Genomic DNA, 72089 nt, shown 5'->3' with positions numbered 1-72089 from the left:
TATCTTGCTCCACGACACCTTTCTAAGGATGGGGTATAACGACTCCCAGTTGACACCAACCGACATGCCGATATATGGATTTGCTGGAGTAGAATGTCCTGTGCAAGGGATAATTAAATTACCAACCACCATAGGTACGGAGCCAAGGCAAGCAACGCAGATGCTGGATTTCGTGGTGGTAAAGGCTAGTTCAACTTATAATGCTCTCATGGGGAGAACAGGGATACATGCCTTCAAGGCAGTCCCCTCTTCCTACCATTCAGTCATGAAGTTTCCCACCCGAAACGGGATTGGAGAAGAGAGAGGAGATCAAAAAATGGCTAGAAGCTGTTATGTGGCCTCTTTGAGGGCAGATGGAGTCGGGGGGCAGGTTCTTCCTATTGAAGATATGGATGTTCGAGAAAATGATGAGAATAGAGGAAGGCCAGCAGAAGAATTGGTTTCGGTTCCTTTAGACCCCGAGAATCCTGAGAGGACGACTTTCATTGGAGCCACATTAGAGGAGCCCCTTAGAGGGAAGTTAGTGAAATTTTTGCAAGAAAATAGTGATGTGTTTGCATGGTCAGCAGCTGATATGCCAGGCATAGACCCGGAGTTAATTACTCACAAGCTAAACGTAGATCCAAGCCGGAAGACAGTGAAACAAAAGAAAAGAAATTTTGCCCCGGAAAGACAAGAGGCTATAAAGCAGGAAGTGGAAAAGCTCTTAGAGGCTGGTTTCATTGAGGAGATTCAATTTCCGGAGTGGTTAGCAAACCCTGTAATGGTGAAGAAGGCTAATGGAAAGTGGAGGATGTGTATAGACTTCACTGATCTGAATGATGCATGCCCCAAAGATTGTTTTCCGCTGCCTAGAATTGATACTTTGATTGATGCCACCGCTGGACATGAGATGCTGAGTTTCATGGATGGGTTTAGCGGATACAACCAGATCAAAATGCATAAGGATGACATTCCAAAGGTATCATTTATCACTGACTTTGGTGTTTATTGTTATCTTGTTATGGCGTTTGGTCTCAAGAATGCAGGAGCCACCTATCAAAGGTTGGTGAATAGAATTTTTAAGGATCTTATTGGTAAGACTATGGAAGTCTATGTTGATGACATGTTAGTCAAGAGTCTAGTGAAGACTGATCATATAGCCCATTTAAGGGAAGCTTTTGAGGTCCTGAGGTACCACAAGATGATGTTGAATCCGACGAAGTGTGCTTTCGGAGTAGGATCTGGAAAATTCTTGGGATTGATGGTCTCGAAGAGGGGAATTGAGGCAAACCCCGATAAAATAAAGGCAATCCTGGACATGGAACCCCCAAAAACTGTCAAAGATGTTCAGAAGCTCACAGGAAGGGTTGCTGCGTTAGGACGATTCATCTCCAAGTCAGGAGACAAGTGCTTGTCATTTTTCAAGTCACTAAAGAACATCAAAGACTTTGTATGGAGTGAGGAAAATCAGAAGGCATTTGATGAGTTAAAGAAGTATATGGGCCAGGCCCCGTTGTTGGCCAAGCCAGTTCTGAATGAAGTTTTATTCTTGTACTTGGCTGTTTTAGAGAGCGCCTTGAGCGCCGTGTTGGTTAAGGAGGAACTGAAAGTCCAGAAACCCGTATACTATGTCAGCAAAATTTTGCATGGTGCTGAGTTGAATTATTCAGCCATTGAGAAATTCGCTTTAGCCTTGGTAATGGCTTCAAGAAAGCTGCGTCCTTATTTTCAAGCTCACCAAATTGAAGTGCTAACAAATCAGCCACTGAGAAATATCATTCACAGTCCCAAGGCAAGTGGGAGACTGATTAAGTGGGCAATAGAGTTGGGAGAGTTCGATCTCAAGTATAAGCCACGTATGGCCATAAAAGCCCAGGCACTAGCTGACTTCGTGGTGGAATGTACCATACCCAACCAAGAAGTCGGGGGGCAGGAAGATACCATACCTCAAGACAAGGGAGTCGACAATGGGGACAGGGAGAAGAATGATAAGGAGAAAGAATATTGGGTTCTCTATTTTGATGGAGCATCAAAAACAAATTCCAGTGGAGCAGGGTTGGTTTTGCAAAGCCCTGATGGGTTCTTAATTGAGTATGCTATGAAGCTAGATTTTCCAACCACAAACAATGAGGCAGAGTATGAAGCCCTAATAGCTGGCCTTGGTCTAGCTGGGACACTTAGAGTCAAAAACTTAAAGGTCCGTGGAGACTCGAAGCTGATCATATCCCAGGTAAAGGGAGAATTCGAGGCAAGGGATGATACGATGGCTAAGTATGTCCGCCTAGTAAGGGCTGTGATGACCCAATTTAATGAGTGCCATGTTGAACACATTCCAAGGGAAGAAAATGTTAAGGCAGATGCGCTATCAAAGTTCGCTTCGTCTGAGATTAAAGAAAGTTCAGGAAGTGTGTACTTCCGTGTTTTGAAGACACGAAGCATAGATGTTAAGCTGGTGGCTCCCATAGGCTTGGGGACGTCATGGATTGATCCCATCAAGGCTCACATTCAGACCGGTTGGTTTCCAAGTGATGCAACTGAAGCACGGAAGTTAACTGTTCGGGCACTAAGGTACTCTTTGATAGATGGGATTCTTTATAAAAGATCTTTCGTGGTTCCCTACTTGAGGTGTCTCAGGCCCAATGAGGCACGCTTGGCTCTTGAAGAAGTGCATGAAGGTATTTGTGGACAACACTTGGGGGGCAGGGCCTTGGCTCATAAGATAACTCGTTTAGGCTTCTATTGGCCAGAAATGATGGCTGATGCCAAAGAATATGTGAAGAAGTGTGATCGCTGTCAGAAGCATGCACCAGTTGTTAGACAACCCCCCGAGATGCTGACCTCTATCAACTCGCCTATTCCCTTTGCCATGTGGGGGATGGATATTCTAGGGCCTTTTCCTATGGCCACGGCACAAAGGAAATTTCTGATTGTAGCCATTGATTATTTCACCAAGTGGATCGAAGCCAAACCCTTGGCCAAAATCACAACTAAGCAGGTTGCACAATTCCTGTGGGAAAACATTATGTGCCGATATGGAATTCCCCGTATCCTCGTCACTGACAATGGAACACAATTCAACAATGAGGAATTCAAGAAGTATTGTGAAGAAAATGAAATTGAGTTACGATTCACCTCTGTGGCTCACCCGCAAGCCAATGGGCAAGCAGAGGTAGCAAATCGGATAATCCTGGATGGACTAAAATAGAGGATCGAGAAGTCAAGAAATAATTGGGTGGATGAGATACTTCCAATATTATGGGCCTATAGGACTACCTGTAGAGTCACGACAGGAGAAACTCCTTTCATGTTGGCATATGGGGCAGAAGCAGTAGTTCCCGTGGAGATATCGCATTCCTCTCCAAGGATTCAGACTTTCAATGCTGTAGAAAATGAGGAAGGGCAGAGGTTAGCCCTGGATCTAATTGATGAAGTGCGAGATGAGGCACATGTAAAGATAGTAGAATATCAGAAAAAGGCTTCATTCTATTACAACCTAAGGGTTAAAGAGAGATTTTTTAAACAAGGAGATCTAGTCTTGAGAAAAATAGAGGCTTCTGGTGTTGGACAGAAAGGAAAGCTTGCCCCGAATTGGGAAGGGCCGTACAGAGTCAAGAGCGTTCAGGGTAGAGGAACCTACAAGCTGGAAACTATGGAAGGTTTTGAAGTCCCGAGGACCTGGCACGCACAAAACCTGAAGGTTTACTACGTGTAAGATAGGTGAAGTACGATTCTCACTTGTCATTAACAAGTAGGTTTAAAAGCACCTTGAAGCTTTGCTTGCATAGGATTTTATATTCCAGTAGAATTTACATTGTCTAGTTATTGTTGATTAGGGTCGAACCCATGCTATGTAAGGTTTTGGAAAACCAGACTTCATATTAAAGAGTTTGAAATTATTTCTATCTTAGGATGTTTAAGGTTCAAATGCATATTAAGATTGTAAAGTTAAAACAGAAAAAGGCAAGAAAAGCAACGTATAAAACATAACCCCGAAGGGTAACAAGTTCTGATATAAATAAAGTTCAAAAAGAAGATATACAAAAAGCTAGGCCTTGGAAGGCTGAGATTCCTCAGAACCACTATCCGAAGTCTCTTCGGAAGTTTCAGTCATTTCTTCGGACGTCTCGGTCGTCCCCTTCGAAGTCCCTGTAGAAGTTCCCTCGGCAGGAGATGATGGCTGTTGAGGCGCTGCTTTGGGAGATTCTTCCACCCTGGCCTTCTTAGCGACAGGCTCGAATTCCTCCTCGGGGGAATCTTCCTCCTCTCCATCCTTGATCATACCAGCAAGCTTTTCAGTAACACCTCCAAGCTCTGGAACCCGCACTGGGCAAGGAAAGGGCAACTGCTCAAGGACCTCGGGAAACTCATCCTGGATGGCCTCCACAGCAGCGTCCCAGCCTTCCTTATAGCTAACAGGATGAAGAAGGGCGTCATGCTCCACCATCAAGTCTTTGAATTCTTGAGTGTCCATCCAGCCATCAAAGGCTTTTTCCTTCTACGCCTTCAAGATGACATTTTCAGCCCGGGCCGTCTCCAGGTCAGAAGTGGAAGAGGCCAATTGAGCTTCAAGGGCCTCAATTTTTTGATTGGCCTCCTCCAACTTCTTGTTGGCATCTTCCAGGCCAACCTTCCAAGCCTTGGCTTGGTGAATTGCCCCTTGAAAATGGGCGTTAGCCTGCAAGAGAAAACAGCAAAGGTTTAGAAAAGAAAGAAAAGAGAATTGTAAAAGGCATAAGTAAAGTACGTACCGTCGCCAGAGCTTGGGCTCCAAACAGCTCATTCCCCTCCAAGTCCTGTTGAAGGACAAAATCTTGATAATCCACCGGGGAAATGGAATGCTTAGACCATTCCTTGGACAGCGCCGTGCTGCCCACAATTGAGTCCTTGCCCCGGATACCCCAAGCAGGTTGAAAATAGGCACCTGGCCTCTGCTTGGTACGCAGAACTTGGCTGGGGCCTTCCTCATCTGGCTCCGTTGCCTGAAGAAGGAACTCCGGGAAGCGGTCACCCAGTCGAGGGTCCTTAAAGATCTTCCCGGCCCTCTTCATCCTGGTTGTCTCCAGGTCCTTCGGCTTGGTAGCCTCCTCAATCTTCTCAGCCACTGCAACAAACAAAGTCAGTTGAAAATCAATGAAATAAAAGTGCAGGAAATAAAGGAGATAAGAAAGGGAACTTACTTTTCTTATTAACGGGCGAAAGGCCGCGTTCTACCAGGACGGTCTCCCGGATAAGGTCCCAACAATGGGAAGTGCCGTTGTCTTGCGTAAGGAGGTTGAAACCTCTAGCCTCCTCCTCAGACAAAGTTATGTCATTCGGGCTCCCGTCCACGGCCAGCCCAAAGGATGATCGAAACAGGGAGCCCCAATCTCCACCTTCCCAAATAACAAACAAAAAATCTTTCTTCCACCCCAAGTTGTTGTCAGGGATGGACTTCCCATTCATGATATGGGGGATAGTGGGGCACTGGTTATAGAAACCCAACCCGGACTTTTATCAGGGCTATTTTTGAACTGAAAAATCTTCCTGAAGACAGCAACAGATGTGGGGACATTGTGCTTGGCGCATTGCGACAGATAACACAGAATCAACCTCCAGGAATTAGGGGGAAGTTGGCAAGGGCTGATGCCCACATCAACCAGTAGCAAAGGAATGAATGGATGAAAAGGGAGTCTAATACCTGCCCTTAGAGTATCCCTATAGACGCATAGCGCGTCCTTCTTCCACTGACAGGCCCTGTCGGCCGGACCCGCAAGAACTAGCTTAAAAGGCTCCTTGATTTTGAAGCAGCTGCTCAACTTTTCCAGCTCCTTGGGATCCCGTAAAGCACTGATATGATCGTGTGCGTCCAGATGCGCATCAGACGGATACTCGTCCCCTCGAGTGTTGATCATGTCGATTAAGGAAGTATACCTCGATCGAATAGGAAAATCGTTGGACTTTCTAGCCACGTTCATCTTGGCCAAACGAGTCATTCTTTTGTCAGCCATCTGAAAAAAGTATGAGGCACGTAAATAGGCTATCTTAAAATGGCACACAATGGAAAAATAGACATGAAAAGCAAAGGGAGGAATCTTACCTGAAGAAGCACTCCTGAAAAAGGCTTTGAGCTCCGACTTGCTGTTATTGCTCTGAGAATCTTAGCAGGAGGATAAAGAAGAAAACAAAGAAATGAGAAAGTGAGGAGTAATAGCCTTTCCTCATTCCTTTATATAGGAGGAAAAAGAAGTTGAAGGGACGAAAAGCCCATTAAGAACAAAGGCCCATAGGAAGAGGCCCAGAAAAAAGAATATTCCAGAATATACCTAGGAATTCTAGGGCATTCTAAACAGGGTGTGTTAAGCCCAGCAATATTTGATAAAGCCCAATGAGAAGGCCCAGTAATATTTGACAAAGCCCAATAAAGAGACGCCCAACAATATTTGATAAAGCCCAATAAAAGAGGCCCAATGAGATTTGAAAAGCCCAATAATAGAAGCTCAGTAAAATTTAAAAGGCCCAACAAAAAGGCCAGGCCCAAATCCAATTAGGATTTGGAAAATACAATACCCTAAATTAAAGCTAAATAAAGAAGGCTAGTGAAAGACCAGGAACCAGGTCGAAATCCAGGTCGTGAATCCTGCCCGAAATCTTTCGAGCAGACACCCGAAAATAACGGGTAAAAAAGACCAGGAACCAGGTCGAAATCCAGGTCGTGAATCCTGCCCGAAATCTTTCGAGCCGACACCCGAAAATAACGGGTAAAAAAGACCAGAATCCAGGTCGAATTCCAGGTCGTGAATCCTGCCCGAAATCTTTCGAGCAGACACCCGAAAATAGCTGGAATAACGGGACTGAATTGAGGTCGAAGCTTCGACCAGGAATGAGGTCGAATAAACCAAGCATCTTTCAAAAAATGGGGATTAAAAACCCAGGTCGAAGTTCGACTAGGATCCTGGTCGAATTCCAGGTCGTGGATCCTAGTCGAAATCCTTCGACCAGGAAGCAAGAAAATCAAAGAATTTTCGAACAGGATTCAGGTCGAAATATCGACTAGAATCCTAGTCGAAATCCTAGTCGATAGGCTCATGACAAGAAGCTAAAAAAAAAAAGGGGTGGAATTTTCGACCTAGATCCAGGTCGAATTTTCGACTAGGATCCTGGTCGAATTCCAGGTCCTAGATCCAGGTCGAAATTTCGACTAGGATCCTGGTCGAATTCCAGGTCCTAGATCCAGGTCGAAATTTCGACTAGGATCCTGGTCGAATTCCAGGTCGTGGATCCTAGTCGAATTCCTTCGACTAGGATGACAAGGCTGGCCCCTATTTTCGACTAGGATCCAGGTCAAAATTTCGACTAGGATCCTGGTCGAAAAAAGGGCTGGAAATTTGAAGAATCCAGAAAAATTAGGGAAAATTCCAGAAAATAAGGAAAAATCCCAGAAAAATTAGGGAAAATTCCAGAAAATAAGGAAAAATCCCAGAAAATTCCAGAAAATTAGGGAAAAATCCAGAAATTAAGGATAAATCCCAGAAAATTAGGGAAAAATCCAGAAATAAAGGAAAAATCGTTGTAAATGTGTAGGTCGCTCCACACTTTACGGAAAAATGAAACCATGTAAGGGAACGAATAGACTTAACTTCTGCGAAACCTAATCAATGGTTCCCAAAAGTTGGGGGGCAAATGATAGGGATAAATAAATTATGCTTGTATAATTAAATACTGCATTAATTGTACAAGCTGTGGGCTGCTAGGCCCAATAAAAAGATATATGATACTCAGACCAGAAAGGTTAAGCCTGATGGACCAGATCAGGCCTGATGGAATAAAAAAGGCCCAAAAGCCCTGATTATTAATTAATTTCGTAATTAATTAATAAGGGACAAATCAGATGTTGAAAAGAGTCCCAATAAGGATATAAATCCTTGGAGATTAGCCTCAAGGGGACCTAAAAGGATAAGGAATCAGTTTCCTACTATCTAGGACTCCAAAGTCCATTCTAATTATGAGACTTGCCCACTAAGTCTCCTATACCAAGTCCAATTCAAGGACTCCCAACATCTATATAAGGGGTCTCACCTCCACCAATCAGAACTACGTTTTTTGGCTTGATTCTCTAATTCACAGAGATACGTAGGCATCTCGTAAAGGCAGAATTAAGCTACGATACACGAGAGCAGCCATTAAAGGCCTTGAGCTCCCGAATCTTAGTAATAAATACAGCAAATAATAACCTTGGTTTTTTATCCATAATACCTTTAATGGCTGCTCTCGTGTTTCGTGGCTCGATCTGCCTTTACGAGATGCCTACGTATCTCTGTGAATTAGAGAATCAAGCCAAAAAACGTAGTTCTGATCTTTGGGGTGAGGCCCCTTATATAGATGTTGGGAGTCCTTGAATTGGACTTGGTATAGGAGACTTGGTGGGCAAGTCTCATAATTAGAATGGACTTAGGAGTCCTAAACAGTAGGAAACTGATTCCTTATCCTTTTAGGTCCCCTTGAGGATAATCTATAAGGATTTATATCCTTATCGGGACTCTTCTCAATAGATGATTTTTGCCTTATTAATTAATTATGAATTTAATTAATAATCAGGGCTTTTGGGCCTTCTTTATTCCATCAGGCCTGATCTGGTCCATCAGGCTTAACCTTTCCGGTCTGAGTATCATATATCTTTTTATTGGGCCTATTAGCCCACACCTTGCAGTATTTAATCATAACTTATTTATTCCTATCATTTGCCCCCCAACTTTTGGGAAACATTGATTAGGTTTCGCAGAAGTTAAGTCTGTTTATTCCCTTACAGGGTTTCGTTTTCGCGTAAAGTGTGGAGCGACCTACACATTTACAATGAATTTTCCTTTTATTCAGGAATTATCTTAATTCCAAGAATTTTCCCCTTATTTTCGGGATTTTCCCTAATTTTCTGGGATTTTTCCTTTATTTTCTGGATTTTTCCCTAATTTTCTGGGATTTTTCCTTTAATTTCTGGATTTTTCCCTAATTTTCTGGGATTTTTTCTTTAATTTCTGGATTTTCCCTAATTTTCTGGGATTTTTCCTTTAATTTCTGGATTTTCCCTAATTTTCTGGGATTTTTCCTTTAATTTTTGGATTTTCCCTAATTTTCTGGGATTTTTCCTTTAATTTCTGGATTTTTCCCTAATTTTCTGGGATTTTTCCTTTAATTTCTGGATTTTCCCTAATTTTCTGGGATTTTTCCTTTAATTTCTGGATTTTCCCTAATTTTCTGGGATTTTTCCTTTAATTTCTGGATTTTCCCTAATTTTCTGATTAAATAATAGTACTTTTGCTGCTCAATACATCCTAGGCGTTGTTGATCCACGCCTAGGAGACAGTTTCCTAACAACGTCTAGGAAACTTGCGTCCTGGGCGTTGTTGGAGGCTGATGCTTCCTGGGCGTTGTTGATCCACGCCTAGGAGACAGTTTCCTAACAACGTCTAGGAAACTTGCGTCCTGGGCGTTGTTGGAGGCTGATGCATTCATAGATCCTAGACGTTGTGCACCCACGCCTAGGAGACGGGTTTAGTACCACGCCTAGGAGACATACATTCTGACAACGGCTAGGGATAATGCACCATGGGCGTTGTTGAAGACTGATGCTTCCTGGGCGTTGTTGGACCAAGCCTAGGAGCCATACTTCTAACAGCGGCTAGGGACAATGCACCCTGGGCGTTATTGAAGACTGATGCTTCCTGGGCGTTGTTGGACCACGCCTAGGAGCCACACTTTTAACAACGGCTAGGGACAATGCATCCTAGGCGTTGTTGAGGCTTTTCGAGCCTTGATTCATTCAATGAACTTTGATTTTTGATTGCAAATCTTTTCAAAATTCAAATTTTATGGGCTTCCGCCTTTTTTTTTTAGGCCCAGGCACGTTTGTGCATCCTTAAGTTCTTCTATATAAGAGGTGGAGTGTGAGTTCATTTCTCACACTTTACTTTCACAAAAATCTCTTAACTTCTATTCTGCAATTAATCTCTCAAGAATCGCCACCTCAAAGCGATTTTCGGCTTTCTACTCCGCAGCTTTCTGGGCTTATTTTGAAGATTCCGTTTGAATTTTCTTCTTCTTCACTTACCTTCAAGAGCTTCCTGGGTTTTTGTCTTCATCCATGGCGGATTCTGATTCATCTCACTCCCATGTCCCCCAAGCTGTTGCCCGTCCCTCTAGGGCCAGCCGAGGTAAAAAATCTCTTGTACATTCCTCAGTTATTTCTCTTAGGGATCTTTTAACCGAATTCGGGAAAGCCTTTCCTAACATGTTACACTTAGATGCATATAATTATCCTTCTAGATTTGGTCCAGATCAAGTAGGTACCATAGCCTGCCTTTTTGGCATTTCTCACCCTTATAGGGCCGAGGCTCCAGGCCCAAATGATAGGGCCTGCTACCCAAAGTCTGGGGCCATTCGGGTCTATAAGGAAACCTTCTATGCTGGTTTTCGCCTACCTCCTTATCCCTTTGTTTTTCGCCTTTTGGCTGAGGCCCGAGTCTGTCCGACCCAACTCACACCCAACTCTTGGCGTTTTATTCACTGTTATATGGCCCAATCTCGTAAACACGGTTTTGAGCCAAATGTTTGTGTCTTTCGTTATTTATTTAAATTTGTAAATGCTTCTGAGGACCAAGGATGGGTCAAAATAGTTCATAGATCCTTGGCCCGTTCCTGCTTTATTTCTGGCACCAACCCCGACTCGTATCAAACATGGAAGAGTGAGTGGTTTTATGTATTTCTGGATTCCGAGGAGGGTTGGGACCATTTTTTCAGGCCCGACTTCTCAAAAAGTATAGACGGGTCTTTAAGAGACCTAAAATTGGGGATAGATGAGGATGCGGCCATCAAGGCCATTACTGCTGATAACTTGCACCACTGCGCTCTCATCCTTTCAGAGGGTAATTTGCAAGGTTTAGGTCTAAGTGACCTTGGTCCCGAGGGTATTTCTTTCCCCTTTTTGTTCCATTTTCTCCATTCTCTATTTGTCCTTCTTCTTATGTGCCTGTATTTGCCTGCAGCTAGGGCAGCTTTGGACACGATCTTCAAGAAGCGGGAGGCCCGTGCTGCCAAGGGCTCTGCTGTTGAGACCCATCGCGACAAGCGGGTTAGGATTGGTGACGGCCCTTCAGTCACAGTTCAGGAGGCCGTCCCTACTTTTTTATCCCAGAGGCCTCTTAGCCTTGATGAAGATACCTCTCCTTTCACCGTCACTTGGGGCCTTAAGAGGAGGGACACGGTGGTAGGGAGTTCCGAGGCTGCCGCCGTTTGGTCTGAGAGTGTGATCACGCCTCGTGACAGGGCTGAGATTGTAGAGTCTTCTGATGACCTACAGATTGAGCGTCTGGGTGCTCAGGCCGTGGCTTCTGTAAGCCTCTTCCTTTTTTAACTGTTTTTTTTTTACTTTTTTAATTACTTACTGTACTTTGATATGTTTGTGTAGATAAACACCTATCTCCAGGCTGCCCTTCACAATTTGAAGGATGTGAGGACCAGCCTAACTATTGCTGAGAGAGACAGGGATAGGTACCTCAAGGCTTCCGAGGCCAACTTCACTCGTTTCCGTGAGGTAGAAAAGGAGCTGGCGGATGAAAAGGAGAAAGTTCGTAAGCTGGAGCTGGACGCTCAAAGGGCCCGAGCTGAGGTGATAGCAGAGTATAAGGCATCTCAGGACTTTCAGGATGTCCTAAATGCTGAGTACGATGCTAACTTCCCGGAGACCTTTTCTAGATGTTGGGAGCAGATAGTAGAGGAGATTGGGAAGAAGATTCCGGAGGTGACTCTCACTGCCTATCCAGTCCCTGATATTCCTGGGAAAGAGCCTCTTCTTGATGATATCCCTCTTTCTCCTACTCTTACTACTTCTGCTGAGGCCGCAGCTGTTTCTCCTCGAGGTGCTGATCCTGTGCCAGTTCCTTCTTCTGCTGCCGATGAAGGAAACATCGATGATGACTTCTTCAAGGATCTTTGAGTATTTTGTTTTTCTTATTTGGCCCATTGTGGCTTTCTATGTATTGACTTAATCGTATTCAGAACTTATTACCCTTCGGGGCTTATTATGCTATTTTAAGTTATTTGTTTGCTTTTCTACTATCCTTTTCAAGTACTTGTACTGTTAGCTTGCTAGCTTTAAAAACTATCTCCTATTTTACCCGTACTTGTACTAAAATAGATAAGTAAACTTGATCATATAATAATATGAATTAAATAGTTCTATAATAAGATGAACTAAACAATTGTAAAACAGGTTTACGGCAACTCTTGAGGTTCATCCCTTACACCACTCCTAAAAATAAAGCTAAAACATGTAAATCCTAAGCAATCAAAGCTTCAAGGTGCTTTTCAACCTACTTGTCAAGTGAGAATCATGTTTAATGGCTTTACACATAGTAAACCTTCAGGTTTTGCGCATGCCAAGTTCTCGGGACTTCAAAGTCATCCATAGTCTCCAGCTTGTAGGTTCCTCTACCCTGAACGCTCTTGACTTTGTACGGCCCTTCCCAATTTGGGGCAAGTTTCCCTTTCTGCCCTACACCAGAAGCTTCCACCTTCCTCAAGACTAGGTCACCCTGTTTGAAGAACCTTTCTTTAACCCTTAGGTTGTAGTAGAACGAAGCCTTTTTCTGATACTCTACTATCTTTGCATGTGCCTTATCTCACACTTCATCAATTAAGTCCAGCGCCAACGTTTGCCCTTCCTCATTTTCCCCAGCATTGAAAGCTTGAATTCTTGGAGAAGAATGTGATATCTCCACGGGAACAACTGCTTCTGCCCCATATGCCAATATGAAGGGAGTTGCTCCAGTCGTGACTCTACAGGTAGTCCTATAGGCCCATAGTATTGGAAGTATCTCATCCACCCAATTATTTCTTGACTTCTCGATCCTCTTCCGTAGTCCATCCAGGATTATCCGATTTGCTACCTCCGCTTGCCCATTGGCTTGCGGGTGAGCCACAGAGGTGAACCGTAACTCAATTTCATTTTCTTCACAATACTTCTTGAATTCCTCATTGTTGAATTGTGTTCCATTGTCAGTGACGAGGATACGGGGAATTCCATATCGGCACATAATGTTTTCCCACAGAAATTGTGCAACCTGCTTAGTTGTGATTTTGGCCAAGGGCTTGGCTTCAATCCACTTAGTGAAATAATCAATGGCTACAATCAGAAACTTCCTTTGTGCCGTGGCCATAGGGAAAGGCCCTAGAATATCCATCCCCCACATAGCAAAGGGAATTGGGGAGTTGATAGAGGTCAACATCTCGGGGGTTGTCTAACAACTGGTGCATGCTTCTGACAGCGATCACACTTCTTCACATATTCTTTGGCATCAGCCATCATTTTTGGCCAATAGAAGCCTAAACGGGTTATCTTATGAGCCAAGGCCCTGCCCCCCAGGTGTTGCCCACAAATACCTTCATGCACTTCCTCAAGAGCCAAGCGTGCCTCATCGGGCCTGATACACCTTAAGTAAGGAACCACGAAAGATCTTTTATACAGAATCCCATCTATCAAAGAGTACCTTAGTGCTCGAATAGTTAACTTCCGTGTTTCAGTTGCATCACTTGGCAACCAACCGGTCTGAATGTGAGCCTTGATGGGATCAATCCATGACGTCCCCAGGCCTATGGGAGCCACAAGCTTAACATCTATACTTCGTGTCTTCAATACACGGAAGTATACACTTCCTAAACTTTCTTCTATCTCAGATGAAGCAAACTTTGATAGCGCATCTGCCTTAGCATTTTCTTCCCTTGGAATGTGTTCAACATGGCATTCATTAAATTGGGTCATCACAGCCTTACTAGGCGTACATACTTAGCCATCGTATCATCCCTTGCCTCAAATTCTCCCTTTACCTGGGATATGATCAGCTTTGAGTCTCCGCGAACCTTTAAGTTTTTGACCCTAAGTGTCCCAGCTAGACCAAGGCCAGCTATCAGGGCTTCATATTCTGCCTCATTATTTGTGGTTGGGAAGTCTAGCTTCATAGCATACTCAATTAAGAACCCATCAGGGCTTTGCAAAACCAATCCTGCTCCACTGGAGTTTGTTTTTGATGCTCCATCAAAATAGAGAACCCAAAACTCTTTATCATCCTTCTCCTTGCTTTCATTATCGTCCTTCTTTTTGCTTTCATTATCGACTCCCTTGTCTTGAGGTATGGCATCTTCCTGCCCCCCGACTTCTTGGTTGGGTATGGTACATTCCACCACGAAGTCAGCTAGTGCCTGGGCTTTTATGGCCGTACGTGGCTTATACTTGAGATCGAACTCTCCCAACTCTATTGCCCACTTAATCAATCTCCCACTTGCCTTGGGACTGTGAATGATATTTCTCAGTGGTTGATTCGTTAGCACCTCAATCCGATGAGCTTGAAAGTAAGGACGCAGTTTTCTTGAAGCCATTACCAAGGCTAGAGCGAATTTCTCAATAGTTGAATAATTCAACTCAGCACCATGCAAAATTTTGCTGACATAGTATACGGGTTTCTGGACTTTTAGTTCCTCCTTAACCAACACCGCGCTCAAGGCGCTCTCTGAAACAGCCAAGTACAAGAATAAAACTTCATTCAGAACTGGCATGGCCAACAACGGGGCCTGGCCCATATACTTCTTTAACTCTTCAAATGCCTTCTGATTTTCCTCACTCCATACAAAGCCTTTGATGCTCTTTAGTGACTTGAAAAATGACAAGCACTTGTCTCCTGACTTGGAGATGAATCGTCCTAGCGCAGCAACCCTTCCTGTGAGCTTCTGAACACCCTTGACAGTTTTTGGGGGTTCCATGTCCAGGATTGCCTTTATTTTATCGGGGTTAGCCTCAATTCCCCTACTCCGGAAGCACACTTCGTAGGATTCAACATCATCTTGTGGTACCTCAGGACCTCAAAAGCTTCCCTCAAATGGGTTATGTGATCAGTCTTTACTAGACTCTTGACTAACATGTCATCAACATAGACTTCCATAGTTTTACCAATAAGATCCTTAAAAATTTTGTTTACCAACCTTTGATAGGTGGCTCCTGCATTCTTGAGACCAAACGCCATAACAAGATAACAATAAACACCAAAGTCAGTGATAAATGATACCTTTGGAATGTCATCCTTATGCATTTTGATCTGGTTGTATCCGCTAAATCCATCCATGAAACTCAGCATCTCATGTCCAGTAGTGGCATCAATCAAAGTATCAATTCTAGGCAGCGGAAAACAGTCTTTGGGGCATGCATCATTCAGATCAGTGAAGTCTATACACATCCTCCACTTTCCATTAGCCTTCTTCACCATTACAGGGTTTGCTAACCACTCCGGAAATTGAATCTCCTCAATAAAACCAGCCTCTAAGAGCTTTTCTACTTCCTGTTTTATAGCCTCTTGTCTTTCCGGGGCAAAATTTCTTTTCTTTTGTTTCACTGTCTTCCGGCTTGGATCCACGTTTAGCTTGTGAGTAATTAACTCCGGGTCTATGCCTGGCATATCAGCTGCTGACCATGCAAACACATCACTATTTTCTTGCAAAAATTTCACTAACTTCCCTCTAAGGGGCTCCTCTAATGTGGCTCCAATGAAAGTCATCCTCTCAGGATTCTCGGGGTCTAAAGGAACCGAAACCAATTCTTCTGCTGGCCTTCCTCTATTCTCATCATTTTCTCGAACATCCATATCTTCAATAGGAAGAACCTGCCCCCCGACTCCATCTGCCCTCAAAGAGGCCACATAACAGCTTCTAGCCATTTTTTGATCTTCTCTCTCTTCTCCAATCCCGTTTCGGGTGGGAAACTTCATGACTGAATGGTAGGAAGAGGGGACTGTCTTGAAGGCATGTATCCCTGTTCTCCCCATGATAGCATTATAAGTTGAACTAGCCTTTACCACCACGAAATCCAGCATCTGCGTTGCTTGTCTTGGTTCCGTACCTATGGTGGTCGGCAATTTGATTATCCCTTCCACAGGACATTCTACTCCAGCAAATCCATATATCGGCATGTCGGTTGGTGTCAACTGGGAGTCATTATACCCCATTCTTAGAAAGGTGTCGTGGAGCAAGATATCCACAGAAGCACCATTATCCACAAGGACCCTCTTAATCGGGCTATTTCCTATTATTGGTGTTATGACCAGCGGGTCGTCATGGGGAAACTTCACGCCCTCTAGGTCAGAATCATCAAAAGCCAATGTTACTTCTGTCCTGGCCCTCTTCGGGGCTTCTCCAACAATATGCATAACCTCCCTAGTATATGCCTTTCTGGAATTTTTGGACAATCCAGCAGCAGTTGGACCTCCAAAGATCGTGTTTATCACAGGCCCTCGAGGGCGTCGCGGTCCTCCAAAAATTGCATTTATAACCGGCCCTCTAGGTTGGGGATTCCGCCCCTGATCGTCTTGGTCCCTCCTACGATCTTCAAAGTTCTTCCTTCCATTATTATTTCTGTCCCCTCCATCTCCAGTATACTTGTTCAATCTTCCTTTTCGAATCAAAAACTCAATTTCATCTTTCAATTGCCTACACTCATCGGTGTCATTGCCAACATCCTTGTGAAACCTGCAATACTTGCTCTTATCTAGCTTGGCGGGATCAGCCTTCAAGGGCTTAGGCCAGCGAATATCTCTATCTTTCTCAATCTCCATCAAAATCTGACTTCTAGGAGCACTCAGCTTAGCGTATTCAGTGAACTTTTGCCCAGGTCCTCCCTTCTTGGGGGTTGAATCAGGGTTTTGTTCGGTTCTAGGATATTTGTCCTTAGCGATATACTCCAGATCAGTTTTTCGCTTCTTGCCTCCAGTGGGCTCATTACTTACTACGGTCTTCCTCATGCTTTCTTCAACCTTGATATACTTCCCTGCCCTCTCTTGGAGTTACAACATGTTTTCAGGGGGATGTTTGGCCAAGGACATCTTGAAAAACTCATCCCTGGTTCCTTGTTGCAGTGCTATCATGGCTACTTTATCATCAAGGTCTGGGACTTTTAAAGCCCTCCTTTGTAAAACGATTCAGGTAATCTCTCAAGGATTCCTTAGCTCCCTGCACAAGACTCATAAGAGATGCTGAACTTTTCTCATGGACACTTCCACTGATGAATTGCTTAATAAAAGCCTGACTTAATTCTCTGAACGATCCAATAGAATTTGGGGGCAGGCGACTGTACCATCTTTGAGCCATACCCGACAGGGTTTGAGGGAAGGCCCGACACTTTATAGCATCATTCACGGGTTGCAGCAGCAGTGCATTAGAGAATGTCCTAACATGATTAGCGGGGTCTCCCGTGCCATCATAGGCTTTGATAGTGGGCATCTTGAATTTCCTCGAGATATGGGCATTCATTATCTCTTCTGTGAAGGGTGGAGTTGGATCATCAGGATCTCCAAGGGGAAGGAGATTGCTTGGATCAGTTCTTGGGACAGCAGCCCTTCTTCTTACCGGACCATCCAGGTCTATGACACGAGGAGGATTTCTCCCCCTAGGAGGTATCTGGGGTCTGGTGGCCTGGTGAGCCTCCAAATCACGCCTCAGCCTTTGGATTTCAGCCTCATGAGCCCTGATCCTTTCCTGCACTTCTTGGGGATTCGCCCCTGGGGTGTTTTGGGGGCGTTGCCTTCCATCAGCCATTGGCTCTTTTCCAGGACGCCTCCTTCTCGGGGCCACTTCATCATCCGAAGATTCGGAGTCTCTGTCAGTGTAAGGACCAGAAAATTCTCGATCCTCAGGGATAGGACCCAAACCTCGTATATAGGGGGACGACTGCCCTCGTGCTTCGCTTCGCCCAGCATATCCGCTTCCTCCAACCTCAGGGTGAAGGGACATCCCATAAGGGGGGTTAGTAGTAACAATAGTTGAATATTCATACCCGATGGGTCGAGAATTCACAGGTATATGTACTTGTTGAACTTGAGGATTCGTACCTTGAATACTCGGGGGAGTTGTCCCTTGTGGCTGAGGTTGAGTTGCCCCTGTCTGGGCTTCCCCCTGAGTAGATGCATAAGTTGAATGGGGAGGAACCTCCACGGTTGATGAAATCACCTGGGTTGTCTCTGATGGTGTTCCTTCCTCTAGAGCTCCAATTGTTCTCCGTGTTCTCGCCATGGTTGTTGTTGCGATTTCCCACAGACGGCGCCAAATGTTATGGATAAAAAACTAAGGTTATTATTTGCTGTATTTATTACTAAGATTCGGGAGCTCAAGGCCTTTAATGGCTGCTCTCATGTTTCGTGGCTCGATCTGCCTTTACGAGATGCCTACGTATCTCTGTGAATTCGAGAATCAAGCCAAAAAACGTAGTTCTGATCTTTGGGGTGAGGCCCCTTATATAGATGTTGGGAGTCCTTGAATTGGACTTGGTATAGGAGACTTGGTGGGCAAGTCTCATAAATAGAATGGACTTAGGAGTCCTAAACAGTAGGAAACTGATTCCTTATCCTTTTAGGTCCCCTTGAGGATAATCTATAAGGATTTATATCCTTATCGGGACTCTTCTCAATAGCTGATTTTTGCCTTATTAATTAATTACGAATTTAATTAATAATCAGGGCTTTTGGGCCTTCTTTATTCCATCAGGCCTGATCTGGTCCATCAGGCTTAACCTTTCCGGTCTGAGTATCATATATCTTTTTATTGGGCCTAGCAGCCCACACCTTGCAGTATTTAATCATAACTTATTTATTCCTATCAATATTCCAATCCTTTACACCAATAAGTCACAGACAATAGTATATATCAACACACTACTGCCAGAACCAAGACACATATTTTATTTAATTATTATTTATTCAATTATTGCACTTTAAATTAATAAAAAATATACGAGTCGGTATATCCTTCCCCCTTAAAAAGATTTTGCCCCCAGAATCTGATTTAATTAATCAAGTGAGGATATTTGTCAAGCATATATGACTCTAACTTCCAAGTAGACTCTCATATGCGAGGATTTCTCCAAATACTTTATTTATATAAATAAACTCATTCCTAATGACCCGTTCTTAACGGTCTAGAATTTGGATCGATCACTCCATACAGAGTAAATTTGGATGAGAGCCCATTGGCTCCTAAGCAACGACTTGGTTCGAAGCAGAAACATATCGTTTTAACATTGACACGTGGAACACACTATAATTTTGCTGCAACTGCGGAGGCAATACTAACTCATGAGCAACTTTATCTATCTTCATCGATACCTCGAGCGGTTTCATATATTTAGGACTCAACTCGCCCCTTCTAATAAAACCTAATTAATCTGTTCCCAGATGAAACTTTTGTCTGTACCACGATCCTAATTCTATATATTCATATTCTTCTGATGCAAATCCGCTTTCTTTCTTTGTCTATCCTGAGCTATTTCACCTCTTTTTCGAATCAACACCACCACACTCTTGATGTATTGAGTTAGCTCAGGACTTAACAATATCTCTACTCCCACTTTCTCTCAATAGAGTGAGGACCCACACTTATGTCCATACAAGGCTTCATAAATTAGCATTCTCTTACTAACATGATAACTATTAGCATAGAAATCTCAATCCATGGTAGGTGATTACCTCATTTTCCTTTTTAAACCCAACGTATATACTCTCCACATATCTTATATTGTCCAAATCATCTTCTCACTTTGACTCTTCGTCTAAGGATGATAGGTAGTACTCATTTTCAACTTAGTTCCAAACATTTGAACACCTCTTACTCATTCTCATTTGTCAAGGCTAGAAAGTAATCTCATATATTCACTTCTTATCACCTTCAGGTATTCGAACTCCAACCTTTACTCTTCCCAATTCTTTCATTAATTCCTCAATAATCTTAATCTTATTCATTTCTTCTCTTCTACTCAAGACATCTGTCCCTAAATGGACCTTGATTGGTTGGTAGTTACTCAAACAACCGGGGCTCATAATCAATTTTTGACCAGAATTTCATACTTTTAGAGTTTAGTATATAATTGCTACTTTTCAACCCTTCACGGGCATTTCTTTAGGTTATCAACTTGGCATTTCTTAGTTCTTGAATGGGCGAGGATGTTATCAATAAATACAATTACACCACCCATGTACTCCTTATACACCATGTTCCTTATAGACAACCGATACACTTGCTACTCCACATATTATCTCCAGAACTTACAACACTCATAACTCATTCTAATCGCAATCTTTGATATGTCCTCAGGCTGAATCTTAAGTCAATCCCTGATAAATAACACACTCTTTGAATTAAGTCACATAAGTAATCAATTCTTAATAGGGGTCACTTATTCTTATTCGTTATTTTCTTAAACTCCCGATAATCAGTACACAACCTTATAATTCCATCCTTCTTCTCCACCAACATCACTGGTTCACTTCAATGGACTATATCTGGTATGCTCACTTTCCTGCTTCCAATAACTTTTACCATTATCAAACTAATTATTTTGTTCCAATGGCCTCCAGAGACTCCGGGGCATTTATTTATTACTCAAACTTCCCCCAGCTTAAGTATTTTCTTCTTCGTGCATGGTGGATCTACCTTATATCCTTAGCTTATTACTCCTTTTCTCGCATGATTTGAAGAACTTCTTATATTGCTTCTGCACCTAGAAACTTACCTTACTATTGGCTTCTTCTGGTAATCAATCATTGCCCTGGTTCTTTATGAGGGTCTTGAGCAGCTGATCTTTTACTCATATTATAAGTCTTAGCCTTGGCTGTACTGGACGTCAAACCTTTTGATGCACTACCTCCCATACTATCTCGGGAAGCACTTCTACAGTTCTTGGCAACATGCCCCACCTTGCCACAGTTCTAACAGGTGACTCCTGGATTTTCCACCTTACATTCTGACGCGTAGTGTCCTTTCTGTCCACACCTGAAACATTTAGTATTTACCTTACACCTTCCATCATGCCTCTTACCACATTGCTTACACTCCGATATAGGCAACTTAACGGACTTGGCTTTATTAGAGATGGCTGAGGTGTTACTAATCATGTTTAAAGAAATACCTTTCCCTCTAAATTCTTTATTCTTACTCCTTCCAACCTTTTTTGAGACTTCTGGCTAGATCCTTCTTGACCTGATGCTTCTTCCATATCATCTATCTTTCGCTTCTTATCTTCTTTTTCTCTAGCAGCTAACTTCTGATCAAATTCAATTACTAAGGTGGCCTGAACTACGGAAGGATACGTCTTGAGTTGTAATGCCACCACTCCACTGTGAATTTTACGCTTCAATCCTTGTTGAAACCTCCGTGCATTCTGAGCTTCAGAGCATAAATAATCTGGTACAAACATAGCCAACTCTGTGAACTTAGCTTCATACTCAGCTACACTTCTATCGCCTTGCTTCAATTTTAGAAACTCAATCTCCATTTGACTCCGCACACAATCTGGGAAATACTTTTCCAAAAACATCTTAGTAAACCTAGCCCATGGAACAGGGCCTTTTCCTTCTAACGCTCTGGTTGACTCCCACCAGTAATTCGCTTCATTCTTTAAGAAGTAGCTTGCATAATCAGTCTTAAGATTATTGTTATGGATTAAAAACTAATATATATAATTGCTGTATTTAGTACTAAGGAACATGAGCTTCAAGGCTCGATTTGACTGTTCTTGTGTTTTGTGACTCAATCTGCCTTAACAAGATGCCTACGTACCTTGCTGATTGCCAATGATCAAGTCAAAAAATGTAGTTCTGATTTGTGGGGTGAGGCCCCTTATATAGATGTGGGAGTCCTTGAACTGGACTTGTTATAGGAGACTTGGTGGTCAAGCCTTTGAATTAGGATAGACTTAGGAGTCCTAGGGAACAGGAAGCTTATTCCTTATCCCATGAGGTTCCTTGGAGGCCAATCTACAAGGATTTATATCCCCACTAGGACTTATCTTAATAGTTGTTTTTCTCCCTTATTTATTAATTACGAAATTAATAAATAATCAGGGTTTTTGGGCCTTCTATGTTCCATCAGGCCTGATCTGGTCCATCAGGCCTGATCAACATGTTAACCTTTCTGGTCTGAATATCATACATCTTCTTATTGGGCCTAGCAGCCCACACCTTGTATAATCAATGCAATATTTAATTATACAATCAGGATTTATTTATCCCTATCATTTGCCCCCCAACTTTTGGGAAACATTGATTAGTTTTCGCAGAAGTTAAGTCTATTCATTCAATTACAGGGTTTCGTTTTTGCGTAAAGTGTGTAACGACCTACACATTTACAACGATTTTTCCTTTTATTCAAGAATTATCTTAATTTCCAGGAATTTTTTCCTTAATTCTGGGATTTTTTCCTATTTTTCTGGATTTTTCCCTTAATTTCTAGGATTTATCCTTAATTTCTGGATTTTTCCCTTAATTTCTGGGATTTATCCTTATTTTTCTGGATTTTTCCCTTAATTTCTGGGATTTATCCTTATTTTCTGGATTTTTCCCTTAATTTCTGAGATTTATCCTTATTTTTCTGGATTTTTCCCATAATTTCTGAAAATATTTCAAAAATATTTTAGGGAATTTCCTCAACTTCTGTGATTTTTCAGGAATTTTTCTTTCTTTTTCTTCCCTCTTTTTCCTTTTTTTTCTTTCTTTTCTCTCTCTCTCTTTTTTTTAATACAGATTTCGACCAGGAATCCTATTCGACCAGGATCCTGGTCGAATTAACCTTCATTCAGCCCTGGTCGAAGACTTTTCGAGGAGGATGCATTCGATCAGGAATCCTGGTCGAATTTCGGCCAGGATTTTTCTCTCTTCTTTTTTTTTGTCGACTAGGAATTTTTCGACTAGGATTTTCATCCCTTTCGGTCAGGATTCTTGTTTTTCTGACCGAATTAACCATCTTTTGTTGCCCAGGTCAATGAAAATTTGGACAGGGCTTATTCGACCAGGATTTTCTCTTGATTTCTAGTTGAATGAGTCTAAATTCTGGTCGAATTACGCTTTTTTTCAGCCTTGATCGACAAAACTTTGACCTCAGGAGCTTCGATCAGGATTCCTTCGTGTTTCTTGGTCGAATGGATCTTCTTTCTGGTCGAATTAAGGCTGTCTTTTAGCCTTGATCGACAGGGTTTCGACCTCAAGTTATTCGACCAGGATTTCTTCATGTTTTCTGGTCGAATGGGTCAGGAACAATTATTTTTATTATTATTATTTTATTTTTTTTGCATATACTTGGATTTTGGCCCTTATATCTGGGCTAAATTTTCTTGGGCCAACCCTTTTAATGGGTTTTTAGCTAATTGGGCCCCCTCCTTCTTGGGCTGGTGTTATTGGGCTAATCCTTTATTTTCAACTGGGCTTTTTAAACACTTGGGCCCTTAACTGGGCTTGACTTTTTCAAGGTTTTTCTAGAATTGGGCCTCATTTCTGAGCCCAAATTCCAAACTCTTCTAGGATTCTTCCAGATTCTTCCAGAATCTCCTAAAAACTTAAGCTTTTCTTTTATTTTTTACTGGAATTCTCTGGACAATTCCAGAACCTTCTAGTTTTTGGGCCCAAATGGGCTTTTTAAGGCCCATTATCCCCCTTCCTTGGCTATATAAAGGTGGGGTGAGAGTTTGATTTCTCTACACCTCTCATTTCACCTCTCTACTCATTTCATAACTTCTCCTCATCCTTCTCCCAGCTTTCTAACCTTTCCTCTCTCAAATTCCTTCCCTTAGTTTTCCAACTTCAGGCTTTTTCCAGCTTACTAATGGCTGACAAGAGTTCCGAGAGGGCGGCCAAGATAGCCTCTGCTTCAAAACGAGGTAAGGATATCGAGATCCGTTCTTCGTATATGTCTTTAATCGATATGATTAACACTAAGGGGGATGAATATCCCTCTACTGCACATCTCGATTCTTTTAATCATTGTAACACTTGGCACAACATTGATTTCGATAAACTAAATGCACGTTATAATGTCCTTCCTCCTCTTAGATTAGTTCCAGTCTCTGGTGGTGACCGTACTTGCCACTGGAGACCCGACACTCTCTTTATTTATACAGATGCCCTTAATATTGGGCTTAGGTTTCCTTTCCACCCTTTTATTCCTTATCTTTTAGCTGATTTACAAATCAACCCGTGTCAGCTTCCTCCAAACGCTTGGAGGAACATTTTATGTTTTATAGTCTGCTACCTTAGGGAGGGTTTTCCCCTCTCTGTAGCTGTTTTTAGGAAGGTCTTCCAGTGCTATAATAGCTCTTCCAGTATTTATGGATGGGTCTATGTTAAGGAAAGGCCCAAAAGTAAACATATCTTTAACAGCGCCTCCATTCCTGATAATAACCAAAATTGGAGGAATAGTTTCGTTGGGTTATGTTGGGAGAATGGTGACTGGGGCACACTCTTCCGATCTTCCTTCGGGAAGGTTAGTGATGGTAGCCTCAAATCCATTCACTTAACTCCTGAGGAAACTATTATTTATAATGGGCTTACTCAGGACGACGGCACTACTACCAGCTGGACTCTCTTAGAGGAGTTCTCCCTCATTCACGTGGGACTATCCTCTGTTTCTCAACAGGGTATTTTTCTTCCCTTTTCATCTTTATTTCATTTCATGCTTTATTAACATCACTTATTTTGTGTTTTGCCTTGTTTTGCAGCTGCTAAGGAGATTAACGAGGATAATGTTCCTCCTGTTGAAGAGACTGCTAGGATGAAGAAAGCTCGGCTCGCAGGCCTAGACACCCGAGGAAAGGCGACATAGCCTATCTTCTTGAGAAAGCACAAGGAGCCTATGGGGGAGGCTTCAACTGAAGGAGCTGAGGGCCATAGTGCTCCTATCACTGCTGCTGCCCCTGCTACTGCTGCTACAGGCGCCTTCCAGCCTCTCTGGGGATTCCGCCGAGGGGATACCGTGGTTGGTTCCACGAAGCATGCTTGGGATTGGTCCTACCATAGCGTGACTCCCAAGGATTTTATTGACGTGGTGGCCACCCCTGACCTTGAGAGGATTAAGCTCATGGGAGCTCAGTCTCTGGCTTCGGTATGCCTTTTCTTTTTTGAACTTATCTTTCTTTCTTGTAGCATTCGTTTGCCTTATACTTTGTTGATTGCTTTGTTTCAGTCTAAGGCCTATTTTCAAGGCGCTGTGAGGCAAGTCGATTCATGGAAGCGGGCTTCCGATAAGGCCGATAATTCCCTTAGGAGGTAACAGAAGAAGTATGCTACTCTGGAGAAGAAGTTCAAATGCAAGGAGGAGGAACTCGGGGAGTCTAACGCCGAGCTGGTGGTACTTCGGGCGGAGAAGGAAAAAGCTATAGATAACTACCTGGACTCGGAGGAGTTTGCCCAGTCCATGAGGATTAGGGATGACTCAGTCTTTCCCGGGTTTTTTAGGACTGGTTGGGACATGACCCTTGGGACCGTGAACGAGGCTTGTCCTGATATTAACCCGGCGGATTATGTCTGCCCTGATGATGAGGCTTTGCTACAGAGGTTTTGTAACACCCCCAGATCCGGGGTCGGGGATCCGAGTCATCACGGTCTTTCTTTCCACAATATCACTTCACTTAATTAATAATAAATAACCTTATGCTGTGACCCCACACTAACACACACCACAACCCGTTATAGTCTCAGAGATGAAACTTAAATAAGTACAAGTCTTTGAATCCACAATTTAAAAGTTATTACAACCCAAAATGATTACTTGATAAATTTACAGTTAATTGCCATTATCTGCCACAAGTTATAATTATACATAATTGATTCTCAAAAGTAGATGGTCTGATCTACAATAGATCTACCTCTGCAGCTATAGCAGCTACAACATCAACGGGAAGACGCGGGACGCTTCCCACGCGCTTGCGCTGGGTCTGCTGGAGTCTGGCCATCTTTCCTAACTGTTGTTGTGTGATGAAAGAAGAAAGTAAGGGTGAGCAGCAAGCCCACCAAAATAATATGTATAATGATTTACAATATATGAGCCTACTCATAATACTCATGAAAGTCTTGGTCAAAAGAAATGAACCAAGTTTGATATCTTAATGCGATGAAGTCGCAAAATATTCAGTATATATACATATATACTTTTCAAAATATTGGAAGTCCTCTTCCATGCATAATATACACAAAGTCCCAGTGTATAACTGTATATAAAAAAATATCGTTGCAAGGTGATCTCATATATCTAACCTTGTCTCAACGTTTTTCTGAAAATCTTTGTCATTCATAAGACAATTATTAATTAGATATAAGTTTAAAAGATGAGGTTACCAAATACCCCAATATACTTATATCTTTCCCAATACTACTTGAACTACCACCGTTCAAGTTATAACCAGTTTCAAAAGTTCATCACATAGATGAGACTACAAGACAAGATTTGAATAGATTCAATCTTTGAAATATTATTGAATGAAATAAAGTTATGAGATACTTTATTTAGTCCCGATATGTATATATCCACATATATATATATCTCTTAAACATTTCTTGGAAACCTCCGTCATGTAAAGTATGAACAGAGTTTGAAACATCCAATGAATTTTGGAAAGGAAAAGAATTTTGGCATAAACCAGATATCTTGCTGATCAGGCAAAGATACCAATAAGTAACCTTTTCTACTAGTAGATGGATGAATCCCCCACCGGTCATCACCTTGGCCTCATAAGGACCTTGTGCTGGACCGCCACCCGGCCTCTTACGCGTTGATGGACTTCCACCCAGCCACTTACACAATAATAGACCGTACCCCGGCCTGTCGCTTATGCCGACTCAATTAGATGGGCTTACTTCCCGAACATTGGGCAAGTAATCAATTCATTTACCAAAACTGCAACCTCGTTGCGAATATAAAATATACCACAGAGCCGGATTCCCCAGGTTTTGAGCGAGTATTTAAATCCCCTTAAAAAAAAGGAAGATCTTAAATATAAAAATGAGTTTTGGGATCCGCTCTAACTTTAAAAATCATTTTGAAGACTCGAAAACACTTTATAGAGTGTTTGGAGTAAAGCTGATTTAATGAAGTAAATCAGTCCCCAGAATATTTAGAAAATGACTGAATATTATTATTTAAATAATATTCCCATAAAGAATAATCTTTATAAAAATAATTGAAGTAGAAGTATTAAAACTTATACTTGAAACGAGTATTAAATAACCAAAGATATACTTATACGAAAGTACTATCTTTATTTGAATAATCGAAAATAAGTTTGATTATTGACACCTTATTCTTTAATAAAATAAAGAATATATTGCAGTAATAAGCGGAGTCATAATACCTCGAATGAATATTATAAATAATATTCATAAAATAAAGGAGTCATACATCCTCAAATGAATATCCAAGTAATATCCAATAATAATATAAAAGAGTCATAAGCCCTCGAATGAATATTCAAAATAATATTCAATAATAAAATAAAGGAGTCATAAGTCCTCGGATGAATATTCGAAATAATATTCAATAAATAATATAAAAGAGTCATAAGCCTTCGAATGAATATTCAAATAATATTCAGATAAATAAATAAAAGGAGTCATACGCCTTCGAATAATATTCGAAATAATATTCAATAATAAAATAAAGTTAAAGTTATCGAATAAACCTTATTCGATTAATAGTTTGGAAAACTATAACCATATATATATATATAAATATATATATATATATCCATATCCATATATATACAAAATCTACTCGGGATCCTCGACTCCCGGTTTTAGAAAATATTTTCACCTTTGGGTCCCTATACTAAGGGTATATGTAAATTACTGCTATTCTCTAGCATAGGTATTATCAACTGAACCAACAGATATATATTTCAAGAATATGAAACAGGCATGCATATATACCATATCACATGCTACAATATATCGCAAGAATTTGCTAAATAACCAATATGCATTTATCGCAAGATCATGCATATACAAATGTATACATCACAACAACAGTATAACGGATAGAATACTTGCCTGAGCGACTTGGGGTGATAAAAGGCTCGGGACGAGTCTGGTAACCTATAAACAACAAGTAAGTTGGAATTAAACCAAAATCACTTGTAAATCTATACTTTAACTAACTTAGACTCTAACGCTTGTTTTGCGCTCACTGATTCGCTTAAGTCACTCGGGTACCCTCGGCTCCACCATTTTTAATAATTTAACCTTTACGAGTTTTAAAGCGATTCCTTCGCGAGTGTCTTACCAACTGCCTAAAACACTTACCATAAATGTTTCATACATTAATTAACCCTTTTTGGTCTTTAACCTATGTTTCAAAGTAAGGCGAGGGGAAAAGTTTCGTTCGCGAAACGCCGTTACTTGAAACGGTCGTTTCTCCTAAACCGTGCATCGGAATTGAACGAACTACATATCAAAACGAAGCTCGTAACATGAGCTATCTAAAAATGGCAGTGGTCATAAACTAGTAGGGGGTTCTCGGGTCCTAATGCTATGCACAAAAACAGTCCAAAGAAAATCGGACGTTACGACTGCTATGTTTACGCGATTACCAATGTTTAAACTACTCCAATTAACCACCAACCAACTCATAAGCATCAATACAACAAAACTTCACCGAAACCATACCACATCAGTCCATAATCTCCAAGGTTTTCAACTCAAACAACCACAATCAAGACCTATGAACTATAATCAAGCTTCAATTACCAAAACACTTCCAAATCAAACCAAACTACTAATAATCACAATCCATGCTTCTCATTCCACAAAACCAACCATTAAACTTACTAACAAATAAAGTAAAGGCTAGGGTTTGAAGTTTATACCTTCCTTGGGAGGTGTTAAGTTGCTAGGAAGCCTTAGGGAGCCTCCTACAAGCTTGATCTTTCCAAAGAAATCAAGAACACAAAGTTAGGCTTTGAAGTTTCTAAAAGTCCGATTTAAAGAACTGTAAAAATAAGGGTCTTACCATGATTATTTGGACGAGACTTGTGAACAAGAGTTGTAGTTCATCTCAATACCTTTCCAATGAGCTATAGAACACAATATTTGAGTGAGAAATGAAGGAGATACAGCAGTTTTAGTGTGCTGGTTCTGTTTTGGCCGAGAGCATGAAGAACAATGCCTTGGTTTCTTTTTGATTTTGATGAAAAATGATTTGCTTGGCTTGGTTGGTTTGATTTTTGTGTTTGTTTTAGTAAATTACCTAGTTGCCCTTGATTTTGTGTGGTTAAAAAGCCACCACATCTCCTTCCTTCCCATGTCATGCTTGTGTCATCCTCATGATATCATCCTCCCCTCCTTGTCCTCTTCTCATTGGTTGGGTGACATCATCCTCTCTAATCCCTTTGATTAACTTCCTAATTGTTTGCCTAATGACCGCTGATCTGTTATACTGTTCGCTTAACTTTCGTTTTCGTTTATCGTTTGAGGGATCATACCCGGGATCTTATTACTTAGGTTCCCTTAACCTTTCTCAATACATTATATTCCTTTTTATGATCCTCTATTATAATCCTTTAATTTAAATCCTTTTATCCTGTTACCTTATACTCAATTCTTTCCGTATCTATTGGATTTCCGGGAAAAATCAAAGTGTTCGGATTTGGATTCTGACGATCTTTACATACACTTATATCCCATATAAAGTACTAATAAAATCTCAGAATATCCATATCAGAACCCCTATATAGTGTGGCATGAAAAGTTTTCTCATTCAGCAAAAACACTATTCATAAGGGTTTCAAAATTTCCCAAAAATTGGGGTTATTACAGGTTTCGTACCCGAGTAGTTGTCTCGGATCATGTTCCTCAGGATCGGCTCCTTCCTCCTCCCGAGTCTTCTTCCAGACCTGCTGAGGATGATAGCTCATCCTCCTCCTCCGAGACGACAGAGACATCTAGCGAGAGCGAAGGGGATGATAACATGGATGCCGAGGGCACCTCAGCTCCTTAGAGCTTCTTCAGCCCTGCGTGGCTTATTTTCTTTATCTTATTTTCAAGACTTTATTTATCGAACTCTTGTAATATTTATCCGATCTATTTTATTTATCACATTTATGCTTGCATTCATGCATTTGGTTTTACTTGTTAGGCCATAGACATTTAAACATACTTCGAAAACCTCATGAATTTCCATAAATTGTCTAGGATTCCTCCCTTACACAAGTCTTAATAAACTTCAAAATAAAACTAGAACATATAAATCCTAAGCAAGCAAAGCTTCAAGGTGCTTTTCAACCTACTCACCATCTTGACAAGTGAGAATCGTATCCAACCGCCCTACACATAGTAAACCTTCAGGTTTTGTGCATGCCAAGTTCTCGGGACTTCAAAACCATCCATAGTCTCTAGCTTGTAGGTTCCTCTACCTTGAGCACTCTTGACTCTGTACGGCCCTTCCCAATTCGGGGCAAGCTTCCGTTTTTCCTACACCAGATGCTTCTATCTTCCTCAAGACTAGATCACCTTGTTTGAAAAACCTTTCTTTAACCCTTAGGTTGTAGTAGAATGAAGCCTTCTTCTGGTACTCTACTATCTTTGCATGTGCCCCATCTCGCACTTCGTCGATTAAGTCCAGAGACAACCTTTGTCCTTCCTCATTTTCCTTAGCATTGAAAGCCTGAATCCTTGGAGAGGAATGTGATATCTCCACGAGAACTACTGCTTCTGCCCCATATGCCAACATGATGAGAGTTGCTCCGGTCGTGACTCTACAGGTAGTCCTATAGGCCCATAATATCGGAAGTATCTCATCCACCCAATTATTTCTTGACTTCTCGATCCTCTTTTTTAGTCCATCCAGGATTATTCGATTTGCTACCTCAGCTTGCCCATTGGCTTGCGGGTGAGCCATAGAAGTGAACCGTAACTCAATCTCATTTTCTTCACAGTACTTCTTGAATTCCTCATTGTTGAATTGTGTTCCGTTGTCGGTGACTAGGATACGGGGAATTCCATAACGGCACATAATATTTTCCCACGGGAATTGTGCAACCTGCTTAGTTGTGATTTTGGCCAAAGGTTTGGCTTCAATCCACTTGGTGAAATAATCGATGGCTACAATCAGAAACTTTCTTTGTGCCGTGGCCATGGGGAAAGGCCCCGGAATATCCATTCCCCGCATAGCAAAGGGGATGGGCGAGTTGATAGAGGTCAGCATCTCGGGGGGTTGTCTAACAACAGGTGCATGCTTCTGACAGCGATCACACTTCTTCACATATTCTTTGGCATCAGCCATCATTTCTGGCCAATAGAAGCGTAGACGGGTTATCTTATGAGCCAAGGCCCTGCCCCCCAAGTGTTGTCCACAAATACCTTCATGCACTTCTTCAAGAGCCAAGCGTGCCTCATCGGGCATGAGACACCTTAAGTAAGGAACCACAAAAGATCTTTTGTACAGAATCCCATCTATCAAAGAGTACCTTAGTGCCCGAACAGTTAACTTCCGTGCTTCAGTTGCATCGCTTGGCAACCAACCGGTTTAAATGTGAGCCTTAATGGGATCAATCCATGACGTCCCCAGGACTATAGGTGCCACAAGCTTAACATCTATGCTTCGTGTCTTCAAAACACGAAAGTACACACTTCCTGAACTTTCTACTATCTCGGATGAAGCAAACTTTGATAATGCATCTGCCTTAGCATTTTCCTCCCTTGGAATGTGCTCAATATGGCATTCATTAAATTGGGTCATCACAGCTCTTACTAGGCGGACATACTTAGCCATCGTATCATCCCTTGCCTCAAATTCTCCCTTTACCTGGGATATGATCAGCTTCGAGTCTCCACGATCCTTTAAGTTTTTGACTCTAAGTGTTCCAACTAGGCCGAGACCAGCTATCAGAGCTTCATATTCTGCCTCATTGTTTGTGGTTGGGAAGTCTAGCTTCATGGCATACTCAATCAAGAACCCGTCAGGGCTTTGTAAAACCAATCCTGCTCCACTGGAGTTTGTTTTTGATGCTCCATCAAAATAGAGAACCTAATTGTTAGTCCCTTAACAATATAGCAAGAATTACAGAAGGGGGGTTGAATGGAATTCTTGAACCTTTTTCTTGAAATAAAAATATTCAACTCGATTATGGATATATTTGTTTTGATTAGCACAAAGAGGAATGTAAACTTGAATGAATCAAAACATAAGTAATTAAAAACAAGAGTCTTTAAAAACTTTCTGGTGGATTTAAACAATTCCACCAGAGATATATTTAATATATCGAGAGGACTCTGTGTGCAGAAATGCTCACAGCTGCTTACAAAATAGAACTGCTAAGAACACAGGAAATACTAAAGATAGTGCTTACAAAGATTTCTCTGTTATTGTTTTTTAGCTATCTCAGTTGTTTTTCTATTTGCTACTCTCTTGGTTTATATATTACCAAGATTGCAAAGTCAAAAAGACTTAACAAATATAAAATCTAACAGTCTTGATCTTTGCTGCTTTTCGTCCTCTATTACCCAGTTAATGGGCTTCCACAGTGTGTTTGTATCCAACTCAACGGCTGTGTGTCAGCTTTCACTGTTCAACTGATGTTTGAATTCTTGATATGATCATCCGTCGACTTTCAGATCATCTGTTGATGACTTGATTGATCATCCATCGACTGCTATGTTAAACATCCGTTGATAGTCATTTGATCATCCGTCGAAGCTTTGTTAATCATCCGTTGGTAGCTATTTTGGCACTTGACTTCATTTCACTTATACAGAATTACAAGACATTGCTTATGTACAGTTAATCAACCTATTCTGCATATCTAGTTAAAGTCAACATGACTTATATGCTACTTCAGATTCTATACAAAGGTGCATGCAACACTGTGCTACAAACTTATTATTACATAAGCTACTCACTCGATGGATAATAAGTTAATCATCCGTCGGGACTATAATGAGTTATCCGTCGGGACTATAATTCTTATCCGTCGAGTGCTACATTATTTCACTAAGTAAAATCTACTTAGATGTTTTGTTTAGGTAATCATCAAGTACACACCATATTCACAACAATCTCCCCCAATTTATGTCTACTGGAATTGTAGCCATAAATTAAGAGATACTTGATGATAACAAAACATCCTAAACATATACCTTTAAAGATAAGTAGATAAAACTGAAAGTGCTTCAATTTAAACAAAAATGTACAAGGTTTGTCTCACAGTCAGTTCAAGATGCTCCTCTAGTCTGAGCAGATTTTTCTAGTTTCTTGAAGGTCTGGATCTTCTTCCAAGCTTTCTGTTGTTTTCTTCAATTTGATTCTGGAGTTGTCTGTGGAATTCTAATTCATCAGATTCTGAGAGATCTAACATTTCTTGCATTTCCAAGAGAGTCTCATTGCTAGAGATACTCAATTGGTCTTCTAATCTGAAGAATCTTCTCACACCCTTGTCATCCATGAATTCCATCAGCCAGTAGGGCCTTAGATGCACTCTTCTCCCTGTGTATGGGATGATAAGAGTTTTGGGTAGTGCATCTTTGGCTCTAACACTCTTTAGCTCTTCAATCTTCTTCAATACTAATCTTCTTGCAGTTACATTGAATCCAAAGTTTTTCTTGAAGGATGAGTAGACTTTGATCAACACAGCTTGGCTTTCTTAAAGTATCCTGTAAAGAGGCCACTGAATCTCCCTTCCCCCTTTGTACTTGAACACCAACCTTTCAGGTAAGTTTCTGTAGGCATCAATTGCCCTTACCTCATCCAGCTCCTCCAGATAGAGGTTTAGATCTGAGAATTCTTTGATGTCACACAAGTACAAGTAGTCTCCCCTGTTGACCTTGGGTTGAGCTTTGACTACTGACTTGGATTTGAGAGGTGACAGCTTCACTTTCTTGACTGCCCTTGATTTTGTCCTTCTTGGCTTAGTAAGAATTGGCAAGTTGAAGTCAGGAATTGGTAATTTATCCCACTCTATTGGCTCATCCTTTGGCACAATAGGCTCTCCATGTATGTTCCTGTAGGGGTCCACCACCCTTATGTCTTCAAACACCACGGAGGGCTTTGATGCTTGAGTTTCAGCTTGAGTGGATTCCTTTGGAAATTGATCTTCCAATTCCTTGTCAACAACATCCAACTTTCTTTTTGTTCTTTTAGCCAGTTTTTTCTTTCTTGGGGATTTCTTCTGTTTTTCAATCTTCTTCTCTGATTCAGCAGCTTGAGATGGTTGAGAGGGAATTTGTTGAGAAGAATTCACAGCCTGTAGCTTGGCCAATATAGCAAGCTGTTCTTTCTTTTATTTAGACTTCTTTGCATCTAGAGCAGCTTGCCTCTTTTCCTGCTTCAATCTGACTTTTTCTTCTTCCTTTGCATGAGCAAATTGTGGATGTCCAGCTACCACACAAATTTCCTTCCCATTTCTGAATATCTTTGCAATTCTCTTTCTTGAGGCTAAATCAGCTGGATCTTTGTAGAGGAGAATAGATCTTGAAAGAAGCTTCTTTTCATCAGGCTTGGGTGTCTCATACACAGAATCTATAGGGTTCTTCAAAGATGACTTTGGATAGTTTGCCATTGGTTTAAGAATTATCTCAGCCTTTGTAGTCTTGATACAGGAAGATTGTCCTTTCTCCAGATAGTTCATGCTCATCTCATTCGCATTAATTGGCTTGACATGAGAGTGATGAATGGCTGACTGATCTGGTTCCTTGACTAATTGAAACTTTTTCTGTATTTCCTCATCAATCTTTTTCCGGTTGATCAGAGTCAACTCTTCTTTATCAGCATCTTTCAAATTTGCTGCTGTTGCATTTATAAGATCTATACTGAAAGGAATATGTCCTAAGTTGAATCATGTATGAGGATTTAGGAATAACTTTTATATAATCTGTTTTGATTTCATTGATATTAATAAAAGACTTGTTTTGTTATTATTACGGGCTGTATCTATTTAAGTGTTTAAATAAGATATACCATAGTTTAAAGTAAAGCTTTTTATGGATTATGATGAGATCATAATAGTGAGACCTAAAAAGATGATAACTCTAAACTTAAATAGTTCCTGGTCATAGAATTACTAACTGGTAATTAATAATCCACAAAGATCGGTACATACTATGCTTGCTTCATTATGAAGGATGTCTGTTCTCATAGACATTTGTGTGGTGACACTATAGCTAGTATGTAGGTGCTTATTATGGAATAAGTTCACTGAACATGACTCGCCCAGCTGAACAATTGATGGAGTTCACTCACGTGTCAGCAGTTGTTCACCTAGTGATAGTTGTACAAGTATCCTTAGACTTGAGGTCATCATAGTCATCTTATGTACACTGAACGATGCTTTGGTTTAGTTTTTAGTCTCCAGGGACAATTATTAGGGCTCTTCTGGGTATAGGAATTTGTACACGAAGATAGTGTATGATCAATAAAGGATCTACCCCTTCCAGTGAAGGAAGTGAATGTTCAAGGCTGATCCACTTATGCTAGTTCAGGAATCTCTGGCCAGAGTAAATAAAATTAGAAAGGAGTTTCTAATTTGCATAGAACTACGCATAGTAAATTGTAAGCAAGTGATTAAATTAGATAGGCTTGACACGAGATCCATGCCTTGTATTTAATTGGGACATTGTAGGGTAGAAGGAGTTTATTGTACGGTAACTATTCACTGAATAGGTTCTTGATATTCTAAGCAGTGAATTTATATTATCCGGATAGTCGCGATATGCTGAGAAGTATCCCTCACGATGTAGAATAAATGTGATTAATTAATTAATCATATTTAATAAATTAGAGAATTTATATAAATAATGATAAAATAGTTTTATTATTATTTATTTCTACTACCGGCTTAATATTGAACCTACAGGGTCACACCATAAAAAGAGAATGATTTAATGGTGGAGGAATTAATTAATAATGGCTAAATAATTATTTATTTGTGAAATAAATAATTAATTGGCAAATTTAATAATTAATTAAATGAGATTTAATTGATTATAAATTAATTAAGAAAAGTTCTTAATATTATTAATTAAAGGATTTAATTTTTGGAAATTAAATCAAGAGAGAGAATTATTTCTAAAGTGTATAGAAAAAGGATTAATGATTAAAAGGTGTTTTAATTATTAATGAAAATAATAAATGGGATAATAATAATAATATTTATGGGAAAATTTCAGCTAAAAATTTTGCCTATAAATACACTATTATAGACCCTAATTTTATTCCAACCAACCCGAAAACCCAAAAAGTTTGGAAAACCCAATTCTCTCCACCTCCTTCCTCCTCCTTAACATCGTTTTCTTGGTGGATACCGGTGGAGTGCTTCACACTTGAGGAGCAACTGCTAAGGATCTCTGATCGTTGTCTCCGAATTATTTTAAAAGGTTAGATTCGATCCCTCGAATTTTTATTCACGATTTATATGCTTTTATTTGGATTTTGTATGTGTAAAAGTGTTTTGCCATGCCCCCGCTGCGTTTAAAATCCAACAATGGTATCAGAGCATAGGTTGTATACATATAGATCTGTGGTAAAAATTTCAGAATTTTATATGCTAGTATGAATTAATTATGATTTTTACAAGTTATATCATGAATTAATTTTGTCTGATGAGAAATCGTTTCTCAGAATAATTTTGAATGTTGATCTGGGTTCTACAAGTGTTGTAGATCGTCTGGGTATTTTTTTCATAATTTTAGGATGTATAGATTTTTTATTATGAATTTTTGAAGTTCTTGTAATTAAATTCGTAATTAAATTAGTATAAATATATGTATATAAAGTATATATATATATATATATGTTTGTATATATCTGTACATCTGCACATCTCTGTTGCTTGTCTGCTTTTGCTGTACTGCTGCTGCACGGTTAAAGGACAGAGAAGGACGGCTGCACGACGATCGAGGAAACTGTTGACGGCTGCTGAAAGAAAAAAAAATAGGGGTGTAACGCATTCCGGGAATGCGTTACACACCTGTGACGCATTCAAGGAATGCGTTACACCCTTAAATGGCTTAAAAGGTGTGTAACACATCACCGGAATGCGTTACAGGGCTTGTAACGCGTTCCGGTAATGCGTTACAGCCCGTCTGTTGATTTTAAAATTGATTTTCTGGGAGTTTCGTAACTCCGTTTTGGGCGTGCAATATACCGTTGGATTCGTTTTTCCGAGACGGATCTAATGGAGTGATCAATTTTAGTTTATATAAAAGTTTTGAACTGTTTATATTCCATGAAGTGTTTTAAAGCTGTTTTTGATCGTTTGAATTGATTTTAAATGCTTCTTGTGATACATAGAGATGTATATTGCTTGTTCTAATGTGCTAGATGATGTAACATGCCTACCTTGATGTTTATTCATGTTTATATATGTGATATATACTTAGTTTATCATGCGATGATAGATTTAGGTGAACTTAAATAAATATAAGGCGTTTGTTAGACAACCTAGTATAGTGAAATTGTTTCATAACCTTAAGAACAATATTATGAATACAATCATGAGATTCTTGTGTTTATGAAACACGTAATTGAATATGAATTTTCGATATGAGAGAAAGGATGAAAATCGTCAACAACAGATTTCTATCTGTAAGAAAGGGTTATTAAGTGACGCCTCTTGACAATGCTCCACCCGATCTGGGAATCATCTGATTATTGATTATTGATTTGAAATATTTAATTTAAAAGGAAGAATTTCTTTATAATATGATTATGATTGTAACGTAATATAATCCCTCTAAAATTAAATAATATCAAGTAGTAATTGGCCAATGATACAACGGGCTTGTGTCGGTCATAGCCTTCCAACATGGTAGAAAGTAGTTCTTATTTTTGAATCATTGTCGTTTCGTGCCACAGCCGAGGGCTTTGATTTCAAAATAAGAAATACTTGTCTATTACATAGAGATGTGTACATTGAATAAGAATCTAAAGGTCGTTACGTGCCACAGCCGTGGGCCTTTGGGGACTGATTCAATTGTACAGAATGTTGGGTTAGACTTGACTTAGAATATTGAGTTTGTCGTGCCACAGCCGTGACTCAATTATTCAAGAGGCTAAAGTTTGATTAGGGAATAACATTAGATGTAATTGACAAGAGTTGTCTGCCTATTGAACATTACATGGCGTTTCGTGCCACAGCCGGGGTTGTGTAATGGAATGTAGGATCCCTATTCCCACTAGCATTATGAATGCTTAATTTTTCACGTAGGGGGTTGAATAAATTAGGTAAACTAGTGGGAGCCACTTATGAATAAAGACCCGATTCATATAGTGTTTTGAAATGAAATCGAATATTTGCTAAGTATTGTTATGTGTTTATCATTTACAGATTTACTTTGTACGTTATGTCTTCTGCACTATCACTCAGGAGCATACTAGATGCTCACAAATTGACTGGCCCTAATTATGCTGACTGGCTTCGAAACTTGAGAATTGTTCTCAGGATTGAGAAGCTGGAATACGTGATTGACTCACCTAAGCCTACTGAACCTGCTAGTGATGCACATAATGATGAACATGTTGTGTATCGTAAGTGGATAGATGATGCAAATGTTGCTCAATGCATCATGCTAGCTTCCATGAACATTGAGCTACAGAAGCAACATGAGCATATGGATGCTCACACTATCCTCATGCATCTACAAGAGTTATATGATGTGGCGGGGAGGACAGCTCGATATGAGATATCGAAGGAGCTGTTCGGTTGTAGGATGTCTGAGGGATCATCTGTGAATGACCATGTACTTAAGATGATCAATTTGATTGAACGTCTTGGACAACTTGGTTTTGCCATGAATGGGGAGCTGAGCCAAGACTTGGTCTTGCAATCACTTCCGAGTTCGTTCTCGCAGTTTGTTGTGAACTTTCACATGAATAAGTTGGATGTCAGCCTGCCTGAGCTCCACAACATGTTGAAGACTGTGGAATCGAATTTTCCCCTAAGAAGAGTTATGTTCTTCTAATTGGTGAAGGTTCCAATCCTAAGAAAAGGAAGAGGAACTCTTCCAAGAAGAAGAAAGTAGGTGAGAAAATGCTGGTTCCACCAAAAGCTGAAGACCCCAAGAGCAAAGTTGTTTGCTTTCGCTGTAACAAGGTGGGGCACTGGAAGAGGAACTGCAAGGTTTACCTTGCAGAATTGAAGAAGAAGGGTAGTGAGACTACAACTTCTGATTCAGGTATGTTCATGATAGAAGTGAATATGTCATTTCTACTTGGGTATTCGATACCGCCTGTGGTTCTCAAATCTGCAATTGTTGCAGGGACCAAGGAGAAGTAGGACTCTTGAGGAAGAGGAGGTGATTCTACTGATGGAAATGGAGCAAGAGTTGCTGCTGAAGATGTAGAATCATTTCATTTACATAGGCCTACGGGCAAGACTATTATTTGAAATAATTGTTATTTTGTTCCCTCGATTGTGAGGAATATTATTCCCATGTTAGACTTGGCTGGATTTCATTTATTATTGAGAATAATGAATGTTCTATTCTTAGAGATAATATTCTTTATGGACGTGGTGCTTTAAATAATGGTCTTTATATATGTGACATAATTTATTTCAGATTGAACAAACTAATAAAAGAAAAGGGATGATGAAAATCTCATTTTATAGTGGCATTGCAGTCTCCATTTAGTAGACATGGAGAGAGGGCTGTAAATTTGCTAGGAATGGTACACACAGATGTATGTGGACCAATGTCTAAGCAAGCCATGGGTGGATTTTCATACTTCATTACTTTCATAGATGATAGATCTGGATTCGGATATGTGTTTGATGAAACACAAGTCTGAGGCCTTTGAAAAGTTCAAAGAGTATAAGTATGAAGTGGAGAAACAACCAAACATAGTATTATAACTCTTCGATCAGATCGAGGTGGTGAATACTTTAATGGAGTGTTTCTAGATTATCTCAAAGTAAATGGTATAGTCTCCCAGTGGACTCCTCCAGATTGGTATCTGAAAGGAGAAATCGAACTTTGTTAGACATAGTTCGGTCCATGATGAGCTATGCAAATCTTCCAGTATTCCTATGGGGTGATGCATTGGAAACCTCAGCATATTTACTGAATAAGGTGCCTTCCAAAATCTGTTCCTTAAACTTCGTATGAGATATGGAAAGAAAGGAAACCGAGTCTTAAACACGTTAAGATTTGGGGATGTCCAGCTTATGTCAAGAAAGTTGACCCAGATAAGCTGGAATATCGATCCGTAAAATGTAGTTTTGTGGGATATCCTAAAGAGACTTTAGGGTATTACTTTTACACCGATCATCGGGTGTTTGTATCCAGACATGCCACCTTCTTGGAAAAGGAGTTTATCCTTGAAGGAAACAGTGGGAGCAAAATTGAACTTGATGAAGTTCAAGAAGCACAAACTACTACGGATCAAGTGGAAACACCTGTTCTGACTGAACAACCTTTTGTGGAACAGCCCATTCATAGAACAAGGAGAGTGTTTCGCCAACCTGAGAGGTATTATGGCCTTGTCATTGAGAATGACAATGAGTTGTCGATCATTTGATGATGAGGACCCTGTGACCTATAATGAGGCTATGAGTAGTGTTGACTCAGAGAAATGGCAAAGTGCCATGAAATCCGGAATGAAATCTATGTATACGGGATACAAAAGAATGATTAGAGCAGATGGCCAGGTGGAGACCTTTAAGGCCAGGCTTGTGGAAAAAGAATTCAAACAAAGGCAATGGATTGACTTTGATGAAACCTTTTACCTGTAGCCCTGTTATAATCAGTTCGTATTTTGCTTGCGATTACTGCTTACTACGACTATGAGATCTGGAAAATAGCCAGATGGTTTTCTTTCCGAGCGAAATGAAAACCTAGTGTGTAAGCTGCTGCGAACCATATGTGGTTTAAAGCAAGCTTCTCGAAAGATGGAACATTCGTTTTGATGAGACAATCAAAAAGTTTGATTTTATCAAAAACGTAGATGAACCATGCGTCTACAAAAGGGTTAGTGGGAGCGCGGTAACATTCCTTGTATTGTATTGAATTAGAGTTGACACACATAACAACATAGCAGACCCACTCACAAAGCTACTTTATGAAAGTCACTTTGATCGTCATAAAGACAAGATGGGTATTAGATACCAGAGTGATTGGCTTTAGTACAAGTGGGAGATTGAAAGGAATATGTCCTAAGTCCAATCATGTATGAGGATTTAGGAATAACTTTTATGTAATCTGTTTTGATTTCATTGATATTAATAAAAGACTTGTTTTGTTTTTATTACAGGCTGTATCTATTTAAGTGTTTAAATAAGATATACCATAGCTTAGAGTAAAGCTTTTTATGGATTATGATGAGATCATAATAGTGAGACCTAAAAAGATGATAACTCTAAACTTAAATAGTTCCTGGTCATAGGATTACTAACTGGTAATTAATAATCCGCAAAGATCGGTACATACGATGCTTGCTTCATTATGAAGGATGTCTGTTCTCATAGACATTTATGTGGTGACACTATAGCTAGTATGTAGGTGCTTATTATGGAATAAGTTCACTGAACATGACTCGCCCAGCTGAACAACTGATGGAGTTCACTCACGTGTCAGCAGTTGTTCACCTAGTGATAGTTGTACAAGTATCCTTAGACTTGAGGTCATCATAGTCATCTTGTGTACACTGAGCTATGCTTTGGTTTAGTTCTTAGTCGCCAGGGACAATTATTTGGGCTCTTCTGGGTATAGGAATTTGTACACGAAGATAGTGTATGATCAATAAAGGATCTACCCCTTCCAGTGAAGGAAGCGAATATTCAAGGCTGATCCACTTATGCTAGTTCAAGAATCTCTGGCCAGAGTAAATGAAATTAGAAAGGAGTTTCTAATTTGCATAGAACTACGCATAGTAAATGGTAAGCAAGTGATTAAATTAGATAGGCTTGACACGAGATCCATGCCTTGTATTTAATCGGGACATTGTAGGGTAGAAGGAGTTTATTGTACGGTAATTATTCACTGAATAGGTTCTTGATATTCTAAGCAGTGAATTCATATTATCCGGATAGTCGCGATATGCTGAGAAGTATCCCTCACGATGTAGAATAAATGTGATTAATTAATTAATCATATTTAATAAATTAGAAAATTTATATAAATAATGATAAAATAGTTTTATTATTATTTACTTCTACTACCGGCTTAATATTGAACCTACAGGGTCACACCATAAAAAGAGAATGATTTAATGCTGGAGGAATTAATTAATAATGGCTAAATAATTATTTATTTGTGAAATAAATAATTAATTAGAAAATTTAATAATTGATTAAATGAGATTTAATTGATTATAAATTAATTAAGAAAAGTTCTTAATATTATTAATTAAAGGATTTAATTTTTGGAAATTAAATCAAGAGAGAGAATTATTTCTAAAGTGTTTAGAAAAAGGATTAATGATTAAAAGGTGTTTTAATTATTAATGAGAATAATAAATGGGATAATAATAATAATATTTATGGGAAAATTTCAGCTGAAAATTTTGCCTATAAATACACTATTATAGACCCTAATTTTATTCCAACCAACCCGAAAACCCAAAAAGTTTGGAAAACCCAATTCTCTCCACTTCCTTCCTCCTCCTTAACATCGTTTTCTTGGTGGATACCGATGGAGTGCTTCACACTTGAGGAGCAACTGCTAAGGATCTCTGATCGTTGTCTCCGAATTATTTTAAAAGGTTAGATTCGATCCCTCGAATTTTTATTCATGATTTATATGCTTTTATTTGGATTTTGTATGTGTAAAAGTGTTTTGTCATGCCCCCGCTGCATTTAAAATCCAACATATACCATCTGCAACTGGTGGCTTGGAGATAGTAATTGAAGGTACAATTACTTTGCTGATTTGAACTTGAAGTTTCTCCCCTTCAGTTGGTCCTTTCTCCCCCTTACTTGATTCTCTCTCCCCCTTTTTGTTATCATCAAATGGAGGAGTTAGGCCTTGTGCTTTAGCCAGTTGCATGAGAAGATTTGTCTGAGTCTGTTGATTTTGAAGAAGTAGAGCCACTGAATTCTCAATAACCTGAACTCTGTTTTCCAGCTTGGCTAACTTCTTGTCAGAATCTGATTCTCTCCTCAACCTTTGTAGTAGATCATGCATGGTACCATATGGCATTATTGAATCCAGCTTCTCAGAGTTATATGTCTTTAAGTCAGCTATCTCCTTTTTCAATTCATCCACACTGAGATTCTGTCTTGAGTGTTGGATCTTCATTAACTGTAAGGAGTCTAGGTGAGCTTGAAGAACAGCCTTGGTACCAGCATCTGAAGCTTTCTGAAGGGCCTGCTGAATAGCTATGACTTGTTTTACCAAAGACACCTCAAATTACCCTGGTGAAAATTCCTTTGCCCATGCCCATTTAGGTAAACTGAAAGCGGAACTTGGGTCTTCAGCTCCCCCTATGTTCATGCTTCCATCCAAAGAACCAGAGTCATCATCATCAGAATTTACTCCAAATTCTTCAAATGGCTCTCCAGCTTGAGAAGGCAGTCTGTTCACAGCAGCTTTATCTCTTTGAAGAGATTCTGTGGTGTGCACTAAATTCAAAGTCTGCTCTGCCTCCACATTGCCCTGAGCAGCCAACAGTTGATAGGCTGAAACAGGGTGAGTAAAAGTGTCAGCATCCAAGGAAATGTTATCAATTACAGCTTTGTAGTGTTGCTGAAATTGTCTTTCCTTTTCAGCATCATCCACAATCATTGACTCACTAGCAATGGCTGGTTCCATCCTTATTTCTCCAGTACCTGCCTTTCTCTTATGTTCTCTCTTTTGTTGCATCAGGGTCTCACCCTGGCTCCCCACCCTCACACCCTCACCTTCACCTACTAAGGTGGGACTCCTCTCACTTACTTTTGCCAATCTTGAATGAATGGATTGCTGAGATTCACTCTTTTCCTCTCCTTTTGCCTGGGAGCAACCCAACCTCTCACTCAATGCACTCTCCTCTCTCAGTCCTAAGAGTGATTGTATTACCACCAAATCTTCTGCACTTGAAATTATTGAAGTTTGAAGTTGTGCAGAGACACTTGATGGATAAGTGATATCCGTCGGGTGAGTGGTAAAGCTATCCGACGGATAACTGCTGTTAAGCTTATCCGTCGGGATACAATCACTACTCGACGGATGAGCAATATCCATCGAGAGAGTAGAAATGAATGAAGTGGGAAGAGAAACTATTGTTGACTCTATGTTGATTGAAGTTATTTGAGGCACAGATGTCACAATAGAATCAGAAAGAATTGGCAAGTGAGCCAACAAATCATCTAAAAGATGATGCTCACTTGCACTGGATTTTGGCTTCCCCAACAGAGTTAAAGAAGGGGAATCAGGAATTGAAGTGTTTATCATGTCCACTTCCAGTGAGTTAGTTGGTGAGTATTGTGTTTCTGTGGCTTCTATAATGAGAGATTTTGGCTATGACTCCACATTTGTTGGAGCCACATCAATCTGAATTTGAGAAGGTGCAGGGACTGTGTCTTTAGCACCAGTTTGCACTAAGTGTGTGCCTGTGCATCCCCAGTTGTTTTGGATTTCTTCTTTCTAGTGTAAGTTTGGTGTGAGCTTGTGTCCCTAACCCTCTTGGCCTGTGCTCTTGGATGTGAGCTTTGTTCAATAGCCACATCCTTTTGGGAGGATGCAGCTAGAAGTGAGCTTTTGTCCTTTTCAAGCACTACAGTTTGTTGGGAAACTGCAGTGTGGCTAGGCTGGGATTCACTCAACTCTCCAACCTTATCCTTGGAGTTTCTTTGATGTTCACCCCTTCCCTCACCTATCTTACCCTCCTTCACACTCCCCTCTTTGGCTTTAGTAGATTTTTCAACTGGTACCTTTTGAGAGATACCAGAGGGGGTTTTCTTTGATTTGGATTTAGAAATTGCAGTTGTTTTGGCAGCTTTGGTAGGCAACTATTTGGTCATTGTCACAGTTGCCATAGCTATGCCTGAAGTCAAAGAAATAGAAGAGATTGGAATAGTTGAAGGTCTGGATGAGCTTATCTCACTTACCTGAGGTGTAAGCATTGCAGGAAAATAGAACATTGGCACATCCTTGTGATGGTTGGCTCTGTTCAAGTCTGCAATGATTCTTCTCTCTTGAACCCAACAAGCTAATTTGTTGTTTGGGTTCTCAAGTTCAATCTCTTGACAAAGATGGTTAGCCAAAAGCATAAAAAATCTAGCATAGTAAATATTCTTTCCTCTTTTGGCTAAGTCACCTAATTTAAAACCTAACTCATACACAACAAGGTCACTGAAATTGTAATATTTGTCTGTAACTAGCATGTATAGCATGTTAAGCATGGAAATGTTCACAGAATCAAAATTACTGATTTTTCCAGAAAAGACTTTAGTTACTACATCACACAAGTAACTCCATTCCTTCCTAAGACCTAGTCTTCTAATTTCACTTAATTTTGCAGTAGGAAGTGCATAATGAATGGAATTGAGCATGTTGACAATATCAGTGTCAGTGTGTGGTGCAGTTACATTATCATCAGGAATCTTGAAACATGCTTTTATGACATCACTATTGATACAGAAGTCATTACCTTTGATGGTTAGAGTGATGGTTTTGTCAGTAGAGTTGTAGATTGTTGTTATCCACATCTCCTCAACAACTTCACAATAAATTGTGGGTGATTCCAGCATGGCAAAACTTAACTTGCAGTTGTTCACGAAGTCCATCATCTTATGATAGTCTTCAGATTACTGAATCCCCTTATTGACCAAGGCCGTGAAGTTGTTCTTCTCATAGATGAACCCAGTCTGTGACATGATCTTAACTACGGGTGCCATTGTTAGAGAAGAAAAGCTTGAAGAGAAAGAGGATTTTTGCTTGAGAGAGAATGAAATATCACAGTTGAATTTGAGAATGATAAAAGAAAATGATTAGAATGAAATAAGCTTTTATACTTTACTCAAAATTAACTAATAAAAATAATAAAGAGAAGTAAATTACCCAATAAAAATTGTCTAAAATAGCCGTTTTAAAATAAACTGTAAAAATTCTACCCATTATCCGTCGTGTAATGCTTACAAACTGTAAGTATACTCGATGGATAATGTTCGGGGAATTAACGGTTAAGATTTAGACACTTCGACGGATGAGGATAAGTTGATATCCGTCGAGCTTTAAAATACTCCAGAAAAGTAATTGATTTTTATTTACAATTTGTATATCGACGGATGACTCAACTCGATGGATAACGGTCATCCGTCGAGATGCAAATTTTGACTTAGCCAAAATTTTCATCCAAGACAAAAAAACAGTTAAATTTCTGGCTACTTTTCAACTTGCAAAATAATTTAGATAAATTCAAGAGTAATTAAGCATACCTAACTCACTTACCAACCTAGAAAAGGTGGATTCATCCAGTGGCTTGGTAAAAATATCTGCAAGTTGCTTCTCACTTGGAACAAAATGTAACTCTACAGTACCATTAATTACATGTTCCCTTATGAATTGGTACTTGATGTCTATATGCTTTGTCCTTGAATGTTGCACTGGATTTTCAGTGATGGCAATTGCACTTCTGTTGTCACAGAAAATAGGAATCCTTTCAACTTGCAAACCATAGTCTAGCAATTGATTTTTCATCCATAAAATTTGTGCACAGCAACTGCCAGCAGCAATATATTCAGCTTCAGCTGTAGAAGTAGAAACTGAATTTTGCTTTTTACTGAACCAGGACACAAGCTTGTCTCCTAAAAATTGACAGGTTCCTGTTGTGCTTTTTCTATCAATTCTGCAACCTGCATAATCTGCATCTGAATAACCAGTTAGATCAAAGCCAGAATCTCTAGGATACCAAATGCCAAGGTTTGGTGTTCCTTTGAGATATCTGAAGATTCTCTTAATAGCTATTAAATGAGACTCTCTAGGATCAGCCTGAAATCTAGCACATAAACATGTAGCAAACATTATATCTGGCCTACTAGCTGTTAAGTATAGAAGTGAGCCAACCATGCCTCTATAACTTGAAATATCCACAGACTTTTCAGTAGTGTTTAGTTCAAGTTTAGTTGCAGTGGCCATGGGAGTTTTTGCAGATGTGCAATCCATTTGATCAAACTTCTTTAAAAGATCAAAAATATATTTAGTTTGACTAATGAATATTCCATCACTAACTTGCTTAACTTGTAAACCAAGAAAGTAAGTTAGTTCTCCCATCATACTCATTTCATACTTGCTTTGCATCAGTTTGGCAAACTTTTTACAAAGTTTCTCATCTGTAGAGCCAAAAATAATATCATCTACATAAATTTGAACAAGTATGCTAGAGCCATTCACATTTCTGAAAAATAAAGTTTTATCTACAGTACCTCTTGTGAAGTGATTTTCCAAAAAAACTTTGATAAAGTGTCATACCAGGCTCTAGGTGCTTGCTTCAGTCCATAAAGTGCTTTCAGTAGATAATAGACATACTCTGGGAAATTTGGATCTTCAAAGCCAGGAGGTTGACTTACATACACTTCTTCCTCCAAATCTCCATTCAGAAAGGCACTTTTGACATCCATTTGATAGACCTTGAAATTGACATGGGCTGCATAGGCTAAGAAGATTCTGATGGCTTCAAGTCTTGCAACAGGAGCAAATGTTTCATCAAAATTTATTCCTTCTTGCTGACAATAGCCTTTAGCAACCAATCTTGCTTTGTTCCTTACTACTATGCCATTTTCATCCATCTTGTTTCTGAATACCCATTTGGTGTCTATTGGATTCTTTCCTGTAGGATTGGGTACCAGCTTCCATACTTTATTCCTTTCAAATTGGTTTAGTTCCTCCTGCATAGCTAAAATCCAATCAGGATCTAATAAGGCTTCTTCTACCTTCTTTGGTTCTTCCTTAGACAGGAAACTGCTATATAGACATTCTTCTTGAGTTGCTCTCCTGGTTTGAACTCTGGAAGAAACATCACCAATGATCAGTTCAAAGGGGTGATCTTTTGTCCATTTTCTTGGTTGAGGTAGATTAACCCTAGATAAAGAGACCTCAATGTTGTCTTGATGTGTGATTGAGTTTTGATTGCTAGAAACTCCCTCTGAGTTTGTGGATCTTTGATTTGAGATTGGTGTGCTATCTATGGGTGATCTGCCTTGACTTCCTGCTCCTTTTGATAACCCGACGGATGGTGAATTTTGAGTACCGACGGATGAGGCAGGTTGTCTTCCGACGGATAATACAGATTGTCTTCCGACGGATGAAGCATTATGTAACTCGACGGATGTTGAGTTTTGTGCTTCATTTGTAGTAGATTTGTCTGCATTATCCTTAGACACTGTTTCTTGATCACTCTCATCATCACTTTCATCACTGACCATCTCAACATTATCGAATTTGAGGCTCTCATGGTAATCTCCATCTTTTAGTCCTTCAATCTTTTTATCATCAAACACAACATGTATAGATTCAACAACAATGTTGGTTCTTAGATTGTAGACTCTATATGTTTTACCAACAGCATATCCAACAAAAATTCCTTCATCTGCTTTAGCATCAAACTTCCCATTTTGATCAGTTTGATTTCTCAGAATATAGCATTTACAGCCAAAGACATGAAGAAAGTTCAGAGTTGGCTTCTTGTTCTTGAACAATTGATAAGGTGTCATGCATCTTGCTTGATTAATCAGAGAGATGTTCTGAGTGTAGCATGTAGTGTTTACAGCTTCAGCCCAGAAGTATGTTGGTAGTTTTGATTCTTCAAGCATTGTCCTTGCAGCTTCAATAAGAGATCTATTCTTTCTTTCCACTACTCCATTCTGTTGTGGAGTCCTTGCTGCTGAGAACTCATGCAAGATTCCATTTTCCTCACAAAATGCTCTCATGACATAGTTCTTGAACTCAGTTCCATTATCACTCCTGATTCTTCTAACTTTGAAATCAGGATGATTGTTAACTTGCCTTATGTGATTGATGATGATTTCACTAGCTTCATCCTTGGACTTTAGGAAATATGTCCAAGAGAACTTTGAGAAATCATCTACAATTACTAGGTAAAATCTTTTCTTTGAGATTGACAATATATTGACTGGTCCAAACAAATCCATGTGAAGCAGTTGTAGAGGCTCTTCAATTGCTGAATCAAGTTTCTTCCTGAATGATGCTTTAATCTGCTTCCCTTTTTGGCAGGCATCACACAGTCCATCCTTTGTAAACTCTACCATAGGAATGCCGCTAACTAGCTCTTTCTTTACCAGCTCATTCATGGTCTTGAAGTTCAAATGGGGTAGCTTCTTGTGCCATAGCCAACTTTCATCTTGACTTGCTTTACTGAGAAGACAAGTTACAGATTCTGCTTTAGTTGAGTTAAAGTCAGCTAGATACACATTTCCTTTTCTCACACCAGTGAGAACCACTTTGTTGTTTTGATTATTAATCACAACACAGGTTTGTTTGTTGAAGGTTACTGAGTTGCCTTTATCACAAAACTGGCTGATACTCAACAGATTGTGTTTGAGACCATCCACTAAGGCAACTTCTTCAATGATGACATTGTCCTTTGAAATTAAGCCATATCCCACAGTATAACCTTTGTTGTCATCTCCAAAAGTGATACTTGGGCCAACTCTCTTCAAACTCTGTGAGCAGGGTAGAATCACCAGTCATGTGTCTTGAACAACCACTATCCAAGTACCAAAGATTCCTTCTGTTTCCCTGCACATATCAAAATCAAATCAAGTTGATTTTGGTACCCAAGTTTCCTTGGGTCCTGCCTTGTTAGCTTTTTTCTTCTATTTCTTAGGTCCCAACTCATTTGACTTAGGAATTTCAGATTCTTCCTTAGTCATTTGGGTTGGGCCTTTGAAACCACTAGATGTGACAGAATTATTATGCATGTTATGGCTAACAGGAAATGGCATGCTTGGTGCAAACCTGTTATTCCAGTAAGGCGTGCTAAATGGCATTTGAGGCATATTGTATGCAGCATAATATGGATTAGGTGCAAATTGCATATTAGCAAACTGTGCATTCATGTTCTGTATAGGCATAGCATTTACAGGCATGGGAGGCATGGCATTAATGTTAGAGAATTGAGGCTGAACAGACATGGGAGTAGGCATGGCAGATTTGCAATTAACAGACAAATGATTTACACTACCACACTTGAAACAAATTTTTCTAGACCATATTTGTTAGGTGTATAGTTATTATGTTTGTTAATCCCTACTTTACCATTCCTATTATTTTTTCCTTTTAGTCTCTGTTTTTACCTCTATCTTCTCAAGTCTGTCACTTAACTGTTTGACAGTCATGTGACCAACATTAGCCTTCTTCCCTTTCTTGGCTTGACTTGACTCTCCTGAAACAAAGTTCTTGGAAACAGACCCATAATTTTCATTTAGCTTGGTTAATTTGGCTTTGCTAATGGGTTTGCTCATAGCCGACGGATGAGGATTTTTATCATTCGACCGATAACACTTTTTGTTATCCGACGGATAGTCCTCATCATCCGTCGAGTCTACATCTGTCAGCAATCCATCTACCAAAATAGGTTCTAGTTTCTCCTTATTCTTTTTCCAGGCTTCATCACAAAAAGACTCAATTCCTTGAACCTTAGTTATTTGAGCATGAACATCTCTGGATGTTTTCCATGCTTTAATTACCTCATGTTCACGACCGAGCTGCTTCTTTAAAATTTCTTCCTTTTTCAAGGACTCAGTTAATTCCTCCTTGGCAATTCTACACTCAATTTTTAGTTTCTCAAACTCAACAAACTGAGACTCAAGCACATTATTCCTCTCACTCAAAAACAAGTTGTTTTCTTTGATTTTAGCATTTTCTTTAATGAGGGACTTAAGTGTAACACGCAAATGATACAATTCTATAGACATGTCATTTATTGCATCATTACACTCAGCTTTAGACAAATATGCAAGGTTTGTAGTGATTACCTGATTGCTTGAGGAACTTGTCTCTGTTTCATCAGACTTGGCCATAAGGGCTAGATTGACATAGCTGACATCCTCATCTTCATCCAAACCATCAGCTGCCCAGTCATTCTCTTGTGTAATAAAAGCCCTTTCCTTCTGTTTGAGTAGATCAAAGTATTTTTGCTTATAATCCACAGACTCAAATCTTTTCTTACTGGAATCTGACTTTCTACACTCATTCGTAAAATGCCCTGCCAAGCCACATTTGAAACACTTGAATTTTGATTTATCCACCATATTTCTATTTGGCTTGGCAGCTCTAAAGTTCTTCTTGAACTTGAGCTTGGCAAATCTTCTTGAAAGGAATGCTAGGTGCTCATCAATGTCCTCCATGTCATCTTGACTCAATGAATCTTCACTTTCTGCAGCTAGCCCTTTACCCTTGCTTTCACAGGCCTTTGAAGTTGATTCCACAGCTTCCATCTTCACTTCCTTCTCCTTTTCCAGTTCAGCCACTAGTACAATGGATCCTCCTTTCTTCTTTCCTCTCTTCATTCTTTCATCATGCTCTATCTCAAGCTCATAGGTCTTCAGAATGCCATACAGTCTCTCCAAAGTAAACTCCTTATAATCTTGTGAGTTTCTCAATGAGACTATCATTGGTTTCCATTCCTTTGGAAGAGATCTGAGAAATTTCAGATTGGAGTCTTTAGTCTGATAGACTCTTCCATGCAATTTAAGAGCATTTAGTAGCTTTTGAAATCTACTAAAAATGTTAGTGAGTGACTCACTTTCTTCATTGTGAAAATGCTCATATTGCTGAATCAGGAGCTGCATTTTATTTTCTCTTACTTGCTCAGTACCATCACAGATTATCTGTATTGTGTCCCAAACTTCCTTGGCAGTCTTGCAGTTGATGATGTTATCAAACATGTCTGCATCAACACCATTGAACAAAATGTTCATGGCCTTTTTATCTTTCCTGACTTGTTCCATATCAGGTTCAGACCATTCATGCCTTGGCTTTGGAACAGATGGTTCATTTCCTGTTGCAGCTCTCATTGGAACATGAGGGCCTCTTTCTATGCAGTCCACATAGGCCTCATCTTGAGAAAGCATATGAAGATGCATCTTTACCTTCCAATGATGGTAATTATCTTTATCAAGAAAAGGAATCTTGACTCCAACATCTTTCTTGTTCATCTTGCAGAATTGTTTTGATCTTTAAACTCTTTGTAGATTAAGAGCTTGCTCTGATACCAATTGTTAGTCCCTTAACAATATAGCAAGAATTACAGAAGGGGGGTTGAATGGAATTCTTGAACCTTTTTCTTGAAATAAAAATGTTCAACTCGATTATGGATATATTTGTTTTGATTAGCACAATGAGGAATGTAAACTTGAATGAATCAAACATAAGTAATTAAAAACAAGAGTATTTAAAAACTTTCTGGTGGATTTAAACAATTCCACCAGAGATATATTTAATATATCGAGAGGACTCTGTGTGCAGAAATGCTCACAGCTGCTTACAAAATAGAACTGCTAAGAACACAGGAAATGTTAAAGATAGTGCTTACAAAGATTTCTCTGTTGTTGTTTCTTAGCTATCTCAGTTATTTTTCTATTTTCTACTCTCTTGGTTTATATATTAACAAGATTACAAAGTCAAAAAGACTAAACAAATATAAAATCTAACAGTCTTGATCTTTGCTGCTTTTCGTCCTCTATTACCCAGTTAATGGGCTTCCACAGTGTGTTTGTATCCAACTCAACGGCTGTGTGTCAGCTTTCACTGTTCAACTGATGTTTGAATTCTTGATATGATCATCCGTCGACTTTCAGATCATCCGTCGATGACTTGATTGATCATCCGTCGACTGCTATGTTAAACATCCGTTGATAGTCATTTGATCATCCGTCGAAGCTTTGTTAATCATCCGTTGGTAGCTATTTCGGCACTTGACTTCATTTCACTTATACAGAATTACAAAACATTGCTTATGTACAGTTAATCAACCTATTCTGCATATCTAGTTAAAGTCAACATGACTTATATGCTACTTCAGATTCTATACAAAGGTGCATACAACACTGTGCTACAAACTTATTATTACATAAGCTACTCACTCGATGGATAATAAGTTAATCATCCGTCGGGACTATAATGAGTTATCCGTCGGGACTATAATTCTTATCCGTCGAGTGCTACATTATTTTACTAAGTAAAATCTACTTAGATGTTTTGTTTAGGTAATCATCAAGTACACAACATATTCACAACACCAATATTCTTTCTCCTTATCATCCTTCTCTTTGTCCCCATTATCGATTCCATTGTCTTGAGGTATGGTATCTTCCTGCCCCCGACTTCTTGGTTGGGTATGGTACATTCCACCACGAAGTCAGCTAGTGCCTGGGCTTTTATTGCCGTACGTGGCTTATACTTGAGATCGAACTCTCCCAGCTCTATTGCCCACTTAATCAATCTCCCACTTGCCTTGGGACTGTGAATGATATTTCTCAGGGGCTGATTTGTTAGCACCTCAATCTGATGAGCCTGAAAATAAGGACGCAGCTTTCTCGAAGCCATTACCAAGGCTAAAGTGAATTTCTCAATAGTTGAATAATTCAACTCAGATACATGCAGAATTTTGCTGATATAGCATACGGGTTTCTGAACTTTCAGTTCCTCCTTAACCAACACCATGCTCAGGGCACTCTCTGAAACAGCCAAGTACAAGAATAAAACTTCACTCAAAACTGGCTTGGCCAACAACGGGGCCTGGGCCATATACTTCTTTAACTCTTCGAATGCCTTCTGGTTTTCCTCATTCCATACAAAGTCCTTGATGTTCTTTAGTGACTTGAAGAATGATAAACACTTGTCTCCTGACTTGGAGATGAATCGTCCTAGCGCAGCAACCCTTCCTGTGAGCTTCTGAACATCCTTGATGGTTTTTGGTGGTTCCATGTCTAGGATTGCCTTTATTTTGTCGGGGTTAGCCTCTATCCCTCTCTTGGAGACCATCAATCCCAAAAAATTTCCAGATCTTACTCCGAAAGCACGTTTTGTAGGATTTAACATCATCTTGTGGTACCTCAGGACCTCAAAAGCTTCCCTCAAATGGGTTATATGATCAGTCTTTGCTAGACTCTTGACTAACATGTCATCAACATATACTTCCATAGTCTTACCAATAAGGTCCTTAAAAATTTTATTTACCAACCTTTGATAGGTGGCTCCTGCATTCTTTAGACCAAATGCCATAACAAGATAACAATAAACACCAAAGTCAGTGATGAATGATACCTTTGGAATGTCATCTTTATGCATCTTGATCTAATTGTATCCACTAAATCCATCCATAAAACTCAGCATCTCATGCCCAACATTGGCATCAATCAAAGTATCAATCCTTGGCAACGGAAAACAGTCTTTAGGGCATGCATCATTCAGATCAGTAAAGTCTATACACATCCTCCATTTTCCATTAGCCTTCTTCACCATTACAAGGTTTGCTAACCATTCCGGAAATTGAATCTCCTCAATGAAACCAGCCTCTAAGAGCTTATCTACTTCCTGTTTTATAGCCTCTTGTCTTTCCGGGGCAAAGTTTCTTTTCTTTTGTTTCAGTGTCTTCCTGCTTGGATCCACGTTTAACTTATGAGTAATCAGCTTCGGGTCTATGCCTGGCATATCAGCTACTGACCATACGAACACATCACTATTTTCTTGCAAAAATTTTACCAACTTCCCTCTAAGGGGCTCCCCTAATGTGGCTCCAATGAAGGTCATCCTCTCAGGATTCTCGGGGTCTAAAGGAATTGAAACCAAGTCTTCTGCCGGCTTTCCTCTCTTCTCATCATTTTCTCGGACATCCATATCTTTAATAGGAAGAACCTGCCCCCCGACTCCATCTGCCCTCAAAGAGGCCACGTAACAGCTTCTAGCCATTTTTTGATCTCCTCTATCCTCTCCAATCCCATTCCGGGTGGGAAACTTCATAACTGAATGGTAGGAAGAAGGGACTGCCTTAAAGGCGTGTATCCCTGTCCTCCCCAAGATAGCATTATAAGTTGAACTAGCCTTTACCACCACAAAGTCCAACATCTTCGTTGCCTACCTTGGTTCCTGACCTATGGTGGTTGGCAACTTGATTATCCCTTCCACAGGACATTCCACTCCTGCAAATCCATATATCGGCATATCGGTTGGTGTCAAGTGGGAGTCGTTATATCCCATCCTTAGAATAGTATCATGGAGCAAAATATCCACTGAAGCACCGTTATCCACAAGGACCCTCTTGACCGGGCTATTTCCTATTACCGGTGTTATGACCAGCGGGTCGTCATGAGGAAACTTCACACCCTCTAGGTCAGAATCATCAAAAGCCAATGTTACTTCTGTCCTGGCCCTTTTCGAGGCTTCTCCAACAATATACATAACCTCTCTAGTATATGCTTTTTTGGAGTTTTTGGATAATCCAGTAGCAGTTGGACCTCCAAAGATCGTGTTTATCACAGGCCCTCGAGGTCTCATCCCTCCATAAATTGTGTTTATAATTGGTCCTCTAGGCTGGAGGTTTCGCCCCTGATCGTCTTGGTCTCTCCTACGATCCTTAAAGTTCTTCCTTCCTTTATTATTCATGTCCCCTCCTTCTCCAGTGTATTTGTTCAATCTTCCTTTTCGAATGAGGAACTCAATTTCATCTTTCAGCTGCCTACACTCATCGGTGTCATGACCAACATCTTTGTGAAATCTACAATATTTTCTTTTGTCTAGCTTGGCAGGATCAGCCTTCAGGGGTTTAGGCCAACAAATATCTCGATCTTTCTCAATTTCCATCAAGATCTGGCTTCTAGGAGCATTCAACTTAGCGTATTCGGTGAACTTTTGCCCAGGACCTCCCTTCTTGGGGGTTGAATCAGGGTTTTGCTCGGTTCTAGGATACTTGTCCTTAGCGATATACTCCAGATCAGTTTTTTGCTTCTTGCCTCCAGTGGGCTCATTACTTACTACGGTCTTCCTCATGCTTTCTTCAACTTTGATATATTTCCCTGCCCTTTCCTGGAGCTGTAACATGCTTTCAGGGGGGCGTTTGGCCAAGGACATCTTAAAAAACTCATCCCTAGCTCCTTGTTGCAGCGCTATCATGGCTATCTTATCATCAAGGTCTGGGACTTTTAAAGCCTCCTTTGTGAAACGATTCAGGTAATCTCTCAAGGATTCCTTTGTTCCCTGCACAATACTTATAAGAGACGCTGAACTTTTCTCATGGACTCTTCCACTGATGAACTGCTTAATAAAAGCCTGACTTAACTCTCTGAACGACCTAATGGAGTTTGGGGGCAAGCGACTATACCACCTCTGAGCCATACCCGACAGGGTTTGAGGGAAGGCCTGACACTTAATAGCGTCATTCACGGGTGCAGCGGTAGTGCATTAGAGAACGTTTTAACATGATTATCGGGATCTCCCGTGCCATCATAGGCTTTGATAGTTGGCATCTTGAACTTCCATGAGATATGGGCATTCATTATTTGTTCAGTAAAGGGCGGAGTAGAATCATCAGGATCTCCAGGGGGAAGAAGATTGCTTGGATCAGTCCTTGGGACAACAACCCTTCTCCGCACCGGACCATCCAGGTTTATGTCAGGAGGAGGATTTCTCCCCCTAAGGGGTATCTGGGATCTGGTAGTCTGGTGCGCCTCCAACTCACGCCTCAGCCTTTGGATCTCAGCCTCAAGGGCCCTGATCATTTCCTGCACTTCTTGGGGATTCGCCCATTGGGTGCTTTAGGGGCGTTGTCTTCCATCGGCCATCGGCTCTTTGCCAGGATGCCTCCTTCTTGGGGCCACTTCATCATCCGAAGATTCTAAGTCTCTCTCAGTGTAAGGACCAGAAAATTCCCGATCCTCGGGGATAGGAGCCAAACCTCGTATATAGGGGGGCGATTGCCCTCGTGCTTCACTTCGCCCAGCATGTCCACTTCCTCCAACCTCGGGGTAAAGGGGCATCCCATAAGGGGGGTTAGTAGTAACAACAATTGAATATTCATACCCGACAGGTCGAGAATTCACAGGTACATGTACTTGTTGAACTTGAGGATTCGTACCTTGAATAGTCGGGGGGGTCGTCCCTTGTAGCTGAGGTTGAGTTGCCCCTATCTGGGCTTCCGCTTGAGTAGATGCATAAGTTGAGTGGGGAGGTATCTCCACGGTTGACGAAATCACCTGGGTTGTCCCCGATGGTGTTCCTTTCTCCAGAGCTCTAATTGTTCTCCGGGTTCTCGCCATGGTTGTTGTTGTGCTTTTCCCACAGACGACACCAAATGTTATGGATTAAAAACTAATATATATAATTGTTGTATTTAGTACTAAGGAACATGAGCTTCAAGGCTCGATTTGACTGTTCTTGTGTTTCGTGACTCAATCTACCTTAACAAGATGCCTACGTACCTTGCTGATTGCCAAGGATCAAGTTAAAAAATGTAGTTCTGATTTGTGGGGTGAAGCCCCTTATAAAGATGTGGGAGTCCTTGAACTGGACTTGGTATAGGAGACTTGGTGGTCAAGCCTTTGAATTAGGATAGACTTAGGAGTCCTAGGGAACAGGAAGTTGATTCCTTATCCCATGGGTTCCTTGGAGGCCAATCTACAAGGATTTATATCCCCACTAGGACTTATCTTAATAGCTGTTTTTCTCCCTTATTTATTAATTACGAAATTAATAAATAATCAGGGATTTTGGGCCTTCTTTGTTCCATCAGGCCTGATCTGGTCCATCAGGCCTGATCAACATGTTAACCTTTCTGGTCTGAATGTCATACATCTTCTTATTGGGTCTAGCAGCCCACACCTTGTATAATCAATGCAATATTTAATTATACAATCAGGATTTATTTATCCTTATCAATTATCACATACTTGGATAAGATTGAAAGCTTTCTCCATCTCTTTTAACCATGCTCCAGCAGCAACTGGATTAAGTTCACCTTTAAACTCGGGAGGTTTAATACTCTGGAAAGATTTGAAACTAACACTTTAGTTCACTCCTTGTTGTTGCTGCTGCAATAATAGTTGCTACTGCTGAATCTGTTGGATTAACTGGAACTGTTGTTGCTGCTGCTGGCGCAACAACTCTAGAATTTCATTTATAGTTGGACCCTCCGCAAAACTACTACTATTTTCTTTAGACTGGGTAGCTTTCTTGGGTGGCATCCTCCTGAAATATTTATAAATGAGTTTATTCAAAACATAACAAAAATTATTTGACACAAGATATCACCGTTTAAACGGTGCACCTGTATCAGGAAAATACTGCCTAATCACAGTACCCATGTCTTTAATATCGGGGTCCATTTACAAAAGAAATCTAGATTAACAACACTAGCAATAATAGCAGCAATGATAGTAGCAGAATCAACAACAGTACAGAAAAACTGAAATATAAAGAAACTAATCACCGTAGCATGGCTCTTCAATACAACAGCAACTGACTAACTTCCCCTCACTGCTCTATTACTATATTAACACTAATCTGATATACTACGAGACTTGGCTGGCTATATCAACCACCAATTATATAGATCAAACTGGTAAATCAGGTCGGTTTAAGGAACGCGGGACTCTTCAAGGCGCCATAGTCCAAATTTCAACCAACCATTCCTCTAGAGATGATTTCTTTTCACCCACAAGCGTCTCATTAGCCACTGAATTACTTTTCCCGAGGCTATAACTCCATAATTAGATCTTTAACTCTCGCGGTTACCATTATTCTTAAATAATATCCTGATATAGGACTCTCGTTCTTCCCGACCATCACTCTTATTTGTTCTCAATAACGAGGACCATCTAATCGCAGAAATTCATTATCACAGAATATCGAATAAAATTTCCAACTCAAGTGAATCAAATAAGAAGGAACAGTGAAGAAGATGTAGGTATGACTGAGAGAAACCATACATGTACATAAGATGGCCAGTCTTAGTACCGCATAGCTCACAACACATACTTCGGTGGCATCCCACCAGACCCTTTGTCACACTGACAAATAGTCAAATGATATGCATTGTTTGCCCCAGTCAACCGATAGAATTACCGTTGAAAGAAACAATGTTAAAAAGGAAATTCACAAATAGGAAGGGGAGAATCTGATTTCTAATGAGATTAACAGAACCCTAAGTGGCTTACTTCGGGTTCATAACTTTCTCACAAGAAAAGTAAGCAACTTATGGAATAGGAAATAATTACTATGGGAACAAAATACATCTCAAGAAGGAAGTATAAGGGTTCAAAGATACAAACCACGGTACTGATGCGTATTCACTATGAAACTTGGTTGTCATAGAAACCATCGACTATTATACAATCCAAACTCACCGAGGTCACACACTCGGTCCAGTAACAATACCTAGACATAAAAGATACGATATCCAAGGATAATATTGGTGTCTCCTCAGCCCACACATGTAGGGTCCGCTCACAGGATGAGCTCTCACGATCAGATTTGTTTTTCTCGAGACGAAAACTAAAAATCTCTATCGGGTATTACCAATAATGCATATATGAAGGAAATGTACTCTAGGTTAGGGCAGTTCTAGTCAATCCTCAATGAACGTCAGGGTTACGCCCCCGAAACCCTTGACTGAACTCATAGACTCGCTCCTCTGAGTGAGTTGCTGACTCACCACTTCATAAAAACCTTCATACACCCTTCTGACTCTATTCCTAATCTAAATCAGGGACTCAAACATGTGGCTCTGATACCAACTGTGAAGGCCTTAACCCCGGGGTCAGGAGTTGACGTCACCAACATCACTAATATTAAACATAATCCAATCCAAATCATTATTAATGTATAACCTTGACCCCTTTACCAAGACCGTTTCCCAGGTTTAAGTATCATTTAGGTTACAGCTAATACAAACCAACTTACAACAAACCATACTGACGCAACTAACTTAATACAGCAACTCAATAGACCATCCTTGGTCCAGCACAACTACCTCAGAGAAGCCTGACACGGAAGGAACTGGAACTCCGCCCAGACTACCACGGAAGAATTTCCTAGGAATCTGCATTACATATATATAAAACATTCTGCAAGGGTGAGCAATCAATTGCTCAGCAGTAGCACTATATGAATAACAAGCGAAGTAATTTGTAATAAAACAGAGATAGGAACAGAGATTATAACTCTTTTGAAAAACATGGTAAACATTCATAAACTGGATATTCAAAACTAGCATGCTCCGTAAAACAATAACATCAGTCGTGTGCTGTGTAAATACCAAAGTTAAATCTTAGCATACTAATTCATTTTCAAATCCTTTGTCTCAACAAGTTGATTTGTTAAACAATTTTAAAACTGAATCAATCAAATCTATTGGACGTTCAACGGGTGAAGATAGATGATCAGTCTACCCTCATCGGACAGCCACTAACGGCCATCCAGAATAAAGAATGTGTTCCGAAACTTGGGAAAAGACTAGCTAGCTCTTTCCCCCAATGTTGGACTAATCGGTATTTTTGAACATTTTTCTCGGTATTTAATACGAATTTTTGAACATTTTTCGGAATTAAACCGGGTCTCCGAATCTGACATTAAAATAATTTAATAATAATTATCGATCCTTGAAATAATTTAAAATAATATTTTAAATCTGGAAACTATTTTTTGGAATTTTTAAATAAAAAAGAATAATTAAATCTAATTATTAAATCAATTAAAATCAATTAATAATTATTTAAGTTAATTAATCAATTAATATAAATTAACCGATTAATTAAAATAATTAAATACTAATTAAAATTAATTAATAAATAAATTATATTTATTTTTAAATAAATAATTAATTTAAAATAATTTTTGAAATTAAAGTAAATAAATAAACATTTTTCTGATTTTTAAAATAATAAACAAATCATTTTTAAAATAATTTTAAACAAGGCTAAAATGGAAACTTTGAAAAGTTTAAGGTTCAAAATGAAAAAGGAAAAGAAGTCGGTGACCAAACTGAAGTTTGGCACCTTCTTCTTCCTCCCTCACCGGACGGCCGCCATTGACGGCGAGTCAAGCTTTTCCGGTGAGATCGTTTGGTTCCCAAAATTTCACCGAATAGCCCTCTCTTTAGCAAGAACTCGATGGTGGCCTTGCAATCTACAGAAACACAACCAAATGGCCGGAAAATAGGGTTGAAGCTTCGCCGCCGGCGAGCTTCCCCAGATTCCGGTGGTTCTTTCCGGCATCCCCCATTAACACGGACATCACCATTCGAATCCCCTTGACACGATCTAACCATTGATATAAATTGTATACCCCCAGGTTTAACGGATCAAAAATCCGGCCAAAACATGAACTTTCCGACGAGTTTATTCAAGAACACCAAGAACATTCAAACTCGAAAATCAAACCAACTTTTCTACATGTTATTGAACTCCAAATTCATCATATAATATATCAAAATGACCAGGAAGAAAAAATCTACATGATTCAAGCATCAAATCACACAAACAACATTAGGAACAAAAATTCATATTTTAATTATCTAATAATTAGAATTAAAATAAATAAATCAGAAAATTACCTTGATTTCTGCACTAAAATGGTTGATTGATTCAGAATGAACTTTTCGAGAGCTTCGATTTGATATATGGCACGTTCGAATCGGAGTTCGGTAACGCCTTCGTTTGTGCATTTGATTATGAAGAACGCGATATTTAATTAGGGTTTTCTCTATATTTTACTGGTTTTTACTGTCTGATTACGATTATATGAGTAAAATGAAATAAGAAAAGGGTTATTTATATTTACGGAATATTGGTACGTTTTGGATCATGTTGGATCGATAAATTAGTTACTTTGTCGCTAAGTAACTGCAAAAACGATCTGATTTGATACCCGTATTGGATAATTATCCAAACCGGCTTCTTATAAAACACTTTATACGAAAATAATGTAATAATATCTCGTCTTTCGAGAATACGGGTTTTGTTGATTCTTCGAAATGATTATCGTATCGAAAATTTTACGATGGGTCACGCACGGGGTAAACCGTAATCCGGATTGAAAAAGTCAAAACATAAAAAATGTACAGAATTATCAGATTAGGTTAGGAAGGAGTTTTCGGAAGAGTTTCGGGTTGTAAAAACTTAAAAACGGTTGATGTTGGATGAATCCCGGCTTTATAAAATAATTTTGTAATTATTCAGAAAATAATTAAGAAAATAATTTTGTGACAAAGAATACAATATTCATTTCAGACCAGAAAGATGTTTGATCTCTTACAGGAAAGATGAAAAGCTTTATTTGCAAGGAGTAAGAAAAGGTAATCTCTTCGTAGTTGACTTGAGTTTTACCTGTGATGGGGTGATGAGGTGTTTCTACAGCAAAGCTTCATCAAAGTAAAGTTGGTTATGACACAAAAAGCTCTAACACTTGGATTGTAAGACAATGAACTCACTGGTAAAGAGGGAGTTGGTGAGAGGTTTACCACATATGGAATTCTGTCAAGAAGGACTCTGTGAAGCATATGAAAAAGGGAAGTCAAAGAAAGCATCATACTGAAGCGAGGAAATGACAAGCATAACTAAACCTCTTCAGTTAATTCACATGGATTTATTTGGTTTAATGAATGTATCGTCACTATCAAGGAAGAGATATGCTTTAGTGATAGTCGATGACTACTCAAAGTACACATGGATCTTGTTCTTACAATCAAAGGATGAAGCACCACAGATTATTGTTGATCACATAAAAAAGATTGAGAAGGAAGCAAAACTACTTGTCAGAAAGATCAGATAATGGAACAGAATTCAAAAATATATTTCTTAATAAATTCGGCACCAAGAACTCCACAGAAAAATGGAGTAGTAGAAAGAAAGAATCGTACCTTGGTTGAAGCAACAAGGAATATGCTAAGGGAATCAAGACTTTCTACCTACTTTTTGGGTAAAGCAGTCAACACGGCGTGTTACACTCAGAATCATACCCTGATTAATAAAGATCATCACAAGACTCCTTATGAGATAATGGCTGACAAAAGACCAACACTGAAATACTTTCATGTGTTTGGAGCTAAATGCTTTGTGCTTAAAGAAGGAAATGAGCATCTGGGAAAGTTTGATGCTAAAGCAGAAGAAGACATTTTTCTTGGCTACTCTCTGGAATCTAAATCATAAAGGGTTATGTGATTGCTGATCAGATAATTGAAAGCCTTAATCTAATGTTCGATGACACCAAATTGGCAAGCCTACAAAGAGAAAACGATTATGAATCTCTGAAAGTCGAGAATATTTTAGATGTTCCTTTATATGAAAACGAACCTGAGATTGCTCATGTTATACCTACTATATGTGGCAATAATGATCCTGAATCAAGTGGTGGTAGTTGTTGTAATGCAGATAATACAGAAAGCCCTACTAGAACCATTACTCACAGAGCAGAATCATCAAGTCATGGTGGAAGCAACTTAGGGCGAGCAGAAAAAGGATCTATAGTTCAAACTCAACATAATATTGAACAAGGAGAAACATTAAGATCCTATCTTCCTAGATAAGGTATGGAACATAGTTCATCATTTTCAGTTGGTCATTGGTAATCCTGAAACGGAAGTGAGAACTATACGTGCCGTACAGAATGAATGTCACTTCTCGGGGTTTATCTCATAAATGGAACCTAAGAAAGTGGATGAGACACTTGAAGATCCATATTGGCTTATTTCTATGCAAGAAGAACTCAATCAATTTGAAAAGCAGAAAGTATGGAAGCTGGTACCCCGACCAAAGGACAAGTCAATGATTGGCACCAAGTGGGTATTCAAAAACAAGTTAGATGAAGACGTCATTGTAATGAAAAACAAGGCCAGACTAGTAGCTAAAGGTTACTATAAATAAGAGGGAATATATTATGCTGAAACTTATGCTCTAGTAGCTAGAAGAAAAATAAGTGTATGTGGAACAACCTCCAGGATTTGACGATCCAAATATGGTGGACTTTGTATACTTTCTATTCAAAGCTCTCGATAGACTCAGGTTAGCACCAAGGACATGGTATGACACTCACTCATAATTTCTACTTGAAAATGGTTTTACTATAGGTGATATAGATAAAACTCTGTTTCATAAAATGCATAAAACTGATATGATATTAATGCAGGTATATGTTGATGACATTATATTCGGTTCTACTATTGATGATCTTTGCAAGAGATTTTCTAAGCTAATGTATATTAAGTATGAAAGGGGCATGATGGGAGAGTTGGACTAATTTCTTGGATTACAATTAAATCAGAGTAAAAAAGGAATATTCATTTTTCAGTCCAAGTACATCATAGAACTTCTCAAGAAGTACAATCTGTAAGATTCAACTCCGGCAAAGACTCATATGCCAACAACATCTAAGCTTGATCAGGACAAAACCGGTAAGAAGGTTGACATCATAAGTTATAGCGGTATGATTGGCTCATTATTATATCTTACAGCAAGTAGGCTAGATATCATGTTTGCAACATGCTTATGTGCTAGATTTCATAATGACCCTAAATAGTCTCATCTTATAGTTGTTAACCAGATTTTTAGGTATTTTAAGGGAACTCCAAATCTAGGAATTTCGTACCCTAAAGGTACAGGTTATGACCTTGTTGGCTATACAGATTTAGACTTTGCAGGTTGTAATATTGACCAGAAAACTACCTCTGGAAGCGGTCAATTTCTTGGAGGAAGGTTGGTATCCTGGAATAGTAAGAAGCAACACTCAGTATCAATATCAGATGCTGAAGCTGAACATATAGTTGCGAGAAGCTATTGTACTCAAATCTTGTGGATGAGGAACTAACTCTGGGATTATGGTTTGTTATTGTCAAAGATTCCAATATTCTGTGATAACACTAGTGCCGTAGCAATCACCAACAAACTGGTTCAGTACTCGAGAACCAAGCACATTGATATCGAGTATTATTTTATAAGAGAGAATGTCATAAATGGCACTGTGGAATTAAATTTTGTACCCACAGAGGATCAAATTGCAGACATCGTCACAAAGCCACTTGAGCAAAACACTTTCTCTAAGTATGGTTAGTGAACTTGAGATGTTAAATCTTTCTAATTGAACTAATTAGAAATCATAAATGCATTTTGTTTCAAATAAATTCAATTGTTAATTAATGTCAATATTTTTAGGACATGTGAATTTATTTGTCATTATTTATTTCTCATAATTCAAATATTTGTGTGCTTGTATCTGATTGATAAATATTTAAGCACATTTATATTGTCAAAATATTTGAAAATAATTTAATCATTATTGATTAAATTGTGAGTAAAAATATTGCAGCGTAATTTTGATACAGAAAATTATGATATTATCAATTTAATGATAATTATTGTTATTTTGTAAACAAAATTGTAATTTATTACTTTTAATGGACTTTAAATTATTTAATATTTAAAGAGGTTCAATGAAATTAAAATGAAATAAGCAGCATAAATATTACTCATAATTTGTCGACATGTAATGACTGAGATTTTCGTAAATTATATTGTGTGAATAAAATATAAATTATGTGGTTACATGCAATTATGTGAATTAATAAAGGAATATTTATAAATATATTGTTCCAGTTTGATGAGTCAATATAAGTCTAAAGATACGAAATGTGGTTAATATCTGAGTTAGAGTATCAGCCGGGCCGTCAGATGGAACGTGACTTGTAAAGGCTGAATAAAATGGAAATTTTAATGGATATTATGGATAATAAAAGAATTATTGTGGAATAGTTGGAAATATGAGATAAAAATAGTTTTATGTGTTTACATGATTAGTTGATAAAGAATCGATCGAGTTGAATTATTATTTGAATTATCGATTTATTGGTAATCGCGAAAAGTACTTGTAAATAAAGTTTATATGTGAAAGATTTTGAATATGTGATAGGGTTGAATGAGATGCATTGATATATGTTATTTGACCATTATATGTGCAAAAGTGCGATTGGGAAATTTTTAAGTATTTTTAAATGATTTATTTTATGAGAAATGAGATTTATTTGCTATTTAAATATTTTAATAAAATAATCAGAGTATGATCAAGTTCTGAAACTTATTTTCTTATCTCTGAAATAGTCCAAGAGACTTTTTAAGAATAAGGTTTGAATTTTTTTTAAGGTTTTAATATTTTAAAATGATTTTATAAAGGTTACTTTCATTTTATGTATTATTTTGCAAAATTCGCAGAAAATCAACCACTCGCTCGAAAGTTATTTTAAAAATATGGATGAGAAGCTAATTTCATGATCTTGATTTTAAAATAACACTCGAATTTAAAAATCCCATTTTTCTAATTCTTACCGAATTGATTAATCGTAATCAATATTGAATTACTCGGAAAATAGTAAATAAAATATTATTTGTGAAATTACAAAGATGCCCCTGGGTTTATAAACCCAAGGACATCCTTCCCCCTCCTTTTTCTTCCTCTCTCCGGTTTCTCTCTCTCACTCACTCACTCTCACTCTCTCTTTTTCTTTCTCTCTCCCCCCTCTCTCTTTCTCTCTCTCTCTCTCGTGTTGCTCGTTTCTTCACCAAATCAAAATCTGAGACCGTGTACGTGTTCGTTATGATCTCCTCTACAGCATCCGGTGTTTGCATGTGTGTTTCTCTGAGTTTATTTCAAAACCCCAATTCGGGTTAATTCGGTTTTGATTGAATGATATGGGTTAATGATTTACTTGTGATGATAGACATGTTTACACCGTTAATTGGTTTAATCGATGGTTTTTAATGGATGGAAAACCTGATTGAGGCACCACCGGAAAAATGCCGCCACCGATGATGAACTCCGGTGAACCGGTGGTGGGATGTGATGTTATTACTGAGCCCTATAACTCTTAAAATTTGAATTTTGTGCATGCATGATACTAGTTCGAAAATTTCATATTTTTATTCAAAAATTTATAGAATTGAATTGAGTTAGTAGTTAATAATCGATAATGGACTCGTTGGTATGCGTGCATGTATGTTAATTTAATTTTTTTAGAATTTCGATCTTGAATTTTCTTGAATTTAGTTTGATTTTTATGATTAGTAGTGGTATATGAATCTGATAGATCGTTTAATATAAGTTTGTTAAATTGCATGTTGGAAGTATAAATTTTCGAATTTACGAATATTATTTTTAGACTTTGATTCAGTTATTACAATTTCAGAATTCTTGAGTATGAAAATATAGTATATGATTGTAAGATTAATGAGAACTATTTGGTTTTACGTAGCATGGTTTGGTTGGGTATAAAATGAAGTATATATTTGAGATAGATTTTTGATTGTGCAAAATGGACCGTAACTAAATACGAATATCATGTCAAATTTTCGGTAGGAATGTAATTGTCTAGTAATTAAAAGACGCAAAGTTTTATGAATAATGATAGTATTTGTTCAGAAACTGATATATTAAGTATCCAAATACGAGAATGCTGTTGATTGCGATACTTGTTATGTGTAATTAGGGTTTATCTGTAAGACTACTTGATGAGTAGTGAAGTGAAATATATAAAGATTGAGTATAAGTATATAATAGGTATGCTCATATATACACGTGACAATGTGATTACGTGTATGCGTGTGGCAAGATAATTATAAGTACATGTGTATACTTATATGTATGTTATTTGGTACGAAAGGGTAGAAGAATTAGACGCCAGGGGAACGTCATTTAATTATAAGGATTTTGATTATAATAGTCCCTAATTAGGGTTGATTTGTTGATTGTATATTTGTAAAGCGAGGAAGCGCAAACTAGGAAATGAAAAGAAATTTTAAGTGACAATGAACTGATTCAGGTTAAGAGGGAAAGCTCTTGAGGCAAGTAACTATTCCCTTTTTATAACAATAATGATTGTGATATTGAAATGAAAATATGGATTAAATGATAGTATAATTTTATGAATGCCATACCTTTACCCTCATTACCTTGATTCACTTCTAAATACTTGTCAACCTTAATGATAACCTAAACATTGCACCCTTGATAACCTTTAACTTCTATTCATATTTTTACCTTGTTAACATTACGTTCATTGATAACGTATGCCTTAACGAAACCTATAATTATTGAACTCCTTTGATTTATTGAAAACCGTGTTCAAGCGATAGCTTTACTTTGATATTACCTCACTATTTGGTAACCAGTATTTGTACCCTTGAGCTTGTCTCTGTTCATGCTATTAATACCCATGTTCATTCCTTGTTCGTACCCTGATAAATAATAGATTTCCATGAGATTCTTGTTATACTTTTATAATTTGAAATGAAAATAAGAATGATTTTTGACTTGAAAGAGTCTGAATGATTTCAAAGGTCGGTAAATGTTTTAAAATGAATTTAGTTTTGAAAATTGAAATGATTTTTCCAATATAAAGGTTTTCTATGAAATCCTAAAGATTGGAGGAGTAAGTGTCCATGTAACAACGGTCCATCCAAGTGTATAGAGACGGAGATGGACCGGTGTGTTATTGAATTCGGAGATGGAATGGAATATATTTAAAGGCCAAACAATGTCTTAGGTACCTTTAATGACCAGATGGAGGTCATTATGGGCCGATCACCTTTATTATTTATTTATGAAAGTTAATATACACTCCAATCGAAAAGTATTGATATTTGTTTTCAAAATTGATATTTGTGCATTAGAACTGTTTATATTCAAAAGCAGAATGGGTTCTAAAAGCTTTGAATAAAAAGAAATGAAATTTTTTGAATAGACGGATTTGTCGAAAGATTTGAATTATAGAATTTTGAGTTTTACCGTCTTCATAACCCTCAACTTAAACCTTGAACCACACTAAGATTGAGTTAAAATGTTAGTTAGACTTTTAATGCCAAGTTTAAATGTTATTGTTAATTTTAGTTCCTTACTGAGCTTTGTGGCACATTTATTTTGTTTTGATCTAATCCTTTGCAGTTAAGTGAGAAGATGGCAATTCTTAGATGCACGGTGCGTAAGAGTGTATTTAGTGGACCTTTGCAGACTGTTAGGTTTGTTGTCCAATCTCAGGTAGATGCCAAGTGAGAGGATCGCTTTGACTTTTGGTTATGTATATTTTGGTTCCAGATACTTATGGGTTATTTGGAAATTCCAACTTAGAATTATAATTTGTAATAATGATTAAGTTGGGTATGTAATTTTAACCTCTTGGTTGGTAGTTATAGTCTTGTTCATACCTTATCCTCTATAGATCCTGTTATGAGTCTCAGAGTTAATTATTATATTAATTATATTATTTAATAATTGTGCTGTGAGCCCTAAATCAGTGCCCTGGGTTTGAGGGTGTCACAAGTTGGTATCAAAGCTACATGATTTGGTCCCTCAACAAGTTAGGAAGGTTAATTAAATAAGTAAGTAAAAGAGAGTTTTCAACTCAAATAGAGTTGAGTTTAGATTATCGGCGATAGTCTTGAGGGATTTAGTACTATTAGAAGTATAATAGAATTATGTTAACCTTAAATTGTTTTCTGGTTTCACGTTTTGTGGTTGAATCTTATCTCAGGACCCTTATAGCAGCTCCGATTATAGTGACATTGAGATGACCCCTCATGGCTCCCCTATTGATTCCCCTCCACCTTGTTCTGGAGAACCCATTTATATTAGTTCTGATGGAGAGGAGGATCCTCCGAGGATACTAACATTGATACCCCTATGCCTATTTTCCATATGGTATCTCACTCTGAGCATGTCTTTGTTATAGCTGGTTTTCCCACTCCTATTACTGAGCCTCCAGTTCCTGTTAGAGTTGGTTCCGATGTTGAGATGGATGCTCATGATCCTGAGTGGCGTGTTGGGATTGGTATGATAGAGCAGGTGGCCCGTACATGTTTGGATGAGGGTCTATCTACTAGTGATGCAGAGGCTGAGGCACGTAGAGTTCATAAGCTGATCAGGTGGATGTCATCTGTGTTGAGAGAGCTCTTGGTTTGGGATGACTAGATTTGAATGCTAGTTGGATGTTTACGGGACAGTTCATGGAGCCCGTAATATGTTGTTGTTATTTTCCAACGCCGGTAGGCTTAGGATGACTTGGTTAGACGTCGTGTCTTCCCACTTTGTTTTTAGTTATTTCTAGTATGATCTTGGATTTTAGTAGAGCTAGAGGATAGTGAAAAGTTGGGGGATAAATAGGGGGGATGTTTACCAGTTTTTCCTATGTTTAGCCGTGTCTCTATTGTTGTATTTTATTTCCATGACATGTTGTACCTTTACCTCTTTAAATTATCCATCTACGTAATTTTGTGTATTCGTGTTGTTCTTTAAATGAATCTCGATTGTTTATATAATTTGTTTACCTATAAATCATGTATGATACATTTGCAAGAATATACCCTAATATTTTACCATGTGAGAACCCCATTCAATGAGTAGATTATGTAGTAATAAACATATATCTGACTCCATCTAACTACTCAGGATCGATCTCAGGTTATGGTATGAAACAAAAATACAAACACAACTATTATTACATTCCAAATTTAAATTCTCAACACAATACTGATAAAAATACACTTCACTCCAAAGTCTAATTAGGTTTTACAACTAATTCAGCTTTTTTTTCACACACATATACTACACAAACAACACCTGAGTGGGTAACTCAAAGCTCTCTTCCTGGTATTGGTGTTAGCACTCTTGGTGTCAGAGGGTCCCGTCTTTTCACTCACTTCTTTACCACTAGAGTGTGAACAGGCTTCATTCTCTAGCTTAACTAAATGATAAAGGGAGTAACAATAAGCATGATCCATAATTACTCAGCAAGTCCACATTATATATATACAAGTATCAGCAAAAGTAAATCAAGTGAATCTGATAAAGGATAAATAAGTAATCTCAATGGGTCTGACTATTTTTGCAAATAATAAGGAATGTCGTTGACAGCGATCAACAATAAACTAGACTGGAAACAAAAACCAACATATGTACTATAACCTGCTGATTAGTTAGGATACGGTACGGATATATGCCCATCAGCATAGACCCACCATCATGTCAGGTACCCAGGTCTATTCAGGCCTTAATAAAACAAAGGGCCCAGTCCATCCATGGCCCTATCTGTAACTATACAGTCCATAAAGTAAGCATCTAGAATAATCGGTATGCTTAGACATCATCCTAAAATCACAATTCGTATCTAGGTATAGATAATGCATAATAAAATGGAATATGAGTGGAAGCGTTCAACTTATCTAGGATAACAAGAACTATTGTAGAAATATAATCAAAAGAACAGTAACCCGATTTAAATAAAGCCGAACAAAGGTCATATGCTTCAGATATCAATAATTACTATAATGAAAGATCAAGAAATATGCGTATTAGCATCATCAGTAATTGGTATAATGACAAGTAAGGTATTTCACTATTCTGAAATTAGAATAGGGGAGAAACCTTTCCCGGTATGCGATCAAAACAAATGCTACTACTAGCTAATCCTGACATGTATTGCCTTGTTTAATTCGTATCTATAAATAAAAGATACTAATTAAAAGATTTGTTACAATAATTGTAACAAATCTTTATTCGTTTACACCCTATCGTCTACCCGTATAATAGTAAATGACACGCAAAATAATTAAAATTAGTAATTAGGACTCAACTACACACATAATCACATAAAACATAAGTCAGGCCGTCACACAGGTTATTAATATATTTTTAGAATCGAAATCAGATCATTATTCACATTTTTACTCAATATCTTACTCGTATAATAATTTTATAAATTACTAAACCAATATTTCTAAAATAATTTACATCTATAAATAAATAAATATCGAAAGTGACTCATTTCCGAAATAAATTGAGATTTAAAACCTATTTTTATCAGATCATTTTTCTATTTTGAGGAACGTCCGTTTCATTTAAAACGGATAAACAGTTTGATTAATATTTTATTAAAGAGATTGATCAAGTTATTAATCAAAATAATTAATTATCCAAATTAATTAAATAATATTTTAATAATTATTTAGGAAAAATCAGAATTAAAAATAATTTTTCTATAATTTTTGGAAATTAAATAAAGGTAAAATAATTTATTATTTAAATATACTGATTAATTATTAAAATAATTAACCAATTTAAATAAATAAATAATTTTTTGAATTTTGGAAAATAATTCAACATAATTATTTATAAAAATTAATTAATTAATTAATTAATTAAATTAATCAAATTATTTAAATAAATAAACTGATTTTTGATTTTTTTAAAAAATAAATCCTAGAAACATTTTTATAGAAATGGAATTGGGTTGAACAAGATCAAAACCGGGTCAATAATCTGGGAAACGGGTCGTGAAGAACAAAATCAGGTCAAGAAGAACAGCCCTGACCTGCCGAAAAATATGCAGAATCCGGCGGTCGG

This window comes from Apium graveolens, chromosome 7 (genome assembly GCF_009905375.1).
Source record: "Apium graveolens cultivar Ventura chromosome 7, ASM990537v1, whole genome shotgun sequence".
Lineage (NCBI taxonomy): Eukaryota > Viridiplantae > Streptophyta > Magnoliopsida > Apiales > Apiaceae > Apium > Apium graveolens.
Note: the sequence above shows the minus strand (reverse complement) of the source record.